At 50.1% G+C, this 69,908-nt stretch overlaps 4 protein-coding genes and 1 long non-coding RNA gene across 6 annotated transcripts; 2 read left to right on the forward strand and 3 right to left on the reverse strand.

Moving 5' to 3' along the window:
- Positions 1-8,053: 8,053 nt before the first annotated feature.
- LOC120641055 lies at positions 8,054-9,128 on the reverse strand. Its single transcript, XR_005662134.1, has 2 exons — positions 8,519-9,128; positions 8,054-8,275 (listed from the first exon to the last, which is right to left on the reverse strand). It is a non-coding gene; the product is annotated as an uncharacterized LOC120641055 (long non-coding RNA).
- A 1,063-nt stretch (positions 9,129-10,191) lies between these two features.
- On the forward strand, positions 10,192-15,771 carry LOC120641056. Of its 2 annotated transcripts, none has more exons than XM_039917015.1 (6): positions 10,192-10,545; positions 11,848-12,414; positions 12,508-12,614; positions 12,700-14,272; positions 14,394-14,890; positions 14,968-15,771. In XM_039917015.1, exons 1-6 carry the CDS (start codon positions 10,357-10,359, stop codon positions 15,437-15,439), a joined length of 3,405 nt encoding a protein of 1,134 aa, XP_039772949.1. In that variant the 5' UTR covers positions 10,192-10,356; the 3' UTR covers positions 15,440-15,771. The 2 variants fall into 2 exon arrangements, with proteins under 2 accessions (XP_039772949.1, XP_039772950.1); XM_039917016.1 differs by lacking the exon at positions 10,192-10,545 and adding an exon at positions 10,607-10,757.
- Positions 15,772-17,660: 1,889 nt separating this feature from the next.
- Positions 17,661-22,530, reverse strand: LOC120641057 (DDT domain-containing protein DDB_G0282237-like). Its single transcript, XM_039917017.1, has 9 exons — positions 22,311-22,530; positions 21,964-22,139; positions 20,385-20,743; positions 20,244-20,316; positions 19,791-20,134; positions 19,285-19,704; positions 18,971-19,132; positions 18,803-18,891; positions 17,661-18,088 (listed from the first exon to the last, which is right to left on the reverse strand). The coding sequence occupies exons 1-9, from the start codon at positions 22,421-22,423 to the stop codon at positions 17,935-17,937; spliced, it is 1,890 nt and encodes a 629-aa protein (XP_039772951.1). The 5' UTR covers positions 22,424-22,530; the 3' UTR covers positions 17,661-17,934.
- A 7,917-nt stretch (positions 22,531-30,447) lies between these two features.
- Positions 30,448-33,602, forward strand: LOC120640138 (zinc finger MYM-type protein 1-like). The gene is made up of 3 exons (XM_039916014.1): positions 30,448-30,663; positions 30,984-31,557; positions 31,684-33,602. Exons 1-3 carry the CDS (start codon positions 30,448-30,450, stop codon positions 33,600-33,602), a joined length of 2,709 nt encoding a protein of 902 aa, XP_039771948.1.
- Positions 33,603-35,183: 1,581 nt separating this feature from the next.
- Positions 35,184-37,974, reverse strand: LOC120641058 (serine/threonine-protein kinase-like protein CCR4). The gene has a single exon (XM_039917018.1). The coding sequence runs from the start codon at positions 37,882-37,884 to the stop codon at positions 35,443-35,445; it is 2,442 nt and encodes an 813-aa protein (XP_039772952.1). The 5' UTR covers positions 37,885-37,974; the 3' UTR covers positions 35,184-35,442.
- Positions 37,975-69,908: the final 31,934 nt, after the last annotated feature.

Consider the following 69,908-nt stretch of genomic DNA (forward strand, 5'->3'; position numbering starts at 1 on the left):
AAAACGGCCTGTCAGTTGTCAAAGCCTCCGCAACCGAACAAGCAAGCATCCGCCGTCTGAGATGGCGCCGATGGAGAGGAATGGGTCATTGCTCGCTAGCTACAGGACGTGACCGCCATGGATCGTATCGAGTGGACATGGACGCACGCGCCGGGATGCCCCGGGCTCCGTCCATCGACTGGCCGCCCGCGCCAGCCGGGGGCCGTAGCCACACGCCGCCATCATCATGGTCCCTCGCGCCCCTCCTGGCTACGGCTGCGGCGTGCAAGGTGCCTCCGAGACTAGACTAGGATGCCCGGCTACTCGATAGGCATCGCCACAAAAAGGGCGCGGCGGGGAGGAGTGTGGTGGCCGGGGACCAGAGTGCTCCGGACATGTCATGATACGCGCCACTTGGCGCAGAGAAAAAGATGACCAGATGAGTAGGCAAGGCTGCTGCGTGCCTGCGTGAGGCTTCTTCCTTCGGTTGAAGGGTGCGTTCCACGCCGTCTTCTACTAGAGCAGCGTCCAGCGTGGACGTGTGGCTAGAATTTTCCCGGCCGGGAGGTGGACTCGTGCGGCCTGGCGCCCGCCACATGGAATCAACGGAAGTGTTGCGGCCCGAGTGGCCTGGGCACGGGCGCGGCTCGCTCGCGGTGTCGCGTTCCGTTCCGGCGGCGGGTTGGCCGAGAGCTTGCCTCTCCCACCTCGACGCCACTCCCCGGCTCCAGGAATCATTTGTTAGGTTGCCGGTGCCAGGCTACTGCTGTGACGACACGCCGTGCAGCTGCTTGCTGGCCGCGAAAATTGCTGCTCCCGTTCGGCAGGGGCAGTTGCCGCCCAGTGACGAGGGGAAAAAAAAGGAGGCCGTCCACGGACGGAACGGATACCCTTATCTGTTTCGTAGATAAGTGGACCACATGGAATCTCGTAGCGTTTTTCTTTTCTTATCCAGTTTTCGTATATCTGGTTCAGAAATTGCAGGGAATTCGTCTCGGGAGGTCGCCTTCCGAATCACAAGGGTCCGGAGATGGGAAAAAAATTGCGTGCAGGAGGGCTGCCTGCAAAACGCCCTCCGTGCAGCCCCTCTCCGATTTGCGCCGCGTGGACGTCCAGGAAATCCGACGCCTGTTACTCGCACAGCTCACACGCGGAGCGTTCGGCTCCCACTGGCATCGGCTCTTGGGGCATCCAAGTGCCGCCGCTGCCGGACTCGCGACCGAGTTGCGCAGCCTCGTGCCGCTGTAGTCGCCGCAGCCACATCGTGTTCAGACCTAGCAGCCGCCATGGAGGCTGACGATGTTGCTGGTGCTGCCACCGGAGGGGACCCTTAGCCGGCGCAAATGCACTGATTCTTCAAACACTGTGATCATGATCCAGTGCATATTTGTTTAAAACATCCGGTCCCAATTACAATTTGTTTAAAATATCCATCAAATAAAGGAATCCGGGATTTACTTAACACAAAAGATCAACACACCCTATCTTCTAGGAGCAGGACGACATACACTTCTAGAACATGTTCTACTCCAAATTCCCTAAAATAATGAAAAAGAGTAAAATCAGTTACCCGAAAACGAGACATCTCGAGATTTCTGATGAATCGGTACAGTCATCCAATCTGACACCAACTCAGTTGACTAGCTATGAGCAAAAGAAGAAGACGAGAGAGAGAGAGAGAAAAAAGAACCAAGCGAAAAACAGAGCTTGGCGATCCCGGAGGCAAGCCCATCCACTACAGCCGAGGAACGTGCCTTGGAGGTGGAACGACGCGACGCGAGGAGGAATAGGCCAGTTTAGTGGGGATGTCTGCGACGCGTGGTCGAGCATCAGGGAGGGAGGCGGTGGTGTTGTGCTGGTGAAGGGCTTCAGCGGCGCAGATCAGGGGCGGCGGCGAGCAGACAGAAAGAGCAGCTTTTGTCTTTCGAGCCGAGCCGACACCTGAGCCGAGGTCATCTGAAGGAGCCTCTTCACCCCGTGCGTTCGATCCTTTCCCTGTCCACGCGGCGCAAATCAGGCGAGGGGCTGCACGGAGGGCGTTTTGCAGCCCTCCTGCACGCAATTTTTTTCCCGGAGATTAGGCTGCCAGTGAGAAGCCTTGGGCGCGCAACTCGCGCCGTGTCTCGTTTTCCTCGCGCACCACGGCCGCGACGCTGACCTCAACGGCCGCAAAGCGCTGGCCGGGGATCAGGGCCGACCCACCTCTCCAAGCCGGCCTCAGCTTCCGGGAGAGGAAACGGAGGCGTGGACGCAACAGGGGCTCTCGCCGCACGCCACGGCCGCCGTCGTCTCCGCCCCGGCCCCCGGGCCCCCGGCCCCGGTGACGCGCAGGAGGGAACAGAGAGAACAGAGTTCTTTCCCCCGCCCCCCGGGTCGGAACGAAAGAACAAGAACCTGCTGCTGGACACATTATCGGCTTAGGCACCAATCAATCAACTGTCGCCTGTTTCTTCCAACGTTTGATTCGTGGAGAAGATAGTAATAATAATCAAAACCAAGGAAGCCGTGGCACGGCAGCTGGGGATCGATGCCTACGCGACCGGCGCGATGGCATCCGGCCACGCATCCGTAATCCAGGGACTGGGGAAGAATCTGGCGTGCGTCAGGCAGCATTGGCAAGCTGCGTGGGCGCGGCGCGTGATGCCCGAACCCGACAGGAAAGTCATGGAGGCATTACTTGGCGGGTTTTTTCTGGTTGCGAGCTCGAGGTCCACGGCCGGGCGCAGAGGGGTTAGTTAGCCGTCGCCGTCGACGGCCTGCGGTGGGGAGGCTTGCGTGACGGCCACCCGTGCCCCGAGCGGCGCGGGCAGCGACGCGGTCGGCCATGGCATGATGCGCGCGTGCGGCCTCCGCCTCGTCACGCTCCGAGGGGGATGAGCACGGGCAGAGCGGAGGGCGGAGGGGGCCCTGCCGACTCGGCGCCGCGCTCACAACGGAACGGCGATGCTGCTCACCGGAATCCACAAACTGGCCTCGGCGAGCGCGCATCCACCGTGCCGCGGGTGCACGCGATACCTGAAAGGGATCTCCTTTGTCGCCGGGCCAAGTATCCGATGCAGCCGCCCGATGATCCTCCCTCCCACAGCTCCCGTGCACCGCGCCACCGCTGCTCCGTCCGGTCGCCGGTGCAGGACCCGCGCGGCCCGAGGAGAGCGACCTGATCCGGTGATCCACGGCCGAGGGCTCTGACCGTTTCGTTGTTCCACGGTGCTGCCCCGGCCCCCTTTGCGATCCACGCGCCGTTGATCATCGGATCACCTGCTGCTGAAGCAACCGCGTGCGCGCCCGGCACTGGTCACCGGCGCCGCGCGCGTGTTCTCACAGCAACTCCAATAGCGAGAGCAAATAATAGACTTCTATATAAGGATTTAGTCGGTGAAAATCAAAAATCAATCTCCAACAGGAGGAACAAATAAACCACTATTTTAGTAGGCCTTCTAAATCCCCCCACCCCTAAATTTGGCGGCCCTCTATTTGGACTGCCAACTGTTGGAAGCTTAATTTACTCAGTCTGTTGGAGTGGAGGCTCATATTTAAATAAATAAAATTTAGAAGTTGACTTCTAAATGAGCATTTGCTCACCTAAATTTAGCAGTTCTATTGGAATTGATTTTAATCAACTGCCATTTGGGATTTATTACGTCACCATTGCTGCTGGCCTGGCAATGATAGTAGATGGGATGATCGAGTCGAGGCCCAAACATCCAGTCCAGATACAGCTACATTTCGTTTCCTAGGTCCGTCTGCCATTCTCCTGAGGTTATGTAGAAAAAGCGAGCCATTTCATTTCCCACTAGTGACTAGAGCGTGCTCGTCGGTTTCACCCTTTTCCATCACCCACTTAGCTTTCTCCGCCTTTTATCCGTCTGGGCGACCGATCGCTACGCTTACCGAACCAACTGTGAACATGGTGGAAATCAAGGAACTTTTTGGCGCACAACGATCGGCGCCCAAGCGGAGGAGACCCCTTTTAACTCGCCTCTCTTTTCCCCCCGGAATCATGTGAAAATACTCACGCGACATGAGTGCTGTTCGGCTGGCTGTGGCTGATGGCTGGTGTTGATTTGCTATGAAAAAAATATTATTGGCTGGCTGATGTTAGTGGCTAATACTGATTTGGAGGCGAACAGAGTGATGGTCGCGGTCGATGCCACGCGCCCCTGCTGATCGACACGGTATGTTTCCTCTCCCGTGTTAGAAAAAAAAATTATTGCAACACGCTGAGCACGGCAGGTGCCAGGTGGTACACGAATATAAGTAACAGTGGCCGTACGGCAACCAGCAACAAGTGTCCCCGCAGCAAGGAGGCACAGCGCAGCGCGCCATCCGCAAGAAGGATAATCACACGTGCGGCGCGCGAGGTGGGGCCAGGCCGTCAGAGGCTCGAGAGGGGCATTTGCGTAATCCGGCAAAAGCTAGCACCGTGGGCCCAGCATTTCCTCGCTCTTCCTCTCCGTGGCTCCGTGCGGTCGGTCCCTTCCTGCCACGTTTCCCTCCGGACAATCGGAGGCGTGCCAGGAGGCCCAGGACCACGCGCGCACGCGTCGCAGCGGGCACCGGCGGCGGCACGCGGCGCCACCGGGAGCCACGCACGCGGCTGCCACGCGGGCCCGAGCCGCTATGGCCCCACGCGCCAGCGGCAGCGCGCGGTCAGAGCCCGGGGGGGGGGCGGGGCGGGGAGCGGTGACGTCGGAGTACCTGCTCCGTGCTCCCACCGCCACGCACGCGGGCCGGGTGTGGAAGAAGGAAAAGGTGACGGCGAAGTGACGTATCCAGGGCGGCTAGCCGCACATGCGGGTCGGCGTCGCCGAGCGCCCGGCCCCGGAATGAGATCCTCTGCAGTCGGGTTTTTGACTTTACTCTGCAGTGTGCAGTCACAAGATATCAGCCGTCAACTCGTGATCGAACGATGTTCCAGTGTTGGCGCTTGCACGCGGCTCTCCTAGCCGCTGGCTCTGGCCGCCGGCTCTTTCTCGCTGGCTCTCCTCTGCAGCTGTGACCTCCGCCGCCGTCGCGGCAACCGCAGCAAGCTGCTCAAGCTTCCCGACGCCCTGAGGTCCGAGCCCACGCGGCGACTTCTTGGCTCCTCCGCCGCCGCTTCCCCAAGCTCTGGCGCGACCGCGACCTCCGCCGCCATCGCAGCAGCTGCAGCAAGCTGCTCGAGCTTCCCGACGCCCAGAAGTCTGAGCCCGCGTGGTGGCGCGGCGGCTTCTTGGCTCCTCCACCGCCGCTTCCCAAAGCTCTAGCGCGACCGCGACCGTGACCTCCGGCGCCGTCGCGGCAGCTGCTGTCTTCTTCACATTCTCTCCAGCGTCGAATCCCCATTCTTTTTCTCCCCCATCCCCTCCATTGTTCCTCCTCCGTGCCCCTTTATTTTTCGAGCCCCCTTCCATTTGCTGCGGTCTCCGGAGGCGGCGGCATCCCAGATTCCCAGCCATGGATCTATCGGTGGACTTTTTGATTTCGTGTCAAGGCTTTGCAAGCTTTGAGTATTGTGCAGCGTGCCACATGAACTCACGACTCGTCATAAATTTGCAGTTTCTCTCGAACCATTGTCAGAAACAATTCAGGGAGCTGTCTCCACTATCGCAAGGGGGAGAGGCTGCCGCTGGGATGCACTCCGTCCGCGCCACCGGTGGCCATGCGTGCTGGCGCTGGGCGGCTTGCCGGCCGCTCCGCCGCCACAGTCACAAGAGCAGCTGCCGCTGGGCGGCCCACTGTCTGCGCCGCCGGTGGCCATGTGCGCTTGTGCTGGGCGGCCCGCCGGCCGGGCCGCCGCCGCAGGGGGCCACGCTGCTGCTGGTGCTGGGCGCCCCGCCGGCCGCGCAGCCGCCGGAGGTGGCCACTGGGCGGTGCTTGTGGAGGAGATGGAGGGGTCCGGCGGGCGCGGCTATCCCGCGTCCTCCCGTGGCCCGAGCCGAGCCTCGGGTAGGAGAGCCGAGCGAGCGTCGGGAGCACCTCGCGAGCCAATCTAGGTGCATCGTAGGATTCCTGCTGGACGGCGGATATCGCGTGACTGCAGGGTGAAGTCAGCGACCCCGACTTCAGAGGATCTGGTTCCCCGGCCCCGCCACCGCGCCGGGATTCTGGCCGAGATTCATCGGCCACCCGGACACGGCTCGCGCTCGCCGGCGGCGAGCCCGTGTCTTTTCGTCAGGTCGCCGTATCCGCCGGCGGTTTCTGTACCAGTCCACCACCACACGTTGCTTGGATACGCAAAAAAGGGGGCAGCGACCAGCGACGCGACGACTTTACCCGAGCGCAACGACGTTAGGGGAGTACAGTACGTGTACAGTCATCGTCGAAACTCTAAAGTCTCCTGGAGGAACAGAGAAGTACAGAAGATGTAGGTATACCAGCAACGCATGCTAATCGCTACTACGTGTACAAGGCAGGCGATCTAGCAGGGGCGCAGGCGTTTTCATTAGCTCTCGATCCCTCTCACGCATAAATGCGCGTGGAAAAACTGCGGTGGGGGTTTTATTTTTTTCAGAAAAAGAAAAACAAAAATAAGCGTATTGTGGGCGTTGGCAGATTGTGGTGGGGGCAGAAACTTTTTTCTTTGGTCCGTGCACCATGTTTTTCGCCACGCGCATGTGGGCGCTCTATGATAAGTCCTTTTGTAGTACCAATAGATTTTGTTTCATCTTTTGTGTCGTGATGCTCCAATAGTACTGTTGCGGTACGCTACTATATATATATATATATATATGACCCGTCTATTTAGCACTCTAGGTGTTGAATATTATTCAACACTCCGGCGGAGCGCCGCCCCCCTACTCCGGCAAGAAATATATACGTGGTTTGTTTAGATGAGAGTAAAAAGTAGTATTGAGTATGCATTTAATGTATATTGAGGTGGGTCTGTTCAAATTGGCATGTGTTTGGCGCGGGACTCTGGTATTTATTACAGATTCATTTTTTGCATGTTTTATGAGCATTGGTTGACCAATTAATATGGCTCTATCAGTATTTTATTACATTTCGAATTTTAAGTAGATGTGAATAGTGAGTATAAACTTATTTCTGCGAAAGTAAAAACCTAGATTACACTTACACGCGGGTCTTGGCACCCGTAAAAATTGTTGTTCCAAGCGTATGTGTCTTGTGGGCTACCTTGCCCACGTAACTTTGTAGTATAAATTAGAGTGTGTGAAAGTAAAAAGTAGTATTTTGATATAAACAATTTTATGTGAAAGTAAAAAGGTACGTTTGAGTTATGTAGGTCATGTGGGTGCATATGCAGCTAATTTTGCCTGCAATCACGAGCCGAAAAAATCGAAAGCGAAGGAGTTCAAGTGGTAGTTGCACTGTTGGAGTAAAAACTACGACGAGCAGCCTTTAAGAGGAAATGAACTGAGGAAGCGTGATTATGGGTCACAAACTTGCATGCACGCAAAACCGATGAAGCGGTTCACTGTTTTTTGAATATGATGTAATTGTGCTGATGGAGTATAAACTCGAAGATATGAAAGTACCACGGCGGAGCACCACCAGCAATCTATTACGGTGCAACAATGTGGGGCAGTAAAAACGGATCAGATTGGTATTCGTAGCTACGGAGAGGAATTTGTGTCTGTGAAGTGCAGTACAGGGATCTGTAGTGCGTGGCACAAAGACATCTGAGGCATCTGAGGCGGTGAGATGAAAATTTACGGCATGCCGAGGGAGTAAAAAAGTTCAATCCGCAATGGTGCGAGGGATACATAGGTACGTTTAAAACAAAAATTAAGGCGGAAGTATCCCAGATGTATGTTGATTTTTTTTATCCCCATGTTTCGTGGGTAACCCGGATGGACGTTAAAAGAAAATGAAGGATAAAATTAGTGTAGCTTCGTGGAGGTGCAGTTGAAGCAAAACATTAACCTTATGATAGTATACAATTAAACATTAACCTTATGGTAGTAAATACAATTAAAACTCTCCTTGCAAAAAAAATACAATTAAAACTCGCCGTAAGAAGTTCGATGCGACTTCATGTCGTAAAAACATTAACTTTTCGGTAGTAAATACAATTAAACCTGGCCGTGAGAAGTTCAATGTGTTGTCGTGTCGTAAATATTAGGCAGGTATGTTGTAGTGAGCATTTGTATAAATAATATGGAATGAGAGTTAAACACACGAAGATCACAAATTATAAAGCTGTGAGTAAATACTAGTTGCGAGGAGTAGTAAAAATCAGTATAGTTAAGTGTTCTGAGAGAATGATAGGAGAACTAGCATGCCATGGACGCCTGCGTAAAAACGATTTCCGGCATCACCCGGCGTCATCTTGGAGGTCGCAGGAACTATGCACCTGTTAAGCAAAAAAAAAAAAAAAGAGAGTCAGCTTCGGGGGGACTAGTTACTACGTGCATATATGAGGTTGAAGTAAAAAATAGTGAGTGGCTACCGTAGAAAGAAAATACTAACAATTTCAATTATCAATTGCCATGAAAATTGGGTTCATTGTCTATCTGTGATTCCTAATCTTTTTTTGGCATGCATCTAGGAGGCATCGGTTCAACAAAATTTGGAGAGGATAATCAAATGTGGTCACCTGACTTGCCTGCTGGATCCACAAATGTGGCGTCCGCGGCCGCTGACTAGCCTGCCGGATTCGGTCCAGAGTGGAGGGGATCTCGCGGCTCCTCGATCAGCGGCTCCCCTATGCATCATCGATGGAGGCGGCCGGCGATGCACACAATAGCTACGGCGTGTGGGCGCCGACCTCGGTTATGGCCTCCAGGCGGTTCCACCGGGGGGTGGGGGGCCCAAGCGCGTGCCACCGGCAGGGGGCGGCCGTGCGGGAGCGGTGGCCACCACCAGCAGGGGGCGCCGTCAGCAAGGAGCGGCTGGAGGGCCGCAGGCGGGATGGGCGGCGCAGGGGGCAGGCCTCCAACCGGGTGTGCCGCGGGGCGGTGGGGAATCCGCGGTTGCCGATGGCCCCCAAGCCGAGTCTGCCGTATGGATGGGGCGAGCGAGCACGGCGGCGGGCAGGCGTGGAATTTTTCGACGTGCGGTGCTGGATTAGGTGCAAATCGAGGATTGGGGAGGCGGGATGGGGGGCTCCTGGTTTCCTTGCGGTGGGAGCAAAATTAGAGGCGTGATTCCCGATGGTTTCGAAAACATCATCCTTCCTTATCCAGAATCGCTGCTGGTGAGGGGTTTTGGACCGTAAAATTGCTAGTGTTGTTTTTTACGGCTACGTTGATTGGTTATTATAACTGACGGGCGTCTGGTTTTTGTCTGCACGAGTGAGGGCCGTTTAATTATGCATTTAATTTAGGCAGTTTTATTGCACCCCCGGTGCATGCCACAGTTTTAGGGTTGATTGCTACGAAATTAATGCAGCGGTGGGTGGCTCGCCCGAGAGGTGGCAGCGCTGGTTACTATTTAGCACGCTCGGAGTGAAATAGACAATAGCATTGATGGCTGTGGAAACGGGCGGTGGGGGTAATAATTAGGATATTGATTTTACTCGCCAGAGACGTGTATTGCGCCGCCGGCGTGTTGAATAATATTTAACACTCTGTGGGTAGAATAGATAATATATATATATGACAAAAAAAAATCAAAATGACGTGAAGCAAAAGGTAGTAGTACTAATGACGCGGACTCGTGGAGACAGTTTGGTTGCTAGAAAAGTGAAAAACTAAGCTTATTCGTCTACCTATTCACAGAAAAAAATTTATGCGAAACGATGGGATCATATAGAAGATTAATGATAAACCAGAATTAACTGAATAAGCAAATGAGCAAACTATGTTCATTCTTCACCATTTTTTTCTTCTAAAAAAGGCATATCACGCCCAACCATAAGCTGGGCTTTTTTATCATCCAATTGTTTTGTAACCCAGGCTGCAAGCACCCTAATTTATCCTTAACACAATATTTTTTTGCTCGAAAAAAGATGCAATAAAGAGGATTTCGCTAGCACGCACTCAACTTTGCCAGTAAGCACGAACCAGCACGGCAGGCATATGGCATCGCCGCCTCATCGGGTACCCTCGCGCCGGGAGGGGCAGTTTGGTCAAACCCGCAGCCCCGGTGGGCCCAACTACCGAACCGTCTGGAAATCGCCTAACGCCGTGACCCCGCTGCCAAATTACGGAAACGCCCTCCTCCTCCTCCGAGTCGGCCCCCGCCGTCCGATCGCGTCCGGGACTCCGCCCAACCGCTTCCCCACCGGCGCTATATACAACGCCGCGTTTTCTCGTAACGGAACAAACCAACTCGCGGGCCAAGAAGCAGCGGGAAGGGGGGAGAGAGAGGAGAGAGAGAGAGAGAGAGGGGAGGAGGGAAGAGTAAAGGTAGAGCGGCGCAGGGGCGGCGGCCGGGAGAGGATCCGCGCGGTGTCTCCGGCGGGTTTGAGTTGATCGGCGGGGGAGAGGGCGGATGATGGTGGGGGAGCGGGAGCCGGTGGCGATGGAGATACCGGCGGAGGAAGGGGCGGCGGCGGCGGCGGCGAGGGGCCCGCCGCGGCGGATCAGGAGGCGGCTGGCGGAGGGCGCGCGCGGCGGCGGGGCGCCGGCGAGCGTGGAGGAGATCGAGGCCAGGCTCAGGGAGGCCGAGCTCCGGAGGCAGGTTCGTGTCACTGTCGTTTCCCTTTATACCCCCACTGCTCCAGCGCTCCGCGTGGCGTGGTAGTTTGGCTCGCGTTGCTTCTCGTTCATCGTTGGGTTGCGTGGCTGCGGAGTGAACTGTGAACCCCAAGCGTTCGTTCGTCGGAGTCTCTGTCTCAACTCTTTAGACTTCAGAGAGAGTTACTCGATCGCTTTTCAGTTTTTACTAGTGAGGTGAGGAGGGTCCTTTCTGTCCGATTGTTTCTGAAGCTGCTTCCTTCCTTTTTTTTTCACTATAAAGAAAGGATTTCCGCTGCGATTTCAGAGGCGTTCGACTTATAATTCCAAATTGGAGTATTTTTTGCTGCAAGATAGGAACTGTTCTGCTCTCTGCTTGGTGCAATTTTTGCTGGCCGGCTGGGAACCGGGAATTGGGAGGTGGAGAGCACGTGGAAGGTTTTTGTGCGGCCTTGGAAGCTTCCTTTCGGTGGTTAGGAGTTAGGACTCGTGGGGAAGTTGAAGTAACATTCCATGTCGGATTCTGTTCGCGGTTGGTAGTCATGAGCTCAAGTCGGATTCACGTGTGCCTTCAATTTGGCTTTGCGTTCGGTTCGGTCTAGCCGCGGTTCTTCATCGCCTCGCGGCTTTGAGCTCTATGGATTAAAGCGTCCTTTCCCCGTATGAAGGTTTTGGTTTCATCGGTTTCTTCCATCGCCCTTCTGACTAATTTGTTTTTTAATTTTTATACTCTTGTTTATCGGCTTTGTCTCTATCCGTGGTTCTTACAATACGTAATCAACGACCGCTAAGATTGTATTTTAGGTGCCTGCATCAGCTTAGGCAAGTTGCATGTTTATGAAAGAAAACTTCTTTTTTACAAATCAGAAAGAAAATAAATTGAGATAGCTTTTGGTATTCGTGGTAATAAAATTATGGTAATTTGGTAGGAGGAGTTTGGTTACCACCGACCACTTGGATTGGCTTAGAAGTAACTTGCCTCACACCTGTACCTCTGCAGAAGTTGGCTACTAGAAACATGGTTAGGACTTTTGTTGGTTGATGTGATTTGGTTGGTGCAGTCCAGTTAAGTTTGCTTTGAACTGTTTAGCAACTGGGAGGTTATTTCTTGGGGGAATTCTGAAGTTGCTAGGAGTCTGATGGGCTTGTGGCAGTCCGATGGTTCTTGGGAGTTGTGTCACGTTTACTGCTTGTTGATTCAGTTTGAGAGTGAAGTGTTGTAGGAAACAACAAAATGGACTCGAGTTTAACTGATCACGGTATAAGGATAACTTGCTGACTTATGTTCAAATGTTATTTTTTTCAGCAATTCCATGAATGGTTGGCTTGCAAAGCAAGGAAGAAGCCACGGAGCCCGTCGTGGTCCTCTCAGGAGGAAGATCATGGGCAGCGCCTTGAAGCGAAGCTTCTGGCTGCTGAGCAGAAGAGGTTAAGCCTCTTGGCGAAGGCACAGAACCGATTGGCCAAGTTGGATGAACTTCGACAAGCTGCTAAGAATGATGTGGAAATGCGGTTTGAGAAGGAAAGGGAAGAACTTGAGACAAGAGCTGAGTCTCGTGTCCGGCAGGCAGAGGAGAACCGCTTGCGCCTTCTGCATGCCGATATGCAGAAGCGGGCTGCTCTGAAGGAGAGAACAGCGAGGTCCCTGGTGCAGAAGGCAACATCAGAGAGCAAATACATGGAGCAGGTGCGGTCTGCAATTTTGCAAAAGCGCACTGCTGCTGAGAAGAAACGGTTGAGGTTGCTGGAAGCTGAAAAGACGAAGGCTCAAGCTAGGCTTTTGCGCATCCAAAAAGCTGCCATGAATGTATGCAGCCAGAGAGAAACAGAGAGGAAGAAACTGAAAGAACAACTGGACAACAAACTTCAGAGGGTATGAATTCTAAATTGCTCATAGATGTGTTAATTCTAAAATTTTTCTGTCCTATTCTATTTCCTACATTCATTGATTATCTTACTGGGACAGGCGAAGAGGCAGAGAGCTGAGTATTTGAAGCAGCGAGGAAGTCCTCGCAATTCTGCCCATGCTGATTACGTCAAGCATGCAGAGTTCCTCTCTAGAAAGCTAGTGAGGTATTGATGTTGCTCTCAAAAAATATTTTATTTTCTGAGTGAGTGGAATTAATTTGATGGTTTTTGTCATTTTGTTGTATATCAGATGCTGGAGAGTATTTGTGAAGTCCTGGAAGACAACACTAACACTGGCTGAAGCTTATGATGCCTTGGGACTTAATGAGAAGTCTGTGAAGAGTATGCCTTTTGAAAAATTAGCTATGTCAATGGAGTCTCCTACAGTTCTTCAGACCACAAAGGCATTACTTGATCGATTGGAAAGACGTCTTGTCATTTGTCATTCAGTAGCATGTTCATCAGTGGAAAATGTTGACCATCTACTGAAACGCGTTAGTTCTCCCCCAAGGAGGAAGGTACCTCCTAGCAGAGAGGGAAGAACCCGGGCAGTGGCAAAACGATCAGCTAAAAGTTCTGAGGTAATCATCAGATTGCCTAGGTACTCACTGAGGGTTGTGCTTTGTGCTTACATGATACTGGCTCATCCCGGTGCTGTTTTAAGTGGGCAAGGTGAGAAGGAGAAACAGCTTATGGAGTCAGCAGCAAACTTTGTAAAGGAATTTGAGCTGTTGATTAAGATAATACTTGATGGACCAGGACGGTCATCTGATGTTACTGGTCACAGGAAATTCAGGGCTCAGTTGTCTAATTTTGACAAGGCGTGGTGCACATATCTTTACTGCTTTGTGGTGTGGAAGGTAAAAGATGCAAGATTATTGGAGGAAGATCTTGTCAGGGCTGCATGCAAGCTTGAGCTGTCAATGATGCAAACATGCAAGTTAACTGCGGACGGGCGGTCACCAAATAATCTTACTCATGACATGAAGGCGATTCAGAAACAGGTCACTGATGATCAAAAGCTTTTGCGAGAGAAGGTTCAGCACCTGAGTGGTGATGCTGGCATCGAGCGGATGGACTCTGCCCTTTCAGATACGAGGTCAAAGTTCTTTGAAGCAAAGGAGAATGGAGGTCCATTGGCAGCACCTGTTGCAAATGTATATACCCCTTTGAGCATTAATTCGTCTGGGAAGGCCCCTTTGGAGGTTACTGAGAATTCCAGGACAAATGCCTTAGGATCAAGTTCTGTCGTCCGTTCTCTGTTTGGCGGTTCTTCATCAAGCAGTACATCACCAGTGAAGCAGCCGACAGAGAATGAGCAAATGGTCAATGATATGCTTCATGAGGATGACAATGCTTTTGCTGCGAGGTCTGATAGTGCTAATACTGCTGAAAAGGAGTTCCAGAAGAAAGTAAAAGAAACCATGGAGAAAGCTTTCTGGGACATGGTCACCGACTCCATTAGAGGAGACAAGCCTGATTACAGTCGATTGATCAACCTTGTAAAGGAAGTGAGGGATTCATTACATGAGTTGGCTCCCAAGGAGTGGAAGGAGGAAATTCTTGAGAATATTGACCTAGAAATTCTGTCTCAGGTACTTGGTTCAGGTTCCCAGGATGCACAATACTTGTGGCAAATTTTGCAGTATTCTCTGGATATGGTCTGCAAGCTCTCTGCTGCTGCAAAAGAGGATGAGATGAAGAAAAGCCACGAAAAATTATTGAGTGAGTTGGCTGCAAGTTCTGAAGTTAATGACAGCGGCATCAACTCATTTGTCGTTGCTGTCATCAAGGGCCTGCGTTTCATCTTGGAAGAAATAAAGGTACGTTCCTTGCCAATGTTAACACGATAAACATCTTAGCCTTTATCATCAAAACAAACATTCCTAGAATCGGTTGCACGTTGTGTATATTTGGATTCTTACACTATCCTTCGCAAAACAGGAACTGCAAGTAGAAGTGGCTAAGGCACGAATCCAATTTGTGCAACTGATTATAAAAGGATCTGCTGGAGTGGAGTACCTGCAGAAGGCTTTCACTGATCGCTATGGACCACCTGACAATGCATCAGCTTCTCTACCCCTAACTCTGCAATGGATTTCGACATCAAAGGACATTGTGGAAGAAGAATGGAGTGAACATTCAGACTGTCTTTCAATAATGCCACCAACAGGCCAGGCTCCTGCCCTTGTTCCAGTGCTCCGAGCTGGTCATGGAGCTCCAGTAGGGCAACCATCTTCTTCATGTGCAGCAGGAGCTTCTGGTCAACCAGGGTGCAACGGTGAGAAGCTGGACAAGCTGATAAGGATTGGCCTGTTGCAACTTATCACTAGCATGGAGGGCTTGCAAATGCAGTCAACTCCTGAAAGCTTGCAGATTAATCTGCTGAGGCTGAGGGCCGTGCAGAGCCAATTCCAACAAGTGATTGTGATTGCCGCAAGGTAACGATTCTATCATTCGGCCTCCGAAATAACTAGTCTGTCATGTGATACTGATCTGAATTGTGTTATTTCTGCAGCATGCTCGTCCTTCGCCAAGTTCTGATGAGTGAAAACTCGAACGCCACTCCTCTAGAACTGGAAAACGCCATCTCAGAACTCTTAAAGGCTCTCATGAAGGTACTGGACAGCTCCCCTGATGCCGGCACAGAAGAGATTGTGGAGGCGATGATCAGGGCATCGGCCTTTGTTGGCTCGCCATCAGAGGAGAAGATTCAGGCCAGGAGGCAGATGATCACCCGTGTGTTCCTCAAGAGTCTCCAGCCCGGTGATGTGGTCTTCAAGGTGGTCTCCCGTGCAGTCTACTGCGCGTTCCGCGGTGTCGTCCTGGGTGGCAGCGGCTCCATGGGCCAGAAGCTAGCCGATGCGGCGCTGCGCCGCATCGGCGCAGTAAAGCTTGCCGACAGGGTGATGAAGGCTGCTGAGGTGCTGATCAAGGTGGCAACAGTGTCAGAGAAGGTCCATGGTCCGTGGTATAAAGCTCTGATGTGAATGTGAAGGGTTTGGTTCTTGTGTGAATGTATATAGATGGTCAAAGTGTAAATTCCTTGTTCCACTGGGTGAGGCGGGAGCGTTGGACAGCATTCTATAGTTGTTGATCAGTAGGAAGTTCAGGATGTGAAGAGTTCTGGTGAGCTGGGCGAATATGGAAGCCATTGCACCAGAACTTAGTCAGGATTCAAAGGATGCTAAATAGCATCTGGAGTATAAAATTGTGATGCTGTATTTTGGTTTTAGACTGAATAATGTAAATAATTGCTGAAATATATTTATGCGCTGTATATATGTCGCATGTCAGTGGGAAAACTCAAATTTGGTTGAAATACACTGTCAACGGTCTTTTCAGATTATCAGCTATCTGTGCTTGGTATCTCAGACGATGAACTGACGCTGTATCTATGTATCCTGCACATTTGCACAAGATCAGGGGCCTACCTTGCTTGATACTAGCTGAAGTCGGCAGCGGCAAACCGGCGTGCAGCTCTGTTTTTCCCATAGGAGCTAACACATCAATGAGCAACTCTAGCAATAGCCTCTAAATCAGACTCTCTACATACTAATGAGGGTTAGAAAATTGATCAAAGAACAACTCCAGCAATAGCTCCTAGCTCCTAAATCAAACCCTCTAAATGATAAATGAGGGCTGTCTCAGCTTCCAACTTTCACTCCCGCAATAGCTTCCAACTTTCACTCCCGCAATAGCCATGCAATTCTAAGTTGTAATAGAGGACTCCCTAGAGATCCCCTACGAATGGAGGATGGAGTGGATTTGAAAGCCTCCCCATAATAGTCTAGCATAGGGTCTCCTGGAGTATATTTTTTTTGAGTAAATTACACCCCAGGTCTCCGAACTTGTAGCAAAGTTTCGCTTCGCTTAGGTTCCCAAACCCGCCACGCGTGCATCCGAAGCCACGATGGCGAATATTTGCAAAAAAGACCCTAAATTTCTTTATCTTCCCGTAATTGGTCCTTTCTCTCTCTCCCCCTCACCAATCTCTCTCTCTCCACGGCCACCATTGCCGGCCGCCAACCTTGCACTGCAGAGCCCCCTCTCCACCCCACCTCGACCCAATTCGAGCCCCCAGGCGGCTTGACCTCACCCCCAGGGGAGCTCCCCGACTATTTCCCCTACGCCTAGCCCTGCCAGAACTCCGCCAGGGAGGCCGCCGCCCACCATGGCCGCCGGCCTTGCCTGAGCACCGTGGACAACCCCCTTCCGCCCTCCCTCAATCGCGTTGGTCGTTCTACTCCTCTTGCTCGCACTGGTCCCAGAGAAGGCCGCGGAGCTCGCGGTGCACGGCGGCGTAGAGGTGGGAGACCAGGAAATCCTGCGCCAACTGTAGCCCGGCTGAATCGGCGCCGCAGGCGGCGGCGGCGTCCGGCGAGCCGAGATCCATCGAATCCTGAAACTTATCCGCCCGCGCGAGAAGTGTGCGCGTGAAATTCCGCAGGCGGCGGCCGCCGTGGGAGAGGCTCCGGCAGAGCGCGGGCACGGCGCCTCCCATGCGGCCGGAGGTGGCGGCGCCCGGGATGGGCCTGGACATGAGCGCGGCATCCAGGGGCCCGGAGAGGAACCCCCTCTCGATTGGCTCGGAGAGGAACCCGCCCCCGGCGGGCGCGCAGATCGGCCCCGACGGGAACCTCGGGACCGGCTGCAGCGGCACGGCGGCGAAGGACTCGGAGCTCTCGAACTCGGAGGAGGCGGCCGCGGCCAAGGACGCGGCGGATTCGTCCGGCAGCAGGAGGAGCTCGGACGTGGAGAGCGGCGTGGATACGTTGGCGCGGAGAGTGGCCGGCAATGGTGGGCGTGGAGAGAGAGAGAGATTGGTGAGGAGAGAGAGAAATGACCAAATATGAGAAGATAAAGAAATTTAAGTTCATTTTTGTAAATATTCGCCACCGTGGCGCCACATGGCATGTCACATTGACTTCAGATGCACACGTGGCGGGTTTGGAATCTCTTGTGAAACACTTAATGTACTTTAGAGACTCAGATGGACGATTTGAGAGTTTGGGGATCTAAACGGAACTTCGCTACAAATTCGGGGACCTGGGGTGCAATTTACTCTTTTTTATTTAACCCTCTAAACTTGAGTTAAAGGATTGTTTAGAGGGTCTGCTGGAATTGTTTTAAAGAGCCACACAAACTATTCACATAAAAAACTTCTCCACAAAATCATGCACTCACAAATGCAGCAGAATGTGAATAAGATGAACTCGCCCAACTACCAGTTCGATTAAATGTAGCCATCTGTAAGAAGAAAACGAAACTATGTAATAGTAACTTTTACAAGAACGACACCAATTAGCATGCAGCTTTGACTTTGATCTGCTTAAAAGTCGAACAAATAGCTCAAAATCAAGAACCTTTGGTTCAGCTTCCAAAATCTCCCAAATGGCGGATACTAATTTTGGCGCGTCAAGGTATCAAATTGGACCATTAAAGAGTAGACCATGAAGAAAGGACAACCCTAGTAACTTCTTGTTCATTTTTGCTTCCATTTGTTGATATACTTGAGGAATGACATGGAAGGGTCATCCTCTTTTGGTTGGGCATGTACACGAGTGGAGCGCCGCAAGTCAGCCTCTTCAAGTAACGTTTTCCGCTCGGCGTCCTTTGATCTCTTTTCCAAAGCATTACTGTATCAACAAATGAGGGGGAAGAAAAATTAGTTGAAGAGTTAATAGCAAAGCTTGCACCAAATAAGCTGTTGTGTAACAGCTTAAAACCTAAGAGCAGCAAGTTCAGGGCAACATGGAGTTGAACAAAGGTTTGAGTCATGCTCTATTTGTAACCAAAAGACAAATTATGTCCAGAAACTCACAGTAGAAAACATATTTGATATACTTGTCCAACTGCAGACAGAAAATATATGATTTTTAAGAGCTATATATCATCTTTTTCTAGATACTAAAAATGCATCAGAAAATTGATACTTGATTTTAAATTTGAAACTGCTCTTAAAACTATGTATGCCAAACCATACAGTGATGAATTCACGTTTATGTTCCCTAAAGAAAGTCTTGGAAAGGCTAGAACTGTGCCAACACATATAAACAATAAAATATTATGCAAGAACTAAGAGATACAATCTTGTGGTACTCATTATGGGCCCTGACCCTTGAGCCTTGACCACCCATGAATCCATGGTGTTCTCTGAACAATTAATAAAATAAAAAGGCGTACCCAGTGCCCGTAGGCTTCCCGCACTGTGCGGGGTCTGTGGAAGAGTTGTCTTTAAGCCCCAAGCCGAACCCGGGACCTTCCGGTTACAGACGGTAGGCTCTACCGCTGCACCATGCCCGCCCTTCTGAACAATTAATACAGTATATACTTAAAAAGAAATTATGCACCTTATCTTATCATAAGACTTCTCAAGCTGATGTTTAAGCGCTCTCTCCCTTATGCCTTTGATGTTGAATGATCCAAGAAGTGCATCAAGCTGGTATTGGAAATTGGATGAGCAAATATTACAACCAGAAATTGAAATATAGGTATCTCTACAGTAACAAAGCAATCACCTCTTCCTTACTGCTGTAGTAACCCCAATCTTCGGAATCTGCACTTTCAACAAAAAGTCTCCCTTCACGCCTAAAAAACCAATACCTATTGTACAATCTGTCCTTTCCAAGATGGCTGGATCGTACAGATTGTTGCTCCATTTCAGTTTCGAGGTGTCTTCTCTAAGAAAAAGGGAAAAGGCAAATGTTAGCATATAAACTGCACTGTGACATTTTTTGTGAACAGATTCAGCAGATAAATGCATACACAGATGTGAGAATGAACAAGGGCGCATGAATGTTCACATAAAAGGGTATATAGTATCAGTTCTCACAAGAAACATTTTCCCATCTCCAGTCTTGCTGGACAAAAGAATGTTCAAGCCCTTTTCCTCTTTCCCCCCACGCTGAATCCCAGGACACTCCTTATCGTTTTGTAAAGTATCTGTGTGATTTCTTTCATTTTCTGGCATCCCTTCCATATTAAGCTTCTGCTCTTCCCTATTCTTTCTAGTGTCCTCCCTTTTTGCAGCTGCAAGTGCTTGTTGCTGGTCAATCCATTCATTTAATTTCTCTCGTACAGCAGAAGTTGTAATGGCTTCCTCTACCAGTTCCCTTAGAATTTTAAGCTTCAGGCCAGTGTCAAGAAGACCATAATGACCCCTTCGTATCGTTGACACCTTACTGGAGAATTCTTCTTTCCTTATCATCTCCAAGAAATTGCATAGATACTCAGCCCAGGTGACTAAAGTTACCTACAGAAACATTAAAGCAGCTAAGGAAAGAAAAACACAAGAGTGCTTCAAGGCCACCTGAATTATGAAAATGAAGAAGAAATCACCTTTAGTATCTTTTTCTTGTTCAGGAGAAATGTAAAATATTCACCTTCATCTTTAATGAGCAAGTGGAAAAGTGCAGCATGTATTTCCACCACAAGAATAAGGTTGCTTTCTTTGTTGCAAATTGCATTCTCCAGATCTGAGAGGGAAAATGGTGACAAGCATAGAAGCCTCCCAAACGACGAACAGAAGTCCCATACCATAAGGAGATCTCCCACAGAATTTATAGGCACTCTAAAATCTCTAGATAGTGGAGGTCTCTTTGACAAAACAGGATCATCTGTTGCAGGCTTTACTAAAAGATCATCAATTGGATATTTAACTGGCAATTCCACTAGCTTCTCATCTGTAAATGATGTGAAAGTGAAAAGTAAGAACCCTCGTGGAAAAGTAGTGGTATGAAACTATTTAAACTTATAAACTGAAATAAATGGGAAGGATATCTGCTGGATCACCTTTCTTCAACTTTTTGCTGGCACCTTCTCCATTTGCAAATCGTTTCCTCCCTTTGTACAAACCTTCACCATTCTGTAAGCCATGCTTGATTTAGAGTCATGATAAATATGGCATCAAAGGAAATGAGAAAGGATGGTTACCATAATGTCTTCTGGGGGCTCAATTTCTATCCCATATTTCTTTGCAAGATCTACATTTACTATCCATGGACACCTTTTTGATGTTGAATCCCTAATAAAAATTTTCAGTGTCTTACGGCTAGCAGGTGCCTTCTTGCAAATTAGATCATCAGCTTTAACCAGTGAAGTGTTGACTACTGCATTGTCTTGACCAAGCCAACCCACCTCGCACAATTTGGTGCTACCAGAACCTATAACCTTCAAGATCTTGCAAGCAGCCTCAGAACCATCTTTCATAGCATGTAATTCTAGCCCTTCAAAAGGATCCAATTGCAGGCTACTGTATACTTTCTCTAGAAGATCAGTAAAGCTAAGAGTTCCTGAAGTAAATGCAGCAGAAAATGACAGTCTGTTAAAAGCACATTTGAGAACCTCAGTATTATACCCCCCAAAAAACAAAATGTTTTCTTCACATAATACATAAATGAATTATGACAGCAGACAGTATGAAGGGGAAAAAACAGAAGTGCCAGGGGGAATATTATATGTAAAAGGTATGTTGTGATCTATATATAGGGATTGAGCTTGACAGATTACAAGTCCTCTACAGATTTTTTTTACAGGAGAAAGTAACAAGCATCAAAAGGAAAGTAGTGCCAACTACAAGTAAGGCTTGTCAATGGACATTATGGAAAATGTCCAATATAAAGAAAAAACTCCATACAACAACAACAACATAGCCTTTTGTCCCAAGCGAGTTGGGATAGGCTAGAGATGAAACCCAAAAGACACAAAGGTCACGGTTCAAGCACGCTGATAGCTAGTCTACAAGCGCTCCTATCCAAAGCTACCTCTTCAGAGATATTCCAATCCTTAAGGTCTCTCTTAACCGACTCGTCCCAAATCAGTTTAGGTCTACCTCTACCCCTCTTTACCTTATCGACACGCTTTAGAACCCCACTACGCACCGGCGCCTCAGGAGGCCTCCGTTGGATATGTCCAAACCATCTCAACCGATGTTGGGTAAGTTTCTCCTCAATTGGTGCCACCCCTACTCTTTCCCGAATAACTTCGTTCCGGACTCTATACCTTCTTGTGTGCCCGCAAAACCACCGCAACATCCGCATCTCTACTACACTCAGTTGCTGGACATGTCGCCTTTTTGTGGGCCAACATTCAGCACCATATAACATCGCCGGGCGAATCGCTGTCCTATAGAACTTGCCTTTTAGCTTTTGTGGCACCCTCCTGTCACAGAGGATGCCAGAAACTTGACACCATTTCAACCAGCCAGCTGAGATTCTATGCCTAACATCTTCATCAATGTCGCCATCCTTTTGTAGCATCGATCCTAAATACCGAAAAGTATCCTTCTGGGGCACCACTTGCCCATCGAGACTAACATGGCAACATAAAATCAAATTCACATTTATCTAGCATAGAGCAATGAGAAAACACATAAGGAAAGTACTAGATCAATTTCATCAAGAACAACAGTGTGTGCCATCAAGAAAAAAATAGTATCGCAAGCTTGGCAGTGTACAACCATAGCAATAGCATTAATAAATGTAAAAAAAAACAGAAAGAGGCTTAGCCCTACTGTATTGTTGAATCATCCGGAGAACAGGAGCTATCAGCTCTTTTGGCAACTGTTGAGCCTTCACTGCAGCTTGTTTTTCACAGACCAAAGCTTCCTCATAGGTAAGATTAGACTTTCCAGACACTTCACAAGTCCAGACCTTTTGACGATAGAGGTTGAGCCTATTCAGGTATTTCCTAATCAAATAGTCAAGGACACAAGCATAAATAATTTCTGTAATATAATCTAAAGGAATGTGTGGAAGTTACAAGGTATCCGATCTGATTAATTTGTTTTATTCAGATCAGGTATAACTCAAAAACTGATAATCTCGGAAAGCTGGCAGTAATCGGCATGAAAAAGGATATTGATAATCTCGGAATATCTCCTTAGTGAACCTAATTTGGAACAGCTTCTCATTAGGATCCAAGTTCTCCGGTGGCTCCAGTAAGGGGAAAGTGGTTCTCTTTAGGAGAGGCATTGGATTCCCTGTTCTACAACCTCTACAAAAGGGATGATTTTATTTGACACCTGCAAAAGTTCGCAATTGTTATTGCAATCTCCTTGATTGAAAGCTGCAAGCCCGTAGCCATCACACCACACAGCTAAAGCAGAATAACATAAAAGAGGGGGAGGGGGGGCTGTTAGCTGATTAAATCCAGTGTTTTAAAGGCGTCGCCTAGGCGTCCAGGCGGACCCAGCTCGCCTTGGGTTACAGTGCCGCCTAGGTACCCAGCTCTCCTGGCCTCGCCTTACCGCCTTTAAAACACTGATTAAACCAGATTGCAGCAATGCATGCATAGTCAAATATATTAACAACTAACATGCAAAGCTCCATACTGCCTTTGTTTCAGTATGCACATGCTAAATTCCATTGACAAAAAAGAGATAATAATAAGCTAATATATATCTGAAACAGAAGCACAAATTTAAGCTAAATACCACCAGTGCAATACTTCAAAACCAACAGGAAGTTCTTTTGATTACATCAACAATAACGTTCACCTCAGCTCCTTCGCATCAAGAAGCACATATGGTACGACAACAGCCATGTTCAACAAAGAGTGCAAGATAGGAGACGCTGGCTTAACTCTCAGTTTCTCTGAAGTTAAAGATCAAGAAACCCATAAATGCACAACAATGCAGTATGACTATTCAGCACAAGTTACAGTGGTGAGAGAACAAGACACGACAAGACTAGCCATTTCCACCTTTTTAAACTGGTACGAACATCAACCCCGAACTTCTCAACACGCCACCCCAATCTCCAGCAATCCAAGAACCAATAAACCCCCCATGGCCCTATGATCGCCCGACCCCGACCCCGACCCCACCCCCCGAATCATCGATTCAAGCGCCACAAGAACTCCGCCATTCCCCACCCCGCAGCACGAAATCCTCCAAATAGCCGCCCCTTGAACCCTAACCCAACGCAGCCCGAGCCTGCCACCGACCACCGTACCCGCCCACCACCCCCGCACGAAGAAACCCCCGGAAGCGCATCAAGAGATTCACAACGGCCTAAAGATAAGCTACCCGCCCTCACACATGCACCAAGCAGCGTCACACAGTAACAAGGACAGAATTTCCGGCGCTCACCGACAAGTCTCGCTCGCCGGTACGGCACGGCCGGCAGGGATGCGGGGGCCTCGTCGCGTCGGGAGCTGCGGGGACGGACGGGGGGAGGTCCGGCGGGGCGCGGGCGCCCCGCGGCGGGAGGGGAGGCGGCGGCGGGAAGGCCCCGCGCTTGGCCCCGCGCCCGGGGTTCGGCGCCCGAGTTTTCGAGGTGGGCGAGCGGAGGAGGTGTGGGAGATTGGAGGACGGGGAGGAGGCGGAGAAATGGGAGAGGGAGGGAACGACGGAATTTATAGCGGTTTGATGTGGCCAAACGGACGGTGCTCGCTTAATCACCGGACTGGCCGACTGGGGAGCACTTTTGCAGCTAGGTACCTCGGTTCTGCTGTTATTTGATCACCTTGGGGCTCGATGCAATTTGGGAATTGTGTGCTGCCTGTTTTACGAAAGAAGTCTATAATACTACAAGGAGCAGGATATGATGTATGTACTTGTATAATAGGGAATTCGTATATCGACTATCGTAGGATGTATGGGATTGCATTCTGCATAGTTGCTACATTTTTCTAACATGCCTATATGAGTGTTGAGTTTATCGAATTTTTTTTATAGAGATTGTTTTTTATGTAATATGTAGACGAGCAAACAAAATCGAACGTGGTGAAGTTCCATTTTCTCTTAGGTCCTCACTAGAATAAGGAATATCACGTTCACCCCTAAAGTTTTTTCATTTACAAACTTTCGCTGATATCCTACATTGCAAATAGGACCTTAGATTTGCTCGCATAAGTTAGGCTATTTTGATTACAACTACCGTTTCTGAGTATATTTGTACCCAAAGTTATTGCTCTCTTTATAGTTGTTGACTAATTATTACTTCTACCAAAAATAAAAGACTTGGTGGAGATGTGGTCAAACTCGTAGAAGTTTGCTTTTTATTGAGCAAGGAGCCAAAGAAGCATCAGTTTCCTGAGGATTTATCTCTATTATTGAATGAGTTGGTGGTGGTTGCGAAGATATATGATATGCCACAAGCCGACAATACTTTCGAATTAAATGTACATACGACTTTAGAGAATCCACAATGTCGAATAATATGCAATATTGACGAACCAAAAGATGAATCCAATGTGGGGTACATGATCGTTTATGCAGTGGAGCATGAAACCAATATAGCTTATATGACCATTTGTGCAGGGAGGATGAATCTATGTGGATCAATGATCATGCAGTCATTTACGCAATGATTCTTGAAATGAATACGAAGTACACCACCATTTACACAACGGAGGAAATGAATCCAATGGGAGATATGAGATTATTTACAAAACAGGAATCCAAAATAGAGTATGTGATCATTTTCTGGAACATATGATTATTGACATGGCTTATCATACTTGCTATTTATTTTATGTGTCATGCCTAGATTTAGAATTTAGTGTGTGTGTTAATTAGGATAATGAAACTTTTTGGCTTGTTTAAGATCTTCTATTATTTTATTATGGAACTAAGCATATTGGATGGTTATTGGGCTAGAGTAAGGGTTTTGACTACAAATTGGTATGAACCAAAGCTCTAATGTAGAGAAGCGTACCATCTCTATGAAGATGAATACATGATATGCCTGAAGTAACAGTAGGAAAACTAAAATTATCATGGAAACGGGAGGCGCTGCGTGTAATTTGTGTTGTCCATAACCCAATTACGAACAATCAGAGATGAAACAGGCGCGGCTCTTAACTGCCAACACATGGAATCGAAGTAAGTGTGGCCCTCTTCGGCTCTTCCACGCCACCGTGGGGCAGGGTTTAATTTATCGACCGATCCGGTCAAACCGGCGGGGTCCGGTACCGGTATACCGGACCGGTTTGGCCAGAAACCGGTGAAAACCGGTCAAATTCAAAATTGCATGTTCAACCGATTCCGACTGGCTTATCGGTTGGTTTGACTGGTAACCGGTCAAATTCAAATTTTTTTCTTTTTTGGTTTAAATTCAAATGCCCGCAAAGTATACTAAATAAATGTTTGTATAACATATTTTAGCCTAAATGAACCCTCCAACCCTCTTTTGTACTACTTTTACATTATATTTGTATACTTTTATATGCACATTTTTTTTGTTTAACTTCAAATCCCCGCAAACTATACTAAATGAACGAATTTTTGAGAAAATTTGACACCATTAGATTCGTCGCACCTTGAAGTATTTTTAAGAATTTTTTTGAATTCAAATTTGAATTTTAAATTTGGGCCGGTTTGGTACCGGCCCAAACCGAAACCGAGCCGGACCGGTTTAACCGGTCAAACCGGACCGGTTCCCACCAGTTTGGTGAACCCTGCCGTGGGGGAGATGGAAAGTAAGTGTTGGGCCATATTGGACAGGGAGTGAAATCCTTGCATTGTTTTGGCCCATGGGATCATGGGATCAACACATCGTGTCAAAACATTTAAGAGTTCTCAAGGCCCATTTAGCTTGCTTTTTTTCTTTTGTTTTTCTCCTTTTCTGTTTGGTGACCACGGAGCAGTAGCACCTCCCTCCGCGGCTCCGAATTTCCAGTAAGCGCAGAGAGTACTTTTTACTTATTCACTCAGCACCGAAGCAGGCACAGCATGATTAAACCTTTCAGACATTTTTTTTGTTCCATGCCTTTTCAATTCTAATACTGCTGTTTGCAGTTTGCCTAAAAATCCCTGCTGCTTTCTTTGTACAGCGAAGATCCTTGGACCGTAAATATTCTCTCTCATCGAGATGTAGCATTTCTTTTTCGCACATTTGACCCTTCAAAATTCAACTCTCTATAAAATAAATAAAATTATGAAAATAATATATTTCCTTTTTTACATTCTTTTTTAACAAAATGAGTATTTTTGTTTTCCCTTTCCATATTCTGGCTGAAGCTATTGGGGCCACGTGTAACGCCACGTATCCTACTCGTGCGATGAATAGACTCCACCTATAGCCGCCTTCCTTCTCACTTCTCTTGAGCAAAGTCCACACCTGAAGCAATATCAAATCCTTCTAGTCTAATGCCTGTCAATTCCTTCCTGAATGTACAATCTGGAAAATCCACAAAAACACCGTTAGTACAACAAACGGCAGTATACAAAATAAAAGCTTTGGAGTGGCATCCCGTCCCTGTCGAACGCTAAAGTTTGACAAGCAATCCTGAAGAGGGGGATGATTGGGAAGAATAGAAATGTTAGGTGGGTAGATTCCAGGCCACTTTATCGAAGGAGTTGAAAGAGATCGGGTCAACAAAGCTAAAGCACAGACTGTGAGCATGACAGGCCCTGACGAAAACGGGATTGATTAGCTCTAGGGATGAGACAACGGTGCATACATCACGCAACCATGCTCATCAAACTGTTTATTTTTCAATTCTTTCATTTCCTTTTCATTCCTTGTGTGTGTGTGTGTGTGTGTGTGTGTGTGTGTGTGGAGATAGCATGTTGCAAGATGCAAATAGTTAGGGAGGAACCTGGATGAAAAACGCACGCATGAGCAGGGCTGGTTGTGTCTGCAAAGCATAAAAATGCTGTCAACTCAGATTAGGCCCTGACTGTTCATTTAGGCTGAACTTTTTCCAGATTTGACTCGTCCGTAATTCAACTGACTCTCAGTTGCCAGAAAGGGTACTTGCGGGACTCAACAATGTTCATTCCTCCAGCAGCAGTTGAGACCATTATCTGAAATGCCTACAGGACCTCCAGATAACGATCTCAACAGCTGCTTTGAGCCTATGACCGATGAATCATTGAGTCCTGCCAGTACCCTTTCTTTTTTTTCTTTTTTTTTGCGACATCTAAACTGAAGTCAAAACGTCTGCTATTAACCAAGATTAAAAAAAACAGGTTCCATCCATGATGAGAAGGCCCTTCCACATGGCCGCTCGCATGCATCTACCACTTGTTCAAGCAATCAAGCATGGCATTGCCGCACTGGCATCACTTCACACCGAGGCCGGCCGGCCTCCTTCCTGAACCTCAAAGGAAATCGTAGTATAATGCAAAAAGAATGTGCAGACGAGCAGTTCATCTCCACCACGCGTGCGCGTCGTTTGCCGCAGAGCGCTTCTACCAGCGGCCATTTGTTTTTTCTGCTGCAGTAGGCCATTTGTCTCTGAATGACTGAATCTGCAGCCGCCGACTGCGACGAACGCTGGTCCTCCGAAAGCTCGAGCCGAGCAGCAGCACTGGCTGCTGCATAGTTTACGGGATTCAGTACACCAAACCACAATTTTTACGCTAGGTTTAGAAGGTTCTCCTGGTTGATGAACAGGGGCAATCTGTGACTGACCCGACTACCAACCACTAGTCCTGCTGCAACTGCTACTGCTTTTCACGATCACAGTGCTCATCCAGAGCCGTCGCAAAATTGGACATGGCGTACCAGCAATCAATCGGAGACCCCGAGTTGATCTCCATCCGGGAATGGATCGTGGCCGGATCAGTTTCAGACGGCAGGGGCAGCAGCTAGCAAGCGTCGCCGCCGGGGAGTCAGCGGATGTTAGGCAGCCATGAACCGAGCCGCCTGTCACCTCACCGCGGACTCCATCAACCGCGACGACGAAACCGAGCGGCGCCCGGCCGCGGCCCTAACAACTCCCGGAGAAAAAAATGGCGACGCCCGGCACACTTCAGGCAAGAGATCGCCTCGCCTCGGCTCACCGGCTCCGTGCGTGCGTGCGTTCGCAGCTGATTTCAGGCAGGAGCGGTCACGGTCGCCGATGGCAGCATCGATCCCTGACGTTCCATGCGAAGGTTGGTGGAGGATCCGGTGCTCTTGGGAGTCCGGCTCGTGATCTGACAGAGCGTGCCACGTATCGTATTGTCCAGAGCTGATTTGGTCAGGCTCGTCTGAACTACGCCGCGTCCTAATTTGCAGGTTCTAGGATCAGGAGTGCAGGATATTGTAAGCAGCGTTGGTGACTTGGACGGTTTTGACCTGACAGAATTCTATTCCCTGAGTCATCTAAATGCCTTGGAAGTATTTCTCTTTTCTTTTGTTTGGTTGGTGTCTGATGACGTAGTGACGTACACCAATGCATGAATCTCGTCACAAACATGGTCTTTCGAGAAAAAAAAGAAGAATCTCGTCACAAACATTCCATCATGCAAGCAGGCACGCATCAATTGTAAAGAAACAAAAATACAGGGAGTCCCATGTAGCCTTTGTTCATGCCTCTGTTCCTAACATCCACTCCAAGTCTGCAGGGGACGTCCATGCACCACAGGGAGACGGGGAAAAAAAGAGTATGCGAAGCAAATGAATAAATAAATGGGAAGCAGGCAAGTAGAATCCATGCATTGCTCAACAGTCCTCCATTCTAGAAAACTAAGGACCTATCTGACAGGGCTTCGGCTCCGGCTCCTCGATTGGAGCGGCTTCTTCAGTGGAGGTGAAGCTGTTTTGAAAAACTCCTCTAGGTTGTTTCAAATACATAGAAAAGGTAAAATGTCCATAATACCCTTCTTTTCCATTTTTTTTTTCCGTTTACTTTGATTTTTCTTTCCTTCCTTCTCTTTCCTCATTATCGCTTCCCCCTCCCGTTGCTTCCTCCTCCAGCTCCCCAGCGCCGCCGGCCGCCTCGGCCCCATCCTCTCCACGCCACTGATTGCCTCAGGCTCACTCCCCTGCCCGCGGTTGCCGCCGGCCACCTCATCTCCCGCAGCCCCTGCCCACGGCCGCCGGCCAGCCTCCTCCTCCCCACGGGCCCTGCTCGCAGCCGCGCCGGCCACCTCCCCGCCGTGGCAAGCCGCGCCCCTACGAGAACCGCGGGTGGCCACCTCCTCCATGGCCCCGCAGGCCATGCCTATGTGAGCCCCGGCGGCTGGCCACCACCTCCCCACAGGCCACGTGTCCTTGCGACCGCCGCCGGTCAGCCACCTCCTCCCCGTGGACCGCACCCCCAACGGGCCCCACCCGAGGACAGGGCTGGCAAAGAGCATGGAGGAGCCGCGGGAGCCAGATGGAGCCACGACTTTCTGGCTCCTCCTCGCCCAATTTGCTCCAGTGAGCGTGATTTCAGAGTCGGTTGAAGCCATTGCCAAAAATACTGTTTGGGAGGGCTCCAGCAGGAACCGGTTTTGGAGCCAGAGCTGAAGCCCACCCAAAAGGGCCTAAGACCCACATTGATAGGGCTCTTCCCAAGGAGCTCCGGAGTAGGAACCGGAACCGTTGTAGAGTCCTCCAAAATGGCTCCGGCTCATCTATTTTTCACTAAAAACGGCTTCTCATAAAAATATCGTTTGGCGGAGATACTCCGAAGGAACCCAAGCTGAAGCTGGAGGCGGGTAGAAGCCCTGCCAAACCGGGCCTAAAAGGTAAGAGAGTTCATTGCTCACTGCTCATCGCCGTCCATTGCCTGCATGCCTAGGTAGGTAGGTAGCTAGCTAGGTCGAAACACGGAAGGCGGCCATCCACTCCAAACCTCCATTCACTTCCGATCGAGTCCAAAACACGCCAACTGACGATCCGTCTACAAGACCGCAGCCCCCAACGGGGCAACTCGGCAACAACTTCATCATCTCCTCCATGACCATGATAGATAATGGACGTGTTCCGAACAGCATTCCTAGCTAGCTGGTCGCCTGGTCCGGGATTTGCGTCGGTTGGCCGCGGCCGCGGCCGGGGTGCTCCGTGCTCCACAGCCTAAAGCGATTGGGGGAAGGAGACTGATGGGCGCAGGCCCGTCGAAGGCCATGTGCAGGGTGAGCAGCTGCACAGGGCCTCCAAAAACTGAGGGCCCCCAAATCGATAGTGTCAAGGCCTATAGCACTAGCAGCATACGAACCGTCGGCCAATGAGGCAATGAAGCAGAGTGGCCCATTGACTCGCCCACGGCCCATCCTGACTTCCTTCCACGCAGGTCGCAGGGTTACAGCCACGCAGGCCTGCTTCCACGGGAACACGAACCGTCGCCATCGTCGATGCTTGCTTTCCTTCGACCGATCGACGTGACCGCAGGCCCGCAGCGCTCGTCCCTCCGGCCGCACCGCCACCGGCTCGCCGCGCAGCGCCGTCGCCGCGCCGCACCGTCGCTGGACGCCGCGCTGCCGGCCGCACCGTCGCCGGCTTGCCGCGCAGCGCCGTCGCCGCGCCACACCGTCGCCGGTCGCCACGCCTGCACCTGCACCTGCACCGCTGTCCGCTGGCGCTGCACGCCATCGCCGCGCGCCCGCTCCTCGCCGCTGCGCCGCATTTGACATTTGAGCAGGCCTGCATTTGAGGTGAGCACCTGGCACCAAGCTTTAAACTTTTAACCTAGTTTGCTTCCTAATTTCCAATTTCCTATCCAGTACGTATCCTAGTTTGCTTGATTAATTGATTATTCTGTTAAAAATTATGATGTTTGCAAGTGTATAATCTGCAATGTGGTACATCAGTCAACAAGAATTGATTGTGACTATTTTCTTTCTTTATTGTAAAATAGGAGGCATCTGTTTAATGCTTGTTACTCAATCAGTCAATCATCATCATGTCTACAAGAAACAGGAAATATGATAGTGGTGCTGAAAAGCGTAAGAAAAAACAAAGACTAGAAGCCGCAGCTCAATCCCAGAAGGGTGCTCTTGAAAGATTTATTGTTAGAGAAACTGCACATGCTAATGTGATAGAGGCTGACACTCCTGCCGCACAAGTTCTTCAAGGAGATAATACATTAGAGTTTGATATCGAGGCTCCTGCTGCAGAAATCCCTGAAGGAGGCCATGATGATGGTACTGCAAATGGGGGTGACGATGGAGATCAAGACCATGATAATGGTACTGTAAATGGGGGTGACGATGGAGATCAAGACCATGATAATGGTACTGCAAATGGCGGTGATGATGGTAATATTTCCAATCACATAAATAATTCTTTCCAGCCTGATATATTTGATCCAAGAACTTGGAATGCACTTGATTCTAAAATGATATACATTTTGCTACAAAAGGGTCCTAAAAGAGACTTGTCTATTAAGTATGGACCTAGAGATAGATTTGGAAGAAGGTTCTCTGCATCATCATACAATAGAATTCTACCAAATAGAGAAACATGTGATAGAGAATGGCTTGTGTATAGCAAAGACCTTGACAAAGTATTCTGTTTTTGCTGTAAATTGATAAAAAAAGGGCTTGTGAGAGGTCAGTTAGCAAATGAGGGCTTTAATGACTGGACTCATCTTGGCCATAGACTTAAAGAGCATGAGACTAGTAGGGAACATGTCACAAATATGACTGCATGGTATGACTTGCGTCTTATGTTCCAGAATGATCAAATAATTGATAATGTTGCTCAGCGAGAACTACAAAAAGAAAGAGAGCATTGGAGAAAAGTTTTGCAGAGGATTATTTTGATTGTTAAATATCTTGCAGAGCATAATATAGCATTTCGGGGCAGTAATAGCAGGTTGTACCAAGATCACAATGGCAATTTCTTAGGACTTGTTCAAATGTTGGCTGAATTTGACCCAGTGATCAAAGAGCATGTTGATCGCATCACCAATGATAAAATCCGTGATCATTATCTTGGTCCTTCCATCCAAAATGAGTTGATAAATTTGCTAGCTACTGCAATCAGGTCTGCAATCATTGCAAAGGTAAAAGAAGCAAAGTATTTCTCAGTTTTACTTGACTGTACTCCTGATGCAAGCCACCAAGAACAGATGTCTTTGATAATAAGGTATGTTGATACAACTTCTGGTTCCGTTCAAGAATCATTCTTAGGCTTTTTGGAAGTGAGTGATACCACTGGTCAGGGATTGTTTGATGTTCTACTAGAGGAATTAAAGGATCTTGACCTTGATGTAGACAATGTTAGAGGACAGGGATATGATAATGGATCCAATATGAAAGGAAAACATCAAGGGGTACAAAAGAAGCTTTTGGATATAAACCCAAGAGCATTTTATTCTGCTTGTGGTTGTCATAGTCTAAATTTGACACTATGTGATATGGCAAAGTCTTGTCGTAAAGCAACAGAATTTTTTGGAGTTATCCAACGTATCTATACAACATTTGCTAATTCTACCAAGAGGTGGCAAATTCTTAAAGATAACATTTCAGGACTTACTCTTAAGTCATTGTCATCTACTCGTTGGGAGAGTCGTATCGATAGTGTCAAGGCTATAAGGTTTCAGATCCCAGAAATAAGAGAGGCCTTATTGCAAGTGGCTGAAAGTGATAATGATCCATTGGCAAGTAGTGAAGCTAAATCATTGGCAGAAAATGAGCTTGGTGGCTTTGAATTTTTAGTGTCAATTATTATATGGTATGAGATATTATCTAAAATTACTCTGGTTAGCAAGCAACTACAATCAAAAGATATGCTTATTGATATTGCAATTGAATCTGTACAAGGGCTGATTTCCTTTTTCAAAAAGTACAGAGAAACTGGCTATTCAAAAGCATTAGAAGCTGCAAAAGAAATTGCACTAGAGATGGATATTAATCCAGAGTTCCGCAAAAGGCGAAACATCAAAAGAAAAAGACAATTTGATGAGGGCGCAAATGATGATGCATCTGAGTCACGGTCTGCGGATGAGTTATTCAGGACTGATTATTTTATACCTATTGTTGATCAAGCTATATCTTCACTTATCAGAAGATTTGAACAGTATCAAGGGTATGAGAGAAAATTTGGTTTCTTGTTTACCTCAGATAGACTACGGTCCTTGGATGACACAAGTTTGATGGCTGCTTGTGTTAATCTTGAGAATGCACTGAAGAGTGGAGAACAGAAAGATATTGATGCAAATGAATTGTTTGAGGAGTTAAATTTCATCCGGAATTTACTAAAGGAATCAATGGGTCCTCTTGATATTTTGAAGTTTCTTAAAGAGCGTCCCTTTTATCCTAATGCTATTATTGCATATAGAATTTTGTTAACCATTCCTGTGACTGTTGCATCTGCGGAAAGAAGTTTTTCTAAACTGAAGTTGTTGAAGTCTTACTTGCGTTCAACTATGACACAAGAACGACTCAATGGGCTAGCGACGATTGCACTTGAAATTGATGTCTTGGAGAAGATTAATTATGAAGATATAATTGAGGCTTTTATTTCAACAAACACTAGACGGATGATGCTTTTTCATGGAATGTGAGGACAGGTCAGTACTATGTTGGCTTGTTTATCAATAATTATTCAATAGACTGCTAAATACTATATGAATCATATATATTTATTTAATGAACGTACATGACTTGTTTCTACTAGATATGACTTCATATATTTTAGGGCCCCCATTTGTGTTTCGCACACGGGCCTCCAAATCCTGGAGATGGCCCTGGATGGGCGACGAGAATGAGGGCGACGAGACGGCCGGGGAATGGCCGGTTGGTACGACTCCACTCTCTGCCCCGCCCGGAGCCTGACCTGTTCTTGAGGGGATTATTTGCGTTGGAGGATGATGGATCAACGTCTGAACGGCAGCAGCAGCAGCAACCTACTGCACACCAACTGGTACTAGGATGAGATCGCAGCCATATGGTAGTACTGAGGGTGCCAGGAATGCTACAAATAAATAAACTGGAATAAATGAACGATTGTTTAGTTGGGCTATGCTAGCGAGTTTAGTCAATGCATCATAAGAGCAGGTTTAATAACCAGCTGGAACTGGAAGCGGGCGGATGTCTACTTGGAGAGAGAAACGAGAAGAGAGAATAGGGCAGACGACTCGCGACACGCCGGCCTCAAGCTGGCTGAGAGACGCTGCCGGCCCTGTTATGCCAATTTTAATGGGAATGTCATCAACACAGTTATCTAGACTGGAATTTTAAGAACTGTGTCAGTGGAGTGTCATGATGACGACACTCCTCTCATATTTCATAACACTCCTCTCTTCTATCTCCTCATACTATTGGTACATGTTAATAAATTTAATGTACATGATACTCTTATAACACTCCCATTGAGATTTTCCTTATTGACTGGGAGGTGCTGCTGCGCATTGAATGCCGGTGGGGTCCACCATACCATGCGCTCGGTCACCCTTGCCTTGCAGCCGGCACCCGGCGGATCCATTAAACTTGCTCTAATGTATGCGATGGGTGGCAGCCGGAAATGAGCTTAGTTGGTGGTGGTTCGAATAAAACAATTGCTGAAAACTTCTAACAGTTGGCGGACACAAATGCTATTATTCTGGGTGTCTTTCGAAATGTGGAGCCGTCTTTAGAAGGCCAAAAGCGAGTGCTGCTTTTAGTCTGTCTGAAATTTTGCTTTCTGAATGCAACTCCACGTAACGCATAAGAATATGATACAACATCCAGCTGCATTGCTGCAAAAGGGAAGTGTTTGCACTTCATCAGATTATTAGATCTTTCGTTTAAATTGCTTTTGTACTATTACATTTTGTTTTACTTTTTTTTACCAGAAAATTTACTGAAATAAAAGTACCAATCAAAGGCGTCATGTATATATAGCTGAGCTGGCCTGCGTCGATGTCCTAACAATATTTAACAATAATTAATACAGAGATAGCATGCCGTAGGTTGCTGCCAAGGTTCCATGTATGAGTGTTATGTGTGTGTGTTTTCCATCTTGGTACTATTTTTCTTCCTGATGATATCTAAAGGTTGAGCTAACTTGAGTAGTACATTTAACTGCTCTGGCACTGCAATTATAAAGTGATTGAATCTAGTGAGACCACATAAAACTAAAAAAAATAAAGACCAAGAGATGCAAATGGTATAGTTTCCTCACCAGCTGCTAAAGAAACCCAAACCGAAACCTAAAGAGAGTCTAAAGATTTACAGTTAAACAATGAAAAAAGTATCCATTTCCACTATAGTTTGTCATTCTTGTAAAATGTTAATGAATGTACCTATACTAGCAACTGCAAAAGAAAATAACTACAAAATTAGGGGGCAATGAAGAAAAAAAATCATCAAGAAACTCCCTCGTGTCCTTTGCCACCAGGGACTCCAACCCAAGCAAATGCCACGTCACGTCGTCGTGGACCCATCGGTGCACGACCGCGACAGCTCTGCCTCGCCGCCGCCGCCGTCGTTCTCCTCGCACGCCGCCACGGCCCGCTCGAGCACGCTGACCACCTCGCTCATGGTGGGGCGGTCGCGCCCCGCCGGCCGCACGCAGTCCGCCGCCAGGTACCCGACGTAGGCGACGGCCTCCATCTCCCCCGGCGTCGGCAGCGGCAGCCGCGCGTCGAGCACCCGGTGCACGTGGTCCGCCTCGATGTGCGGCACGGTGACGTCGACGACGTTCTTGGGCGTGCCGCTCCCCTCGAAGCGCTGGATCACCTTGCACCCGGATAGCAGCTCCAGGAGCACCACCCCGAAGCTGTACACGTCGCTCTTGTCCGTCAGGTGCTGCAGACGGTAGTACTCCGGGTCCATGTACCCCACCGTGCCCGCCGTCACGCACGGCTCGTCGTCGTCGGCAATGCCGCCGCCGAGGTCGTCGTTGAGCAGCGAGAGGCCGAAGTCGGAGACCTTGGCGGTCCAGGCGGCGTCGAGGAGGATGTTGGGGGACTTGATGTCGCGGTGGATGATGGGCGGCACGGCGTAGGTGTGCATGTACTCGATGCCGCGCGCGGCGCCGAGCGCGAGGCGGAGGCGCGCCGGCCACGACGCGAGCGGCGGGGAGAGTGGCGCCGCCGCCGGGCGCCGGTGGAGGTGGTCGTGGAGGGTGCCGTTGGGCATGAACTCGTACACGAGGATGCGCTCGCCGCCGTCGGCGCAGAAGCCGAGGAGGCGGACGAGGTTCTTGTGGTTCACGCGGGAGAGCAGCGCCAGCTCGGAGACGAAGGCCGCCTCGTGGTTGCTGCTCGCGCGCCGCGCCGCCGTGGCGGCGGAGGAGGAGGACGCGCCGCCGGCGTCGCGGCGCTCGGCGCGCTTGATGGCGACCTCGCGGCCGTCGGGGAGGGACGCGCGGTACACGGTGCCGAAGCCGCCGGAGCCGATGCGGTGGGACGGCGAGAAGCCGCCCGTGGCGGCCCGGAGCGCCGCCAGGGGGAACTGCTCCACCGTCGTGTTCGGGCCCTTGGAGAGCAGCGCGCTGAGCCGGCGCTCCACGCGAGGCGCCGCCGGGCCGTTCGGCTCCGCGTGGATGCGTCCGGGGTCCTGAGAGCCGCCGCCGCTCCGCCGCCGGCGGAGGCAATAAACCGCCACCACCGCGGCGATGGCAGCCAGCACTCCCGAGCCGATTCCGGCGCTGACTAACGCGATCGCCAGGTCTCTCGGCCGCCGCTTCCCGCTCGAGTGGGAGCCTGACGCCGACGAGTTGGAGGTAGGCGCCAGCGCCATCATGGGCGGGGAGTATCCGCAGGGGTAGCAGACGGCGGCGCCGCCTGCGCCGCCGCCGCAGAGAGGCCCGGAGCCCGACCAGACGCCGCACCGGCACGACGCCCACGGCGCGCACGGGCCCGGCAGGACGCGGTCGAACACCTTGCTCACCCCACCCGCGACGCCGGAGCCCCAGCACACGAGCGAGTAGTCGGACATGAGCACCCCGCACACCACCTTCCCCCGGGCCTCCAGCGCGACGAACTGCCGCCGCGCCACCGGCCGCGGCGGCGCCGCCTCCTCCGGCGGCCAGCACTCGACCGTCCAGTTCCCCCACAGCACGCACGTGACCGCGTCGCCCACCGCCAGCGACGACACCGCGCGCCCCGCCGCTATCCCCGGCGACGGCGACGCCGCAGCCACCGCCGCCGCCTCGCCCCAGCACACCACCTCACCCTTCTCCGCCTTCACCGCGCACGCGTGCCTCTCCCCCGCGGCGATCATGGCGTGGCTCCCGTTCGGCTTCCGGCTCACCGCGTCCCCGCCGCCGTAGCACCTCACCTCGCCGGTCCCCACCACCAGCCCGCACACGAACCCGCCGCCCGCCGCCACGGCCGAGAACCGCACGTCCTCCGGCACCGTACCCAACGGCAACCTCCAGCACTGTATCCTCTGCTCGACGATCCCGCACACGTACTCCCCGCCGCCGGACACCGCGGACAGCGCCTCGCCCCGGTACACTCTCTTCGACGGCGCCTCGCTGTCTATCAGGTCCCACCACCGCATGGACATCGGCCGGGATCGAGACACGGTCGGACCTGCAGAGCAGAGGTACCCATCGCCGGCGACGACGGCGGAGAACGGCGTGCTTTCGTCGCCAGCGCCGCCGTAGGAGTAGTTGCGGGGCTGGGCAGAGCTATCGGTGACGCTGGCGCAGGAGATCTGGTAGTCCGTCCCGTTACCGCAGGGGACCAGGGCGCACGCGACGTGGTGCGGGGAGGCGGTGGCGTTGGCTGTGACGGCGGCGATGGCGACGGTGGGGAGCGGGAAGGAGGAGGACGCGAGGACGAGGAAAGGTGGGAAGAGGGCGAGGAGAGCGAGGAGGCTTAGGAGGAGGAGGCGGGGTGGTGGAGGTGGAGACATTGGATTGGGAGAGAGGTTAGGGGAGGAGGAGAAGAGAGAGAGGGGGTGGTGTAGACCATGGTGGCGCGAGGAAGGAGAATGGAAGGGAGAATGGGGGAGGGAGGGAAGGGAGGAGGTTTAAAGGTTGGTGCCTCTTTCTTTTCCCCTTTGAATTTTTCTTTTCTAGTTTTCAAAAAAAAAGAAATTTTCTTTTCTTCCATTTACTTTCTTGGGTTTTTTTCCCAAGGATTAGCGGGTGAGCGCGTTTTTTTCTTAAAAAACAGAGTTTGGACGGGAGGCTACCTAAAATGGTGCTCTTTTTTTCCCCCACTTTGGTTGGATATGAATTTGTGAAGCTGAACAGTTTTTGTCGAGTGATGTCAGCTAATGTTTGTCAGGCAAATTAAATGCTCTCGTACAGTCGTACTACTAGTTTGTTGCATTGCATGCTAAAAGAAATTAAAGTTCATATGCCAACAGATCAAATGATTATGGGGTGTTTAGTTGCGCTCCGTAAAATTTTTGAAAAAAACATTTTTTTACATTTGAAGTACTAAACATAGACTAATCACAAAAATAATTACAGAACTCGTCTGTAAATCGCGAGACGAATCTAACGAGCCTAATTAATCCGTCATTAGAGGTTGTTTACTGTAGTATTACTGTAGCAATTTAGCGTCTGATTACAGCCTAATTAGGTTCATTAGATTCGTCTCGCCATTTACAGACAGCAGTCGCTATGCGTTTTTTATTTCGTCTAGATTTAAGTCTTCATGCAGGTGCCAGAATTTTTTTTTGGAATTTTGAATTTTGTAACTAAACACGGGCTATGTTACCTTTGCTATTGCATTCATATTTAAGTTAACTTTCCAATTTTGGGCATGTACAGTGCTGTCTGATCCATTTTATTTGCAGATAACACTAAAAAAACAACTCATACAATGTGTTGGATAAAACTTGTATCTCGGTATGTATTCTTCAAATTGAGCTTTCTAGATACACCCTCCGATAGTCGTTTGACTTTTTTTAATACATAGATTTTGTCATAACGACAAATAATTTGGGACGGAAAGTGTACTATAAGTGTGCTCGCTTGATGGATTTTCAGTGTAACTGGTCGGTATATACAACTCGATAAATCCAATAACACTTGTGTGTGCAAATTGACAGGCGGGCGTATCGCAATACTTGCAGCAATCCTCCTCCATTGGTTCATCAAACATAGCATTTAGCTGTATGCAACTGCCGTCATACATACATAGGCATATGGTCATGCATGGCTCCCTGTTTTATGACTGCGAAATGAGAGGAAGAAAATTACTTGGTGAGCTCTCTCTCCTAGCTAGCTAGGTAACGTGTGAAAGAACGCAATTATTTTCACGTGCGGCATTTGTTTCCTGTAAAGTGGGGAATGACCGATTCGGCTCTGACCATCATAAGCACAATCTGGTGAGTGCGTTTAGTTTCCAAAAATTTTCACCACTTATGATGGTCAGAGCCGAGCCGGATTGTTTTTGGTTTACCGGTCGCTGGTCACTCGCACTCACCAGCTAGACGCTTTCATGTGGTGGTCATCCAAGAAGCTGCTGCTGCTGCTGCAGACCTAACCTGCAGCAAGCCAGTTGCCAGTCGGCACGGCTCAGGGGTTAGCATGTCAATCGCATTCCAACTTCGTCTTCCCTCGTGTACTAGTTTAACCTTCTTTTTTCCTCTCACCCAAATCTTGCTGTTGAGTAATCTACATCGTCTCTTCACCTGTTTTGCCTAACCGTACAGTATATTGTTTATGTACGTGAATAGCTATTGAACGATTTTTTTAAAATAATATTATTTTAATAGTTAATAGCAGAAATAAATAGAAAAATAGAAAAATTGCAAAAATAGTACCCAGTCGGCTCTTGAGGAGCCGACTGGTCCCTTGTCGGCTGCTTGGTGGCCGACTTCTGACATGGCCGGCCACCGTGGCACCCCGGGAGTTGCTGTCGGTGCCGAAAGGACTTGTCGGCCCTTCAACTGCCGACAGCCCTATTTTGCGCCGATAGCCCAGTCGGACCGATGGCCCAGTTGTCACGGAACAGTCCAAATAATACCAATCAAGTGCACTAATCCACCATTTAAGCTTAATCCTCAATTATTGCACTCAACCAGTACACCCAGACTGCCTGCTGTAACGAGGATCGATTACACAGGAACTCTCGCCAAAAGACGAGCACAGGTGATTACGAGCAAAAGCATAGTTCAAAGTAATTTACAAACAGAGTTTAACACAAGCTTCAGAAATAACTTACAACAAAGTTTTACAATCCAGGGTTTACAATCCAAATCTCATAGTTCAACACAGCGGAAGTAAAACAGAGTTTAAAACAGAGACCCAAAATACAATACGATAACTGTCATCGCCGACAAAAGACGAGCTTCACATCTTGCCCACTGATGTGAGGCCAATCTGCCCGTACTTCATGGAGAAGACGGAACCCACTCGACAGTCCAACCCGGAGGAAGAGGCTGACCCACCCAAGACGCGCAAATCTCCTCGAAGTCTTTCGAAACATAGCCTGCTCAGAAGGGGGTACAACCAAACCCTGAGTACTCTAATACTCAGCAAGACTTACCCGTCTATGGGTATACTTAGCCCATTATCTAGACATGCAAAGCTCTTTAGCTCTGGAGTTGTTTTGCAGAAAAGCTACTAATACTGAGTCCTTACTTTCAATATTTTAGCTCCAACTGAATTGACAGCTACAAACTAGGTTCGCCTATTTCTCTAGAGCATACATGGTTGATCATATTATATTTTAGTAACATACAACTCAACATTTCCATTCCAGTCTCATTCCACTTCTTTACTACGATGTGACAGAGAGATCAAGGTTCTCATATCCGTGAGTCACGGCGAATCGATCCGATTTAACCTTGCAAGGTGGACCTAACTCACACGCCAAGTGCGACCCCGGTGAGTCACACCGAGCAACTGTTCCCATGATTACCCCGAAGCCTGAGTCAAGCCCGCAAACACTCGGATGATGAGCCCCGCACGTGCGAACACCCGGTGAACCCGTGGACGACTTCACCATCCGCCAACCCTTGCCCAGCACCACGGGTCGAGAATCAGATTCTGACGCAATTTTAGGTAATTAACTTACCGGTTTCGACTACCTCCTACTTCCGGCATGTGGTTAGTACTTGTAACACCCGGTTTATAAAAGGACATAAACCGAGCAATCATATACGTGCCAGGAGCAAGTCACACGTATATACAACAGAATGAACAGTATATCACAACACATATCACGTAAAAAGATATAATAAAGCGAGTACGAATGTTATTTATAACATGAATGACAAAATGTCTGATACAGGGGAAACGTAAAAACATATACATAAACTCTCGTCGAAGCTGGGCACCACAGGGACGTCGACTAGGAGACGAACGCCTAGAAGTCCTCGTACTCCTGGTAGCTCCGGGTGAACTCCCTCGCGTCGGCAGGAACTGAGCAGCAGTATAGTATCCCCAAAAGAACAAGAGGAAAAAGTGTAGAGGAGGCAAGGGTGAGTACACAACTCGTACTCAACAAGTATAACACAAACTATGAGGCTCTAAGGTTGGCTGACTCAACTGCATTAGCTTTTAATCTTGGCAACATTTTATTAAAGCTATTTACTACAAGTTGATGAGTTACCATACCCCAGTACATAGTAATTAATCAGAATTTATTATGATACTACTGAGAACCAAACCAAACCACCCGGGGAACCCCCCTAATCAAAGGAAGATAACCCCACTAATCAAAAGGAGGATCTGGGCTGCTCATGACCGTGAGCACGGTTAGTATACTAGTTTTACACTCTGCAGAGGTTGCACATCTTTACCCACAAGTCGTGAGCTACACTTTTTGTTCATCACACTTCCGTAGGATAGATGACTAGCAAACTCACTATGAGGCTGTTACAAAGGACCACGTTGGTAAGGGGTAACCGCTAAGGATTCAGGCTCTGCAATGATGGGGCCCACCTCGAGGGGGTACAAGATAACACAGACCAAGCCTCGTAGCGCAGGGACCATTGAAGCTCACCCTTAGTCTTGCCCCGTCGGTAAGTTACTCCCGAACCAAAATGACCTAATTAGTAAGCCAAGACCGTCCCATTCCAGTCTTGTGGTAGCGCTGTTGTCCTAGGTTATCGCTCTATGAACCGGTCCTTATGAAGAGTGGCCAACCCAGCACTAAGCACCGTGCTGGCCCCCTAAACCATGTTTCTAACAAAACATATTTTAACGAGACATGAGCCACTCTAGTACACTGCACAGAGGGTCTCTCTCAGAATTAAGTTGCATATACCATTAATCAAATTAATTAAAAAGGACCAAGTGTGTTATAGCGCGGCACCTAGCACAACTAACCATAATGCAACCCAAGGGATATATAAAGGATACAAAGTGGCTAGGAAAGTCCTTATAGGCATACAATATTAAAATGCAGTATGAAATTGTATTTAAAGGTGATGGGTGTTGTTCATGTTATACTTGTCTTCCTCAAACTGCTCCTGCTGCTCAAACTGCTGTGAGGATGGTGGCTGCTCCGGGTACTGGTACTCCTCCGAAGGATCAACGTCTACTCACGAACACATGGCCAAAAACAAGGCAACAACATATATATACATGCAAACAAAGGCTAACACTAAGAAAGTACAACAATACATAAAAACAGCAAACAAAACTAGGCTATATCTATTCTACGCGTTACAACGATCGCGTGGACATAAAGAACGCCTAAAACGGAGCTAGAACGCGAAAACTAGGCCTAAAACAAGATCTAAGGGCTTTTCTGCAAGAAAAACTAAGTTTCTAGGGGTTTTCTGCAAAAACCAGGGACCTATACATAATTAAAGGATAGATCTAGAGTCTAACGTGCAAAAACTACAGCTCTGGACTGCGGGTTCTATTTCTAAAGAGCTCAGGGGCCTAAACGTTAAAAACTGGGCTGAACTGCAATTACTTTTGAATTGCAGTGGACCGCGGGTTGATTTCAAATAAATGCAGGGACTCTTTAGCAAAACAGCTAGGCCGAAGGGGTATCTTTGAATCAGGGCCGTTGGATCGCGATCTGAGGGCTCGGGTTTGATGCGATCTCGATCTAATCTGGACCGCTGGTCCGAGATCGGGCGGCCAGGGTGAAAGGTCGCGCGGGCGGCGGCGTGAGTCGCCGGAGATGATGCTCCCGCGGTGGAGGCTCACCGGAGATGGCCGAACTCGGCCCTCCGGGGCTCGTTTCGACCCGGGCTTGGGGTCTGGGATGATCTACACTGCATGCGTAATCTACCTGGGCTAAAAGCTTGGCTCAGGGAGGCCGGTGGAGGTGGAATCGCGTGCGGTGGCGGATCGACGCGGCGGAGCACGCCGGAGTGCACGCGTTCGTGCGGGTCTGGGCACAGGAAGGAGTGTACGCGGGGTGGTGCGTGTGCTCGGTGCCAGGGCCAGCCCAAGAGGAGGCCGCGCGTGGCTGTGGCACGCTGCAGGAAGCCTGCCATGGCGGAGCTCCGGCGGTGGAACACCGGAGATGGTGTTCCCGCTCCTGCAGTGGACTACGGGTCCTAGGATCTAGCGCAAAAGAACGGGAAAGCGTTGCTGGTGCTCATCGAGGCCCGAAATCGAGCAGGGCGGCCGTGCAAGGGCGGCGGCGTCGATGGCGAGCGGCGGCGCACGGTGGAGCTCGGTGACGGGGTCGTTGCAGGGAGTTACTCTGGATCCCGTGATTTGACGCGTGGAGTTACTGCGGAGGTGCTACGGAGGGTCAGGATGGTCCGGCGATCACCGGAGGCGAGGATTTGTAGGGGTGGAGGTTCTCACCGGCGGTGAGCTCGGTCCGAAATTACGGCACTGCACCGGTCGAGGTCGAGCAAGGAGGCTCCGGGGAGCTTCACGGCGTCGAGGCAAAGCCTCTGCGGGGGTCTGTAGGGCTCGAGGTGCGGCGTAGCAGCGTGGCTACGGCGGCGCAGGGGCCTCTTCGCGGCGGAGTAGAGCGGCGGGGTGGATCTCGGCTCGGGGCGGCGCTGGAGAGGAATGTGTGGCGCACTGGGGTCGCAGGGGAGGTTTAAAGAAGGTGGGATGGTGATTGCGGCGCTGAGCAGCGGGAAAGGGATCCCGGCGGGCTCGCCGGAGATCTCGGGTGCGAGGTAGCCGGAGAAGCTGCAGGGGGGGCCGGGCTGTCAGACTCAGGGAAAGAAAGGAAGGGCGTGGGCGTGCGCTGTGCGCTGCTGGAAGCGCGGCTGACAAGCGGGCCCGCCCTGTTAGTCGGGGGCGCGCGTCGCGGGCGAGTGGGAGCACGGGAGCGCGGCGCTGGGTTGCGGGAGCGCGCGGAGAGAGGGAGCTGGGCCACGGCGCGTGGGCCGGTGCGGGAGAGAAAGGGCCGAGCGGGAAAGGGAAGGAGTGGGAGCGGTGTAAGGATCACCGGGGTGTCCGACCCTAGAGGGGGAGGGGGTGAATAGGGTCGCTAATCGCTTTTCTATCCTAGGGCTCAAACTACTTGCATAAGATAAACCTAACACGTCCTACGCATGCTAGTTATGACTAAGGTTTATCTATGCTACTCTCTACTTACCCCTAAAAAGACTTGCAACCTAGCTAAACCTAATCAAACTAACTAGGAAAGTAAAGGTATGCAAGGTAGAGTAAGTGCGGAAACGTAATGCGGTAAGTAAAGAGGTAAGTGCAAGAGGGATGCAAACTCCCGAGTAGACACGGTCATGTAACGTGGTTCGGCATAAACGCCTACGTCCACGGGACACCGAGGCCCTTCCGATCACCGTCTTGCACTACGCCACCAATGGCGATGCCGGCAAGCAAAGGCAAGTGCCCACAAGACACCGAGTCTCGTGCACCGCCACCGTCTCTCTCGGTCACCCGGCCGAAATCCACTACGGAGCTTCTCCATCAAGGAGGGGGCCTCCTCTTCCCCCGCACAAAGTGTCGTTGCCACTCCACACCAAGACGGAGGGTCACACGACGGATCACAAGTTGCTTGCCGTAGCAAGACTTCTCTCAAGGGAGCTCTCGCAAGAACTAATCCCTAAACAAGCACTAAGCACTCTCACAAGTGTGCTTAAGCCTATATGATGTACAGTGAAGCTCTATGGTGGTTGGAGATGTTCTTGGGTGTGTTTGGGATGTTCAGCAACTCCAGCACACTTCAAATGGATGGGGTGAGGCGTATATATAGGCCACCAAGTCTTGTAGCCGTTGCTCCAACGGTCAGCTGAAAAACTGCGTATCACCGGAAGAACCGATGCCTCTTGGTGGGGTAGCGTCGGTTCATCCGGTCACTCACAACATGAAGTAACCGTTGAAGTCCTGACAGCAGACGCAGAGACCACCGGTTGAACCGATGCAATGCACCGATGCCTCACCGGTTCAACCGGTGCTGAAAGAATCTTCTCCTGGACGCTGACGTCATTACACCAGTGGTATGCACCGATACACCGTCGGTTGAACCGGTGCTGAAGAAACTTCTCCTGGGCACTTGACATCGTCTCTGGTACAAAGGACGGCCAATGCACCGACGGTATGCTCCGATGCACCGTCGGTTGAACCGGTGCTGAAGAAACTTCTCCTGGGCGCTTGACATCGTCTCTGGTACATAGGACGCCCAATGCACCGATGCCCTATTTTGGACCGTCGGTTCAACCGGTGCCTATAGGCTGACTTGGCTTCGATTCCTTTCTGCACCAAGGTATTATGGCGTCGGTTCTTCCGACTACCACCGGATGCTCCGATGCCTTTGGGCCTAGCTACGCCTATCTTCTCTTTGTCATCACTTGAACCTAAAAGCCTGAGAATGGTCATCTTTAAAAATCATATTAGTCCAAGTGTTGTGTGTGTCATCAATCGCCAAAACATTATATTGAAATATGGCATGAGAGGCCATTTTCGCTACAAGCGGGCTGGGCCGCCGGGGTGAGGAGGTGGGCCGGTGCGGGAGAGAGGAAGAGGTGGACTGGGCAGGCCGGGTTTGGGCTTGGGTTTTCTTATTCCTTTCCTTTTCTATTTCTATTTTTCTCTTCCAAACTACACCCAAATCTATTTTGAATTCAAATAAACTTGGAACTTAACTCCTATGCACTCAAACAAAATAAAGCCATGCACCAGCATGAATGCACAAACATATTTATCCTAGAAAAATTTTAATTCCTTGTGACACAAAATTAGATTAAATGCAAGTCTAAGCATATAAAATCTTAGAAAATTAAATAAAGCCAATTAAATTTATTACTAAATGCTGAAATTTAAATTAGGGTGTTACAGTACTGTTCAATCCTCGATCAATAGTGCCATCAACGGTACGGTCCTCAATCGACACAGGTGGAGTCTCGGTTTTTCCTTTACTCCATAGTCATGTCCAACTTTCCTCCACCCGGTCTCCACTTTCAATCATACAGTACTCTTTTCCCATAACCTTCTGAAATAACAACCCTATATCTCGCGGGTGACAGGAAATCACCCGTCTTCTACCGGATCTTCTTTACGTGTAGCAGTGCTATCGTCCTGCACATACGAGTAGAGACACTAGAGTAATCTAGGGATTATTCATCTAGGGTTCCATACAACTCCTAAAAAATTAATTCACAAGTACATACTTTAATAACACTTTATAAATTTAAAGTAAGGGTTATGCTCCGGGGCTTGCCTTGCAAGTCAGCGGGGTTAGCAACGTTTTCCGGAGCTTGCTCAACGGCTTCCTCGATCTGCTGCTTTCCTGCTGGTGGCTCCTGGATCGGCTCAGCAACTAGCTCGTAGACAGCTTCGTTCGCGGTGTCTACACGTATGAAAAAAGGATGCCATGCAATAATTAAAATGGTGCAATGAAATGATATAAGTGCTCATGATGCAATGCAAAGCAATTAAAAGAAGATAAAATTGGGTAAGCAAAACCAACTAGAGATTTTATTTATTGGCAAGCAAATAGAATCAAATTATTTTCAAGTGCAGCCTATTTTGATTCGAAAGCAAGAACACAAGATTAAACTAAAACCAAACCATTATTAAAAAGATACACCGCAGAAAATACTTTATTTAGCAGCCCCTAACAAGAACGCCGCAGCTAGGAACAAAATAACTACAAAAACATAGCTTGCAGCCCTAAACAAGCCACCCAAAACATACCAGCAAGACAAGATATCGAAAGAACATGCAACAAAAATTTACCAACATTTATTGATGGCTAAAAATATTTATTTTAGCCCTAGAATGAAAATCAAGCAATATTAGATCTACAAACTTGTACATAGGCTATGCTCATGAACATTTTTCAGTGAACTACACATGCAAGGAGTAGTCTACCACAAAAATTTCATGATTTTTAGACCAACAGAAAAACAGATACAAAATAAACTAGCTTAAGCACAAACCAAAATTTTAGCAGGGGCAAAAGTGACATTTCACAAGCATGAGTATTTTTCCTCTGAAGGTCTTGATCTAAACAACCCAACAAAATTTAGTTTGCATTTAGTTTGCATTTTTCTACAATTTACTACGCATTTTACAAGATTAGTACACAAAACTGAAACTGGAATTTAACTGGAAACCGGAACCTTCGGGTTCCAAAACCAGAAGTTCCGGTTTTGGGGCAAAAACAGGGGACAGCCAGGCCAAGGCCATGGCCGGCGCGTGGTGTGCCGCCCTCGCCGGCGGCGAGGCCGGCCGGCCGGTGGGGCGTGGCTGCTGAATGGCCGGTGGTGGGGCGTGGCTGCTGACGGGCCGACAAGAGCCTGTCGGGTTCCGAACAGCCGATAGGTTCCGACAGACTGCTATTTTTGTAATTTTTCATTTTTGCTATTTATTTCTGCTATTAACTTTTAAAATAATATTATTTAAAAAATTGCTATTGAACAGAGAGAGGGATTCAAGCATAAAAAGAAATAGACTAGGGCCTGTTAGGACCCACCGACTAAACTTTAGCTGGCTGCATTTTAGCTGCTAGGGATTCAAACGACCAAAAATTTTAGCTGTGGTGTTTGGAGGCTCTAGCTGTGTTGAAACAGCTGGCCCTGTTTAGTTGGTGAAAAGTTGTTGATTTTGATACTGTAGCATATTTCGTTGTTACTTGATAAATAATGTCTAACTATGAACTAATTAGACTTAAAAGATTCATCTCGTGCTAATCAGTTAGACTGTGTAATTAGTTATTTTTTCAACTGCATTTAATACTCCATGCATATATCCGAACATTCGATGTGACGGCTACTATAGAAACTTTTTTGGGAACTACACAGGGCCCTAGAAGAACTTTTAGCTGGTTAAAGTATGGCTTTGAAATTTTAGCTAGCTAAATTTTAGTTGGGTGGATCCAAGCCGACTCTAACCTAAGAGGAAATAGCAACCCAAATTCGCTTCGACATCGAGGACATAATAGTAACTTGGACATGCCCTGTATCAAAGATTAAAGATTCAGACATTATATTACCAATTTGTTCATTCAGCTCGTCAATCTGCTAGTGTGGGTACGTGCCATCATCAGTGTGTAATAATCTAAACGACGACGGGCACTGCCTGGGGAGCTTTTCCACTGTGTTCCGGGTTTAATGGTGTGAATGTGTTGACAACCAAATTTGGCATATGCTGAGGCCGACCGGTCTGACCGGTCGGGCTGGCCGGTCAGACCGTTCAGGTCTGTACAGTCCGATTAGAATTAGGTTTTTTGTAAAGAGTCCTCATGTAATCCTACTCGTGAAGGGGTACGTCTTCCCCGGCCTATAAATATAAAGGCTAAGGCCGATTGAGGTTATTCCCAATCGAATCAATACAAAAAATCGCATTACTTTTATCTCTCAAACCCTAGCCTTTTCCAACCCTAGATTGCTTTCTTCCTTCATCCCGGCGGCGTTGGAAGACGTTCTGAGTGGCCTGCCGACCTCAGAGCAATCCTACGATCACGAGCTCCGACGGGGTCCCTCCCGAGCTCACTGTTCTAGGTCTTCGCGAGTTCTCTGCCTGCACCGGTCAGAGCGGTCGGGGAAACTGGTCAGACCGGTCCGCCCTGGGTTCTCGCTGTGTTGATCATTTTGACGATCGTCGCGCGTTCTAGCGCATTCGAGTGTGTTGGCGCGATTCTGTGTCAACACACTTTTTGGCGACTCCTCTGGGGACAGATTAATCTGGTTTTAAAATCGATCTGATCTACTCCCTGAAGAAGATGGGCTCTTCAGAAATCAACAAGGAGAACATCATCACGGCTACCATGGAGGAGCTCACCGAGGAGGAACGCAAGGCCTACCTTCTTGTGGAGGAGCACGTCAAGGCACAATTCTTGAAGGGCTTCAAGAAGGATCGTGGTGGCCTCGTCAAAAGAGTGGAGGAGTTCGTGCTGCCGTCTCTCAAGCTTAACCAGGATAAGATTGAAGAGATCCCCAATGTAAGCCTTTCTCCATCTGATATGTTTGATAGGATGTCATCTTTAATGGATCAGAAGATTATTGCTGCACAAGCTGCCACAGGTGACATGTTAGTTAAATTGAGTAGTGATGTTGATGCGCTTAAAGGTAAACAACATATGTCAGATCCTAACTCATCAGATCCGAGTTCGGCTACCCCTGAGTTCACATCTGAACCACTCTATGGTATGCCGCCGAACTCGTTTTCAGGGCAAACCCCGCCACCATCGACCGTGCACACAGCACCGGTCGGACCGGTCCCACAGACCGGTCAGACCGGTACGACCGGTCAGACCGGTTACCAGACCGGTCAGACCGGTTACCAGACCGGTCAGACCGGTTACTCAGTGCCATCGCCGACGCCTCTCGAGACAATTCCAGGTTCGGCTGCCCCTAGCCGAACTAATGAATTGTCACTTTATACACCGCCCCGCACTACTGCTGTAGCGGGAGTATCACAGGGATCTGGACCTAATCAAGGACCGATCCCAACTTCGTTACAGACGATGGCGCATGGAAATCCTAATGCACATCGGTTTTCTGAGTTCTATACCAGCCAGCACTATCAAGCCGATCTTCTTAAGTTCAAAGAGGATCTGGCAAATGCGATTAAGAATAAGCTTGGGGTGGATATGGGTACTACACGTTTATATCAAAAACCTTATCCCGTTGAGTTTGATTTCACTCCTTTTCCTGCTGGTTGGCGTATTCCTGAGTTTACTAAATTTAATGGTGATGATTCTCGTACAACTTGGGAACACGTTAGTCAGTATGTATTGCAATTAGGGGAAGCTGGTTTTAATGATGCTTTATGTGTGCGTTTATTTTCTTTATCTTTGACTGGAACAGCTTTCTCTTGGTTTTCTTCACTTGCTCCTAACTCTATTCGCAATTGGGCTCAATTGGAGCGTAAATTTCATGATCACTTCTTTAGTGGGGAAACCGAAGCTAAATTGTTGGATTTAACATCGATTAGGCAAGGACGTGATGAATCTTCTTCGGATTATTTCAAAAGATTTAAAGAGATTAAAAATCGGTGTTTTAGTTTGACAATTTCCGAAAAAGATTTGGCGGATTTGGCATTTAATGGTTTACGTTCTTATTTGAAAGAGAAACTTGAGGGCTTTGAATATCATACCGTGAATTTCTTGCAAGTCAAAGTCATGGGTTTAGAATTTAAACTTAAAAATTCCAAAGATACTTTCAAGCCTCATCGGTCCAACACACACATTCTTGATCATGATTCGGATGGTTCGGACGATGATAGTAAGGAAGTATATGCCGCCGAATTTGTTTGGCCATCAAAGACCAAACCCGGTTCGGTTCCGTCTCTCAAGCCGATTCAAAAGAATCGGCAGGAGGAGCCGAAGTTTACTTTTGATGTTTCTAAGTGTGATCGGATTTTTGATGAATTGCTTAAGAATGGTAACATCCGATTATCGCATGCTATTCCATCTCCCGACGAGCTTAAACGACATGCATATTGTAAGTGGCATAACTCTACATCTCATGCTACTAATGATTGTAATGTTTTTCGTCGACAGGTACAATCAGCCATTAATAAAGGACGATTGGTACTTTCTGAGATGCAGATTGACAAAGCTTCTTTCCCTGTTCATACGCTGGAATTGAACAATCCAAAGGTGCTCATTCGGCCGGAACAAGCCGAAGGAGCCAAGGGAAAGCATGTTGTCATCGGTGATCCAAGACCGATGAACACAAGTGACAAGATCCTTGCCCGAGAAGTTATCAAAGAGAAAACTGATGATGACAAGAGTACTCTGAAGATCATTGTCAGAAATCCCAGACTCAGGGGGCAAGGAAGTTCTCCATCAGAAAATCGGTCTGCTGATCAGGCACGACCGGTCAGACCGGTGTCTGCGACCGGTCAGACCGGTCTGACCGGTCAGACCAGTTCATCCAACCGGTCAGACCGCCCTGGTGACCGTCCCCGGACCTTCAAGCCAAAACGTCCGGAAGTGGGTACTTTGAAGACCAACGAAGTGAAGGTGCAGGGAAGAACTGCTAATCAAAAGCCCACCTTCAACCAGTTGTTGAACAAGTATACAAAGGCCGTTCAAAACGATCGGCCGTTAAAAAAGAGACCGCGTTCACCGCCGCGTCAAGATCGTCCAGCGTCCCCAAGGAGGGAATCCAGCAGGCGCAGAGGTGATGTTGTCACGTTATATCCTCCTCAGAAGATGTATGCTACCATGTCGTGGATGCCACCGGTTTCAAATGCAACAAATCCGGCATGGGAGCATGGGGGGATATGGATGCAGTGTTTCCCGATGCCTTATCCTCCACATTATCAAGGGGAAAGCTCTAGGATGCTAGTGCATGACCGATTGGGACCACGCCAATCCGGTCCAGGGCAGCAGGTTGCACCGGTCAGACTGGTACACACTGACCGGTCAGACCGGTCTCATCAGAAGCCGGGTCAAGCTCCTGTTCCAAGGTTTGAGTATCGCATCAAAGAAAAGAGGGGGGAGCAGAAGACCGTGGTTGATTCAGAAAATCCCAAAGCCGATGTTATTCAAATCGGTGAAATCGAAGTGCCCATAAGAGATACGGGCAAGAAACCGATGGATATAGATGCATCGGTTGACGTTCCTTCGCAAAAGCCGGTCATGTCCAATGATCATGAGGTCGGTAGCAGCAAGGGTGCAGCGGATAAGTACCATCAGCCTAGATGGTGCCCTTCGGGATTAACTTATACTAAAAAAAAGAAACTGCAGTGCCTCCGCAACAAAGAAAAGAAGAAACAGGAGAAGGAGAAAATGAGGGATGAGGAATTCAACAGATACAGGCCTATGTTCCCTCAAAGCAAGGTATGGAAAGCTAAGACAGCTGACCAGCCAGACAGGCCGGTCGGACCGCCACAGCCGACCGGTCAGACCGGTCATGAGGACCGGTCAGACCACTCTGACCAACCGGTCGGACCGGTCGAGCCCAGTGCAGAGGCAACAGCCGAATCGGTGCCGCCCGTTTTGGTTCCTTCTGTTGATGAAGCCCCAACAGTTCCTCCGACAGCTGAAGACCAACCGATCAGACCGGTCGAGCCCAGTGCAGAGGCAACAGCTGAATCGGTGCCGCCCGTTTTGGTTCCTTCTGTTGATGAAGCCCCAACAGTTCCTCTGACAGCTGAAGACGAGGAATTGGTAGACTACGAAGTGTCTCCAGAGCGCACCAATATGGAGATCAATGTGGTGCACTAATCTTCGGATTACTTCGTGGTTCCGGAGGAGGATTTGGCTCATCTTCAGTTCGGGCCCCGTGAAGCTGTGTTCCAGAAGCCAAGTGAAAAGGACAATAATTTGAAGGCTCTTTATATGAGGGGACACATCAACAGGAAGCCGGTGACTCGCATGCTAATAGATGGTGGGGCCATTGTAAATCTTATGCCCTACTCGTTGTACAAGAAGCTCGGTGGCCAAGACGAAGACCTGATCAAGACAAACATGACCGTCAGTGGTGTTGGAGGGAGCGAGCCCCTTAGCGCCAAAGGAGTTGCTTCCATGGAGCTCACCGTTGGAAGTAAGACGCTTGCTACAGTTTTTTTCGTCGCGGAAGTGAAAGGTAATTACAATTTGATTCTTGGGAGGGATTGGATTCATGCAAATCAGTGTGTTCCTTCTACCTTGCATCAGTTTCTTGTTCAGTGGATCGGCGATGAGGTTGAGATTGTCCATGGGGACACTTCATCCTTTGTTGCTTTAGCCGATTCGGATTCCATTAGTGCACACGACAACGTCAAGTGTTTATCGGGTGTGGATCTGTCCGATTATGATTTGATCAGTTGCACTAAGGATGGTTTTGTTTCTGCTGTGCTAAAGCCGATGAATAATCGGCTAAATCATTTAATGTAAATCAGATGAGTACAACAGAAATTCCAGAGGTGACCGGTCAGACCGCCAGTGCCGACCGGTCAGACCGGTCCTGTCCTGTTCGGCACACAGGGCCTACCGGTCAGACCGGACACTCCGACCGGTCAGACCGGTCCAACGCAGAATGGCTGCAGCAGAGGCTAGATCAATATCGAGCGCGTACGAACGATATGTGTGAAGCCATTGAAGATTCTGGTGATCTAGATAAGTTGGGCCAAGGGTTTACATCGGCTGATCCTTTAGAGAAGGTAGATATTGGTGATGGAACTATTCCTAGGCCGACTTTTGTAAACAAAAATTTATCGGCTGAATATAAAGCCGATTTGGTTAATTTATTGAAGGAATATGTTGATTGTTTTGCTTGGGTGTATCACGAAATGACTGGTTTGAGTCGTGATCTTGTTGAGCATCGTTTGCCAATTAAAGCCGGTTTTAGACCTTATAAACAACCAGTTAGGCGTTTCAATCCCATTATTTATGACCGAATTAAAACTAAAATTAATCGTTTACTTGATGCTGGATTTATTCGGTCTTGTCGTTATGCTGATTGGATCTCTAATATTGTGCCCGTTGAGAAAAAGGATTCGGGAAAAATTAGAGTATGCATTGATTTTAGAGATCTTAATAAAGCTACTCCCAAGGATGAATATCCTATGCCTATAGCTGATATGTTGATTAATGAGGCTTCCGGACATCGTATCATTAGTTTTCTTGATGGTAACGCCGGTTACAATCAAATATTTATGGCCGAAGAAGATATATCTAAAACGGCCTTTAGATGTCCAGGATTTGTCGGTTTGTTTGAGTGGGTGGTTATGACTTTCGGTTTGAAAAATGCGGGTGCTACTTATCAAAGAGCTATGAATTTAATCTTTCATGATTTGATTGGTGTCATCTTGGAAGTGTACATTGATGATATTGTCATTAAATCGGCCGGTTTAGATCATCATTTAGCCGATTTGAGACTTGCTCTTGAGAGGATGCGCCGGTATGGTTTGAAAATGAATCCACTCAAATGTGCTTGCTTTTGGTGTATCGGCTGGAAAGTTTCTTGGCTTCATTATTCATGAGAAGGGAATAGAGATTGATCCTAAGAGAGTTGAAGCCATGAAGAAGGTTGAAGCCCCAACATGCAAGAAGGATTTACAGAAGTTCTTGGGCAAGGTAAATTTCCTGAGAAGATTTATATCTAACTTGTCCGGGAAGATCGATGCTTTTACTCCTATCCTTCGGTTAAAAGATGAAACCGAATTTACTTGGGGAGCAAAACAGCAAGAAGCATTTGAGAAGATCAAGATTTATTTGTCTTAACCACCCATACTCAAAGCGCCTAGGAGAGGAGTGCCTTTCAGACTTTATGTGGCTGCTGAAGACAAGGTTATTGGAGCTGTTTTAACTCAAGAGACCGAAGGGAAGGAATATATTGTTACATATTTAAGCCGACGACTTATTGATGCGGAGACAAGATATACATTTATTGAGAAGTTATGTTTGTCTCTTTATTATGCTTGTACCAAGTTGAGACATTATCTATTATCTAGTACTTGCATAGTAGTATGTCAAACCGATGTGATCAAACATATGTTACAGAAACCGATTTTGAGTGGTAGAATCGGTAAGTGGGCTTATGCTTTGGTTGAGTATGATTTGGCTTGTGAACCTTTAAAATCTATGAGGGGCCAAATTGTAGTGGATTTTATTGTTGAGCATCGGATTAATGACAAGCATGATTTAGAAGTCGGCTATATTACTTGCACACCGTGGAAGTTATACTTTGATGGATCGGTTTGTGATGATGGTCAAGGGATTGGTGCTGTTCTTATTTCTCCGAATGGTGCTGTTTTTGAATTTTTAAACCGATTGGAAGAAGAGTGCACAAATAACCAAGTTGAATATGAGGCTCTTCTATTTGGCTTGGAATTCTTGCAATCCATGGGCGTGAAGCATGTTGAAGCCTTTGGAGATTCTCTTCTGGTGGTGCAGCAAGTATCTAAGGTATGCCAGTGTTATAATGGTTCTCTAAATGCATATCTTCATAAATGCCTTGATATTATTTCCTCCTTCGATGAATTTATTATTAAACATATACCGAGGGAAGAAAATGAAAAGGCAAATGCTCTGGCTCAGCAAGCATCTGGTTATAATGTTGCGAAAAAATATTTCAACATTCGCAAGCCGATGCAAACGAAAGCCGAGTTTCTGGTTCTGGACACACCGGTCCGACCGGTCGGCGATACCGGTCTGACCGGTGATGCAGCTGTTAGTTCTGATTCGGCCAAAAAAGATGATTCAATCGTCTCAGCCGAAGCCCAGGATTGGAGGGTTCCTCTTATGTCGTATTTGAGAGATCCTGGTCGTGGCGCAGAGAGAAATATTCGGCGTTTGGCTTTCAAGTATGTTTTAATTGATGATAAACTTTATCGTCGAACTGCCAAAGATTTGCTCCTCAAATGTTTAGACTCGGATCAGGCCCGGATTGCTATGGGTGAGGTTCATGAAGGTATTTGTGGTACTCATCAATCGGCTCCTAAGATGAAGTGGTTACTTAGAAGAGCCGGTTTTTATTGGCCCACCATGCTATCCGATTGTTTCAAGTACTATAAAGGATGTGAAGAGTGTCAGCGGTTTGGTGATTTGCAATTGGTGCCTGCTGCGTTGATGCATCCTATTATTAAACCATGGCCGTTCCGAGGTTGGGGGTTGGATTTCATTGGGCAAATTAATCCTCCATCTTCAAAGGGGCATCGCTTTGTGTTGGTTGCTACGGATTATTTCACTAAATGGACCGAAGCGGTTCCTTTGAAGAATATGACTCATAAAGAGGTAATTGAGTTTATTACTGAGCATATTATTCATAGTTTCGGCGTTCCACAAACTTTGACAACGGATCAAGGTACTTCATTTATATCAAAAGAGGTGCGTGCATTTGCCGAATCTTACAAGATTAAATTGCTCAATTCCTCTCCATACTATGCTCAGGCCAATGGGCAGGCCGAGTCTAGTAATAAGATTTTGATCAAACTTGTCAAGAAGAAGATAGAAGAAAATCCTAGGAGGTGGCATGAAGTGTTATCCGAAGTATTATGGGCTCATCGTATATCTAGACATGGTGCTACTAAGGTTACTTCTTTTGAGCTTGTGTATGGTCAAGATGCCGTTTTACCCGTTGAGGTGAATCTGGACGCATATAGATTAGCAAAACAAAATGAGCTCTCCACTGTTGATTATCATGATATGATGATGGATAATATTGATGAGGTGATCGACAAGCGTTTGAAGGCTTTGAAGGAAATTGAGAAGGACAAGCTTCGGGTGGCTAGAGCCTACAACAAAAAGATAAAACTTAAATCTTTTCTGGTTGGAGATCTAGTTTGGAAGACAATTTTGCCTCTTGGGATGAAAAGCAACAAGTTTGGAAAATAGTCGCCAAGTTGGGAGGGTCCCTACAAGATTATCAAGGTTATCTCCGGTAATTCATATATGATGGAGACGGTGCAAGGTGAGCGTCTACCTAGAGCTATCAACGGGAGGTACTTGAAGAAATTTTATCCTAGCATATGGCAAAGTGCATGAAGACAAAGAAGACCGGTATTATATATCGCCTTTAGTTTTATTTTAGGACTTGTATGCTCTGTATAAAACATGTACATCAGGATAGTTCTTACTTTTTGGCTTGTGAAACTCACCAAATAGCAGGGGGCATATGTTGACAGCCAAATTTGGCATATGCTGAGGCCGACCAGTCTGACCGGTCGGGCCGGCCGGTCAGGTTTGTACAGTCCGAGTAGAATTAGGTTTTTTGTAAAGAATCCTCATGTAATCCTACTCGTGAAGGGGTACGTCTTCCCAGCCTATAAATATAAAGGCTAAGGCCGATTGAGGTTATTCCCAATCGAATCAATACAAAAAATCGCATTACTTTTATCTCTCAAACCCTAGCCTTTTCCAACCCTAGATTGCTTTCTTCCTTCGTCCCGGCGGCGTTTGAAGACGTTCTGAGTGGCCTGCCGACCTCAGAGCAATCCAACGATCACGAGCTCCGACGGGGTCCCTCCCGAGCTCGCTGTTCTAGGTCTTCGCGAGTTCTCTGCCTGCACCGGTCAGACCGGTCGGCGAAACCGGTCAGACCGGTCCGCCCTGGGTTCTCGCTGTGTTGATCGTTTTGACGATTGTCGCGCGTTCTAGCGCATTCGAGTGTGTTGGCGCGATTCTGTGTCAACAGAATGCTAGTGGCAGATGGTGGAGCTGCACTTTTCGCCGGCGCCCTGTTTTACCTGGTCATTTGTTTTTACGAGAAGATTCCTAGAACAGAGGCAAAGCGGATGGCTTAGTGCCAGAACTTTCAGGAAAGTTCCCCGGCTATAAACACGGTCGATGCGGATCATGTTCAGACTCGAGATTTGAGTCGTACTTACACTGCTCGCGTTTTTACTACAGAAAGTCTGAACTTTTTCTCCTGACGGGCTAGACTTTACGGTGTTTCAGAATCCAGATCCTTTCTCAGGTTTTTTATTCTCCCCGTCTCAAGCTCGGAGTTCCGACCAGTAGACGTCAGTAGATAAAACTAAAAGGATGGAGAACATTTCTCTCAGAATTATTCAGCGCTATCTCAATCGAATTTTCTCCGTAACCTTTTTGGGTGTTTCTCTGCGAGCATTGCCATCAGCGTTCGTGCCTTGAACTGGAAGCTGGATGGTATAGCACGTCCGCCTCGCCGCTGGGCCTCGTGGCTTAAACCTGATGGACATCGTCAAATGAAACTCGCCGTACGCGGTCGTGGGTAATCTTGAAGCTTGGGAGTTTTCGTACACGGCCAAACGCAATAATTTCTGAAGTTGATGTGGCACTGGCCAAGCCCAGATTTGTACGCTACCTCTGCGTTCGGATTTGCTTTGCAGGTATCGGAGGTCGCAAAGCAGCATATGCGTCAGGTTAGCCGGCCGGTCCTCGGTAGCGATTCTGTCAATGCGACAAAGCAGTCAGAGATCAATCATCCACTGCACTTTTCTTTGACACACTTGCAGCCGATAATCATTACCGGAATCCGTCTAAAATTCTTTTTGAAGAAAAATAAGAATCCGTCTCAAAGAAAACCAAGGGTGTGTTTAGTTCATTTTGTAAAAATGTAAACATGGTATTTGAAGTATTAAATGAAGTCTATTTGTAAAACTTTTTGCATAGATGGGTTGTAAATCGCGAGACGAATCTAATGATGCTAATTAATTCATGTTTAATCAATAATTAGCGGATGGTTACTGTAGCATCGCTGTTGCAAATCATGGATTGAGTAGGCTCATTAGATTCGTCTCGCGATTTACAGCCCATCCATGCAAAAAGTTTTGTAAATAGACTTCATTTAGTACTTCAAATTAGCAAGATACCGTTTCACTTTAATACGTTTATAGCTTTTTTGCAAAAACCTGTAAAATCTAAACACGGCCCAAGAATTCGGAAGAAGCAGTAGTACTGTCGTGGTACGGCATAAGAGTTGGTCGTTCTTAGACGTACAGGTAACAGAAGTACTCTCTCAGTCCTTAAAAAACCTGTAGCTGTAGAGGGTGTGTTTAGATCCTATAAAAATTTGAACGAAATTCACTATAGCAATTTTCAACATAAGATTAGAGAGACTAAATGTGATCTAATTATAAAACTAATTACACGGGTGGATGGGAAATCAGGAGATGAATCTATTAAGCCTAATTAATTCGTCATTAGAGATTGTTTAGCATGACATTGTCTAATCATGGTCCAATTAGGCTTTAAAGATTCGTCTCGCAATTATACCCGGGAGTTATGGAATGAGTTTTGTCAGTTGTCCACATTTAATACTTCTAATTAGTGGTCAAACGTTCAAAATTAATGTAGCGCTGAAAATTTTTTGGAATCTAAACAAAGCCAGAGTTTAAATTTTATCCTAAGAAGACTACTGTGGTAGATGATCATCATTTCATATGGGATCCACTTCTGTTTAGATTATTTAGGGGCATGTGTGGGCAGATCCTAGAGGTTAATTTAGAGTAGACTTATTTCTTCTTCTACTTCTTCCTCCCTTTCTCTCTTTTTCTTCCTCCTCGTCTTCTTCTTCCTCCTCTTTGCTCATAACTGAAAAATGTTGGGCCGTGTGTGTGGGGGGTTGTTCAGTGCCACTTGTAGCACTCAGTGTCATGTGTGGCCCTCATAATCACAAGTTTTGTAATATTACTTATATATATTGTAATGATTGTAAAATTGTACAGTAACATGTTAGACTACTTTTTAAGAACATTTATCCTATTTCTCACCGTTTCTTGATTTCTTCATCCAGTCCTACAACTACGTGTAGTGTGAACTGTGTTCTGTACAGTGTACAGATTCGCGGGAGATTTTGGGGTCTGAGAGAGCCAGTGGTTCTTGACTTCTCGGAGAAACTACTCGGCGAGAGGGGGACGCTGATTTGACGCAGATAAAATTGGATTGCGCGTTAGAATGCGCGACTGGCTTGCGGTCTTTGGCAGAGGAAATAAACCTCGGTCGGATTCTGAGCTCACAGGTCCGCCACTCGTCTTCCGGGTTCGTTCCTCCTGCGCTGTTGAACAGGATGTTTTGCAAGAAGACGACAGCAACAGGTCCGCCACGCGTGAGGTGTAGCTCTGTTCTGCCGTCGACCACGGCGTCGTCAGAGTTTTCACAGCTGCATCTCGAGTTTCTATCATGGGACGGGGAAAAGTAAAATGTCGTGGTGCTGCAAACCACGGCCGGGTGGCGGAAGTCACCCGCCCTAGTCCAGAGGGTGTGTACTCGAGGGTAAGCTAGTCCCAGATGGATCTCACTCAAGAACACGATGAACACACCCTACGTCCACTGTGTGTTGTATTGCCTTCCCACGAGAGTGAGAGAGGTTTCGAGAGCTTGTGTGTCCGGAGAGCCTGTAGTGCGCAGCGAGCGCCCCCCTTTTATATCTCAAGGGAGGCGCGTACATGGCTGTTGGGTCCCCGACAAGTGGGCCCAACGGTGTAGTATAAAATAGCGTACTGTTCATACATCATGGCATCGCAGGCAACGGGGATCTCTCTCCTGGAATCCCTTGCCTGCTCCTGGAGTCCCTCATTCATCATGTCCAGGCGCTGTCTTATCGGGACAATGCCAGACGTAGCTAGTGGCGTCGCCTGCCACGTAGCTGAACGGGCTTTGTAGCTTGCGGCGTAGGCGGCATGATGGAAAAGTGCCGTGCCGTCGTATCCATTTAATGCTGCAGACGGGCTCTGCGCGGGTGCGGCACAGGCGGCTACAATGTGTACCTTGGTAATACGCGGTGCACAGTGAGGCCTGACAAAAGCTGTCCCGCGTGCCGCGGCGATAGAGCACGCCTCAACCATCCGCATTAAATGCGGTGGGTGGGCGAGTCTCCTTGCGGAGGACTCGCGCTCGAGCCCGCGCCCGTGCCTCCGGGACACGTGGCGGCTCCGGACCCCACGCGGTAAGGGGGTCCGGATGGGCGCAGGAGGTCCCGGACCCCTATGGGGGTCCGAGGCCTCGGCTGTCAGCTCGGAGCTTCCCTTCCTCAGAGACACGTGGCGTCTCCGGACCCATCCCCAGGCGGGGAACGGGTCCGGGGCCGTTGGCCTGGTGAGGAAAGAGCTTGACCGGTGGGGCCTGGCTACTCCGTCCTTACGCGTAGTTACGGATAACTACGCGGGTCCTGTCTCGATGCAGTAAGAGTGGGTATCCCTGCTACAGGGTACCGACAGTGGCCCCCGGGCCCACCTTGGGGGAGGTACGAACCCGCAGGAGGGGCCACTACTACGATTTGGCTCCGCATAGCTTGAAGCTTCTTGCTGCAGAGGTCTTGACCGGCTTTGACCATCCATCGGGTTGTTTGCTGCCTCATCACATCGCAACGGCTTATTGACTCATGGCCCCCACGCACAGTGGTACACCTAGTCACGCGCGCGACGCTCGGCATTCTTGCGGCCGGAGTAAACGGATCATTTACCACCGGCGCAGTTCCCGAAAAGCTCGGCCACGCCAACGCTTAATACGCGCACGTCAGCTCAGCTTCCGCCTCGCTCCCCGCGCGCGCGGGCGACGGTTCAGATCCTGTCTTTTCGCACCCTTGTTGGTTACCCGCTCACCCCGCCAGGTGGGCCCGGGCCCCCATGTCATGGACTGGGCGGTTAACGCCAGGCGCGGGCGTCGCTTGGGTTCCGGCGACGGTTCCGGGGTGCGCCGGTTGAGTCAGGCTTTATAATGGAGCGTACCGCATTCCGCGGTTACTTTCCCGCATTCGTCTTCTTCCTCCTAGCCTTTGCGCCACTTTGCCTTCGAGCTTCCCTTGCCCTTCTCTCCCCTACGCAGGCTGCTCCTCATTCCACCAAGAGATGGCATCCCTTGTTCATCCCCGCCGCTATCAGACCGAGGGAGAGTTGAACACAGTGCGCCGCCTGCTTGGGTGGAGTGCTCAGGAGACCGGCTGGGGGGTGCGAGCAGGCTCGGTTCCCCTTGGCAACCTCCGCGCCGGGGAGTTTGTGCTATTCACCTCGCACATCTCCACCGGCGTGGGACTGCCGATTTCTTCGTTCCTGCTGCTGCTGCTGGAAGACTTCGGCCTCCAACTTCAGCATCTGATGCCCCACTCCCTCCTCCTGACGTCCATCTTCATGCACTTATGCGAGATGTTCGTGGGAGTGCGGCCCTACGTCATCCTGTTCCGCTACTTCTTCATTCTGGTGAGGTCCGGAAGGAGCAAGGACGAGGTGGGGGTACTACTTCCAGATGAGGAGTGACCTGGCGACTCCTTACATTCCCGACCTTGCTGGCGGAAAGTGGGAGGAGTGGCGCAGGGATTGGGTGATCGCCACCACCGAAGCCAACGAGCGCCTCGCCCTGCCGACCGAGGGGCCCGCCTCCAACAAGGCATCCTGGAGGGCCAAGCCGTTGCTGCAGCCGGAGTTCGACTCCGTGCTGGACAAGATCAGGTCGCTGGCGGAGAGCGGCCTCACCTCGTGGCACGTGCTCGGAGACTTCGTGAAGCGCCGGATCGCTCCCCTGAAGCAGCGGCCACGTCCTGCGTGGAACTTCACCGGCCTCAATGACTGTAGCAGGACCCAATGCGGAGAGGGGAGCGACCTGACCCAGGAGGCCTGGGAGGTTCTGGTGCGGAACGTGACGGGGGACGCCTTCATCCCGGAGAACCTGATCCTCCCGCAGAGCATAGTCCCCCTCTGCGAGGACCCCGCGAGGGTGGCGGTGCTGGCTACCCTGCCAACTCTGGACGACGGGGGACTGGCCCCACGCCAGACCGGAGGCGACCCGAACCGTGGGCTCCGGATCCCTGGCGCATCTGGGGATCAAGCTACGCTGAGCACTGCGGGGTCCGGCGCCACCACGAAGGGGAAGCAGGCCGCGGCTAGCAGCGCGGCCGCAGCCGGTTCCAGCCGGGCACAGAGTAGCTCCGGTGCATCGTCGGGAGACGCAGGCCGGCGCAGGCTACTCAGGGGCGACGGGACCCTGGTCTCGGAGCCCGCCGCGAAGCGCCAGAGGTCTTCTGAGGGCGCGGGCCAAGGTAGCTCCCGGGATGCCGGCCCCCACGCATCCTCTGGGGCGGCTGCACCACCACCATCGCCGCCGAGGAATTCCTCCCGCCGGCAGCAACAGCAGCAGCAGCAGCAAGAGCAGCGGCAACAGGTGCGAGGGCGGCAACAGCAGCAACAGGTGCAACCCCGGGTCGCGCCCGTGCTGCAGCCACAGGGACAGCAACAGCAGGAACAAGCCCGGGTTGCGCCTGCATCGCAGCTGCAGGGGCAGCGGCAGCAACAGCAGCAGCCGCAGGAGAAGAGGCCGGGGCTCCGAGGACGCTGGGTACCCGGTACCTCTGGGTTAGTGTTATCCTGCTTTCTTCCCTTACGCCGGTGCTCTGCTTTTTTCCTGAAGGCTTCTCCACTTTGTTACCAGGGCTCCTCCCCCCAGCGGTTCTTCTACCATCGCCGGCTCGTCGGCTAGTGCCCAGGCGGCCGCAGCCTCGGTGTTGACAGCAACGGCGACAGCGGGTGCGGGACCCTCAGGTACAGCGACCTATGCCAGCCCAGTGGTGTGTGACGTGGTGCTGACAGGCATGTCATTTACAGGCTCAGCAGCACACAACGCTGCGGCGACGGGGGCGCCGGTGCTGGGTGCAGCAGCGCCCGACGCGGCGACGGCGGAGGCGCCGGTACTGAATGCAGCCGCACCCGACACTGGGCGGCGGAAGCGCCGGTGTTGGGTGCTGCCGCACCCGACGCCGCGGCAGCTGAGATGTCGGCTGTGGGCGCCGCTACCCCCGATGCTGCGGCGGCGGAGGCGCCGGTGCTGGGCGCGGCCGTACCCGACGCGGCGGGGGCGGAGGCGCCGGAGCTGTGCACGGCCGCACCCGACACGGCGGCAGCGGGGGCGCCAGAGCTGGGTACGGCCGCACTGGACTCGGCGGCAGCGGGGGCGCCGGAGCTGGGCACAGCCGCACTCGACGCGGCGGCAGCGGGGGCACCGGAGACAAGTGCTGCAGCGGAAGCCCCCACCTCTAGCTCCGGTCCTGTTGCAGAGGAAGAGTTGGAGGTGGTCTTTGGCAGGCAACTTCTGCAGCTCCAACTCCCAGAGGAGGATGCGACTCCCCTCCCCCAAGTGCTGTTTCAGGTTCAGCGGTCGATCGAGGAGGCAACTTCCTCCGATGAGGCGGCCTTCCGGCGGGAGTGGTCTGCTCTGGAGGGCGAGCGCCAGCGCCTCTCCGACTGGCACACCCGCCTGGAAGCGCACACGAAGGCCGAAGCCTTCCGCGCTGCAGAAACTCGGTCGAAGCTCAAGGCGGACCAAGAGGCCTACCGAGCCAACCTTAGGAAGGTGTTTGACCGGGAGTTCGCAGTGTCGAATCGAGAGAAATCCTTGGCGCAGCGGGAGAAGGATTTCACCGTGGAGGTTGCTGGCTTCGCGGCTCAGCGGTCCGTCCTCGAGGCTCACCTCGCGGCTCAACAGTCCGAGCTGGAGACTCGCAGCGAGGTCCTCGAGGTTCGGAGACAGGAGCTCGACGTCTTCTCTGCTACTCTGCAGGGATTGCGCGAGCAACTGCAGGAGGGAGCAGGCAAGCTGACTGATGCCGAGACGGAGCTGGTGGAGGCCCGGAAGTCCCTCTATGCACGGGAGGCCCACGCCACCGGCATAGAGAAGGAACTTGGCCGCCAGCTAGACTCGCTCAAGAAGCTGAAGGAGTCGGCGGAGCGGAAGGAGGCCAAGCTCGAGGAGGGGTCCCGCGAGCTCGAGGAGAGGTCCCGCGAGGTGGAGGTGGCCAAGGCGGCTCTGGACACCCGGGTGCAAGAGGCGGTCCGGGAGGCGGTCCGGAAGCACCAGGAGGATCAGCGCGCGGGAGCCCAGCGGATCGCTGACTGGGCGGCCGAAGCGAGCCTCGCACTGGTGCCATTTGGGATGAGCCCAATCTAGTTGGCGGAGCCGCCAGCTTCGATAGCTGACGCCCTCCCAGTGCTGAGTTCTGTTTCGGATAGGCTCCATCGTCTGGAGCCAGTCCTCGCTAGTCAGCTTGAAGCCGAGGGTCGCGAGCTGATCCGGATGGTGGCAGAGCACATCCTGACCTGCCTCCGGAGCCATGACCCGGCCATGTCGGTGGCGCCCGTGGTCAATGGCCCTGTAGCGGAGACGGAGGCCGCCGCTCGGGACAGCGTGCGAGAGGTCGTCGACTTCGTTGCCGCCTACTTCAAACGGGAAGTTGCGGACCCTTGAGCTGGGCATTGTATATTTTCCTTTTGCACTATGTAACAAACACTGTATTAGTTGAAATTTTTTAAATAGAAGAAACTTCAACTTCAACTTAGCTGTTTGTCAGTTGTTGATTTGCGGTATGCAGCACCCCGGCGCCCTGGCCCCCTGGCGGATAGGTTCAGTTGCTTGGACCTGTCTGCCACCTGAGCCGTAGAAGATATTCCGGACCTCCTTGGGCATAGGGCTGCATAGTTTGTAAGACGAGCAAGCGCCTTGTTCCCTGTGTAGCATACAGAACTATAGGGAGAAGAATCAAGTTCACTTATACAGTAGCAATGATACTGCAACTTAGCTGTTTGACGCATGCAGAATCCGTTCATGATGTGTGGGACAAAGCGGATGCTCCGGGCCCCCCGGGAGATAGACTCAGTTGTTTTGAGTCTGTCTACTATTGAGACCGGACCTTGATCTGCATGAAGGCTTTGAAGCGGATGCTAGGACCCCCTGGTAGGTAGGCTCAATGGTTTGAGGCTGGCTACCACCAGTCCGGACTTAACCTGTGTACCACTTCAAATTTATAGCTTAGTAGCAGGCCCGCGGGACTTATCCCTGACTAGCGCCAGGCTGGTACTAGGTCCGGGACTCTAGATGCGCAGGTCCAGGTTGCTCAGTGCTTGTTACAGAGTGGTGAAGTGTGTAGGCTTAGGGTACGGGACCAGGCTAAGGCGCTACACAGGGCTCCGGACCATTCCAGGAAACAACACGATCTTTCCGGACCTGGTTTCATCGACCCAGGCCTCTCGCAGCAGTGGGCAAGGTCACTTTGTTGTACTCGATCCTTTGAGATATAGGACTGGACATGCCGTGTTGGACTTAGGGAACCAACTCTTGAGCTGGAACGGGGTCCGGGCCCTTAATTACCCAGCTCCAGGTACTAGAGTACTCGTTACAGGGTGGTGGAGTGTGTAGGCTTTTGGGTACGGAACCAGCTAAGCGGCTACACAGGACTCCGGACCACCCCAAGAAACAAGCACCCGCTCTCCAGAGTAGGTCCTTAGGGGTCTGGACTCCTCTCCAGCAGCAAGAGGGTCCGGATCTGTACGGCAGTCCAACAACTCAATTCAGATCTTAGTTGTAGCAACAAGGGTAGAGGTCCCCGCGGGGGTTAGAGAAGTAAAAACTTGAGAATCGGAATGCGAATTTAAATTTTGACACAAAGACAGAACTGGGAGAAATTATTTCCTTTGCAATCTTGATGTACATGGCTTGCGCGATGGATGCCAGAGGTCGGGTTTACGAGGTTGGACCTCTACCGTTCTGAGCCGCGCGTTAGCCGACGGTGCGATGGATGCCAGAGGTCGGGTTTACGAGGGTGGCCCCCAACCGCTCTGGGCCGCACGGTAACTCTATCTTATTACAAAGAAAAAGTTTATTTTCCGGCTCTGCCTAGGTGTAAAACTTACGCAGATGCTCTATGTTCCATGGATTGGGCAGCGGCACTCCATCTTCTGTGGCGAGGCGAACACATCCGGGCCGGCATACCTCTGTAACCCTGAAGGGCCCCTCCCAACTGGGGGAAAGTTTGTGGAACCCTGCTCAGCTCAGGATCCGTCTGAGGACGAGGTCGCCAGCCCGGAGCTCCCTACTGTGCACGAACCGTTGATGATAGCGCCGGAGCGCCTGGTTGTAGCGTGCATTTCGGATTGCTGCTCGCCACCTTTGCTCATCAACGAAGTCCACGTCGTCACGCCGCAGCTGTTCCTGCATGGATTCGTCAAAGGCCTGGACCCGTGGTGAGCCCAGGTGAATTTCTGGGGGAAGGCATTCTTCAGCCCCGTAGACCAGGAAGAACGGAGTCTCCCCGGTGGCTCGGCTGGGTGTGGTCCGGTTGCCCCATAGTACGCATGGAAGCTCGTCAACCCATTTGGCACCATGCTTCTTCAAGCAGTTGTAGGTGCGGGTCTTGAATCCCCTGAGGATCTCTGCATTCGTTCTCTCAACCTGTCCATTGCTGCGGGGGTGTGTTACGGACGCAAAGCATAGCTGGATGCCGATGTCCTCACAGTACTCTTGGAAGAGTCTGCTTTTGAATTGGGTCCCATTATCCGCGATGATGCGGTTTGGGATGCCAAATCTGCACACAATGGACCTAAGGAATGCGACTGCTGATTTCTTAGCGATATTCACCACAGGGGTAACTTCCGGCCACTTGGTGAACTTATCGATGGCGACATAGAGGAACCGGTACCCGCCGACAGCCCGGGGGAATGGCCCCAGGATATCCACACCCCACACAGCGAATGGCCATGAGGGCGGAATCATCTGCAGAGCCTGAGCCGGGGTGTGTATTTGCTTTGCATGGAATTGGCATGCTTTGCTGGACCTTACCAGCTTAGCCGCATCTTGGAGTGCTGTTGGCCAGTAGAAGCCATGCCGAAAGGCCTTGCCAACAAGCGTGCGAGAGGAGGAATGACTTCCGCACTCGCCTCCATGGATCTCTGCGAGCAACTCGCGGCCCTCTCCCTGGGAAATGCACCGCATGAGGACACCGTTGGCGCCACGGCGGTAGAGATCCCCTTCTACCACCGCGTAGCGTTTAGCCAATCGGACTATGCGCTCAGCAGACACATCGTCATCAGGGAGGATGTTATCTTTCAGGTAGTCCCGGATCTCGGAGATCCATGCATCGGGAGCTCCCTGAGTAGGTGGGGGTGGCTCTGTGAGGTCACTAGGATCCTCAACAGGGCACACGGCCCAGGTCGGGTACCATAGGTGGAGTGCTGCCGGAACCGCTGGCTTCGAGGTGCTTGCTTGATCCCCTTCACCCAGCTCGGCAGGCTGGGCGGTAGGTCTCAGCAGCCGTCTTTCAATGACACCCTCGGGCACGGATGCCCAGGTAGATGCTCTCGCAGAGAGATCATCTGCTGCTGAGTTGTGCTCGCGGGGAACGTGTTGCAGTTCCAAGGCGTCGAAGTCCTTCTCGAGCTTCCTCACGTGTATGAGGTATGCCGCGAGCTGGGGATTGTTGCAGTTGCAATCCCCTCGGACCTGCTTGATGATTAGCTGGGAGTCCCCCTTCACCAGAAGCTGCCGGACCCCCAATGAGAGGGTTTGCGTCAGGCCAAAGATCAGAGCTTCGTACTCCGCCATGTTGTTGGTGGCCTTGAACTCAAGGTGCACCATGTACTTCAGCTGATCTCCGTTTGAGTCGATGAGGACCACACCAGCTCCGGCCCACTTTTCGTGGGCGGACCCGTCGAAGAAGAGTGTCCAGTGGGGCTCGGTGAAGACTGGTGCCCTGATTTCCGGCTCCGGGGGTCCAGCGTTGACGACCGGACCCCCAGAATTGCTTGGGGAAGGAGTCCACCCCGCTATGAAATCAGCCAAGATCTGGCCCTTGACTGCATGGCGTGGCTGGAAGTCCAGTTGGAACTCAGCCAGCTCTGCCGCCCACTTGGCGATATTGCCTGTGGCGTTGGAGTTGTGCAGGATCGCTCTTAACGGGTAAGAGGTCACTACGACAACTTGGTGTGCCTGAAAGTAGTGGCGCAGTTTCCTGGACGCAATAAGTATTGCATAGATAAGCTTATGCGTCTCAAGGTACCTGGCCTTCGCCTCGTGGAGGACTTCACTGACGTATTAAACTGGCTTTTGGACGGTTCGGACCCTGGTTACCGGGTCCGGCTCGCCCTTATCCACCACATCAGGTCCTTGGGCCCCCAGCGGCTCTGGGTTCCCACTGGCACAAGGCTCGCCCGGACCCCCTTGTGCGGGGTCCGGGGCTTCAGGCAGAGGTGAGGCTGACGGGCCCCCGTGTCCGGGGTCCGGCTCACCATCTTTGGCCAGGGAGACCCTGGTGTCCCCCTGGCGAGCTTGCTCCGTTCTTTCGGCGACCAGCACCATGCTGACTGCCTCCGCAGACGCAGCAAGATACAGAAACAACGGCTCACCGGGCTCTGGAGCCACCAATACTGGCAGCGAGGTAAGGTGCCGCTTCAGTTCCTGGAAGGCCTGTTCAGCCTCTTCGGTCCAAGAAAATGGACCGGACCTCCTCAATAGTTTGAAGAAGGGGAGGGCCCTCTCAGCTAGCCTCGATATGAAGCGGCTAAGAGCAGCGAGAGATCCAGTAAGCTTCTGGACGTCCTTGATGCGGCCAGGAGGCCTCATCGCTTCGATCGCCTTGATCTTGGCTGGGTTTGCCTCGATGCCTCGATGTGAGACCAGGAAACCCAGTAGCTTCCCTGCTGAGACGCCGAAGATGCACTTCTCTGGGTTCAGCTTCGTGCGCGTGGCGCGGAGCCGGTCGAAGACGAGGGACAGGTCCTCCACTAGTGTCGACCCTACCTTAGTCTTGACCACAATGTCATCGACATAAACCTCAACAATATCTCTAATAAGATTACAGAAGGTTTTGTTCATAGCTCGTACAAACGTGAGTAAGCCATTTCTTAGACCATACAACATGACAATGTAGCAATAAAGCCCATCTACTGTTACAAAGGCAGTATGCTTCCTATCCTATCTAGACATCTGAATCTGGTGGAAACCAGAGTATGCATCTAGGAAAGACAAAAGGTCACACCCGAAGGTGGAGTCCACGATCTGATCGATGCGCGGAAGAGGATAGGGGTCTCTAGGATATGCCTTGTTGAGGCTGGTGTAGTCGATGCACATCCGAAGCTTCCCGTTGGCCTTTGGGACGACGACCGGATTGGCCAACCACTCAGGGTGGTGGACCTCCTCGATGAAGCCGGCGTGTAGGAGCTTATGGACTTCTTCGCGGATGAAGTTCTGTCGCTCCACGGACTGCTTCCGAGGCTTCTGGCGCACCGGCGCGGCGTCGGGGTAGATCCTCAGATTGTGCTCGATCACTTCCCTGGGGATCCCGGGCATCTGTGACGGTTCCCAGGCGAACACGTCGACATTTGCCCGGAGGAAAGCGATGAGCGCGTCTTCCTATTTCTCCTCCAGGTTCCCCGCGATGTGGGTGGTCTTGGTGGAGTCCGCTCCAATCTGAAC

This window comes from Panicum virgatum, chromosome 7K (assembly GCF_016808335.1).
Source record: "Panicum virgatum strain AP13 chromosome 7K, P.virgatum_v5, whole genome shotgun sequence".
Lineage (NCBI taxonomy): Eukaryota > Viridiplantae > Streptophyta > Magnoliopsida > Poales > Poaceae > Panicum > Panicum virgatum.

Bases quoted from the DNA above. Each gene is read 5' to 3' on its own strand.
- LOC120641058 (XM_039917018.1), bottom strand. From the start codon at position 37,884: ATGTCTCCACCTCCACCACCCCGCCTCCTCCTCCTAAGCCTCCTCGCT.
- LOC120641056 (XM_039917015.1), top strand. From the start codon at position 10,357: ATGATGGTGGGGGAGCGGGAGCCGGTGGCGATGGAGATACCGGCGGAG. The intron at 10,546-11,847 runs GTTCGTGTCACT...TATTTTTTTCAG, and splicing joins AGGCCGAGCTCCGGAGGCAG to CAATTCCATGAATGGTTGGC. The intron at 12,615-12,699 runs GTATTGATGTTG...GTTGTATATCAG, and splicing joins CTCTCTAGAAAGCTAGTGAG to ATGCTGGAGAGTATTTGTGA.
- LOC120640138 (XM_039916014.1), top strand. From the start codon at position 30,448: ATGCTTGCTTTCCTTCGACCGATCGACGTGACCGCAGGCCCGCAGCGC. The intron at 30,664-30,983 runs GTCCGCTGGCGC...TTACTCAATCAG, and splicing joins GCACCTGCACCTGCACCGCT to TCAATCATCATCATGTCTAC. The intron at 31,558-31,683 runs GTGATAGAGAAT...ACTGGACTCATC, and splicing joins TCTACCAAATAGAGAAACAT to TTGGCCATAGACTTAAAGAG.
- LOC120641057 (XM_039917017.1), bottom strand. From the start codon at position 22,423: ATGCCTCTCCTAAAGAGAACCACTTTCCCCTTACTGGAGCCACCGGAG. The intron at 22,140-22,310 runs ATATCCTTTTTC...CTATTTGATTAG, and splicing joins GAGATATTCCGAGATTATCA to GAAATACCTGAATAGGCTCA. The intron at 19,705-19,790 runs GTGATTTCTTCT...ATGTTTCTGTAG, and splicing joins ACAAGAAAAAGATACTAAAG to GTAACTTTAGTCACCTGGGC.